Genomic DNA, 72,089 nt, shown 5'->3' with positions numbered 1-72,089 from the left:
GAAGATTTAAGTAGGAAGATGCATGGATTTAAGTTTAGATATTGAGTTGCACACAAGCTGAGTTTTATGATGAGCGTGGAATTTTTTCTCCTTAGTACTACATTGTGTTTTTTAGTTTGATGAATGGTTATGTGTAGCATTCTTTTGAGGGTGAATATTACTGTGTAATTGAATTCTGTATACAAACCAGTAGAAGACCGCGCATACGTTTTACTGTTTTTTTTTTATATATTTCAAAACTAAATATTATTGTTGTAATATTTAAATGGACAATTTATTTGAATAATTATATTTAAGTGAGTTAATTATTTTGTGTATGAGATTGAGAGCTATCAAACTAACTAAATCAGAATTTTTAACTGTAAGTTGTCTATGTCAAGTAACTAGACATGACTATAAACAAGTTGAATACAAATCAAATATCACAAAATATATTATCTAAATATATTATCTAGTATCACCATCCAACGACAACATTAAAACACGTGTACATAAAAATCAAAATTAAAGAGAACCACAAGTCAAATATCATTTGTAATTGACATTGATTTTCATCAATACGTATTTAAAAAAAAAATAAACTGGTTTTTTGATTATACTAACAATAACTCTATTATTAATATTAATAATATTAATGCTAATATAATAACAATAATAATAAAAAAATATGGACATTATAATAATAATAATAATAATAATAATAATAACGTAAATTAATATTAATAATAGAATAATAATTGTAATAAGATTGTCTTTTTGATATATAGTATAGGTAACATTAAACTCTAATGGTTGAACACGGATTCTTAAAACGAAATGTATACCTAAAAGTGGATGTTAATAAATAAAAGTCAAATAATGATGAATTTATATCACATGTGTAAGGATCCTAAAATCATATACATTAATTTCAGTTTCAGTTTAAATATTCACAACTTATATCATATATACAATAATATTAGTTTCGACTTTTAAACATCGACTGTAGCTATTTTCAATTTAACTCACAAATTCATAATTAATTTTCAACTTGATTTTTAATCAAAACAATTTAATGTTGGTCATATTAATGGAAATACATTATTATTTTAAAATTTATTTTAAATTATCAAATTATATTGGTTAAACCTATATGTTAATTTAAATAAATATTAAAAGATATATTACATTAATATTATTCTAATTGATGCAAACTTAAATAAATAATAAAATTAGTATTTATCTAGTTAGTATTAACTTAAATAAATATAAATAATAAAATTAAATAACGTTATGTTACATCAATTAGGTTATTATTAATTTTATTTACTTTTAATTTATTTTAGTTAATGTCTAAAGTAAAAAATTTGATGTTAAAGATAGTTTCCGTCGCTTGGTAAACGATCTATAAAAATTGTTATGTTATTAAAATAGAAACATAAAATTTGTAGTTGATTTAAATCCATCAAAATAAAAAAAAAATAATGTAAAAATTGTTAGATACCATGTTAGAGTGAACTTTAAGTCTAATTTAATCTCATAAAATTGGCTTGTAACATACTATGAAATTATTTCATCTCTAGTTCCAACATACCCTCCTCAAACCAAGACGTGCATGGGACCACAAATGGATGATCCGATAGTGACCCGATATAGCGGGTGGAACAGAATGTCTAAGAAATCTCATTAAGATAATTTTTTTTAAACAATGGCTCAGATTTCATGGTAACAACCGAATCGAACCGGACTGAACCAGACCAAATCGAACTGAATCAGACCAAACCGAATATGACCCAACCGAACCAGACCGGATCAAACCGAAGCAGACCGAACCAAACCGTACCGAACCCAATCCAATCGGACTCGACTAGGCTGAAATGGTATGAACTGGACCAGATAGAACCAAACCAGATCAGAACAAATAGAACCAGACCGAACCGAACTGGACCGCACCGAACTGAATTGGACTGCACCGAACCAAACCAAACCGCTTCGAACTAGACCAAACCAGAGCAGACTGGACCGAACCCTACCGGACCGCACCGAACCAAACCTGACCAGACCAGACCGAAACGAATCAGATCGAACTGAACCAGACCGAATCAGACCAAATTGAACCAGACCGAATCGGATGAGACCGAATCAAACCAGACTGAATCGAACCGCACTGAACCATAGTAGACCAAAGCAAACCAAATCGAACAAAACCGCTCTGAACCACACTAGACCGAACTGCACCAGACCGAATCAAACTAAACCGTTCCAAACCGAACCAAACCGCTCTGTACCAGACCAGACCGAACCAGACCAGACCGAACCAGACCAGACCGAACCAGACCAGACCGAACCAGACTAGACCGAACCGAACCAGATCGAACCGAACCAGACCGAATCGAACCAAACCTCTTTGAACCAAACCGAACCGGACCAGACCAAACTAGACTGGACCGAACCAGATCGGACCAAACTAGATAGAACCAAACTGGATTGCACTGAACCGAACAAAACTTCTCTTAATAGAATCCAACCGGACAAGATGAAATCGAATCATACCGGACTAGACCGGACTAAACTAGACCGAATATCACCGAATCGAACCAGACCGAACTGAACCGAATCAGACTGAACCGAACCAGACCGAATCACGCCAGACCAAACCGCACCAGACCGAATCGAACCAAACCGTTCCAAACCGAACCAAACCGCTTTGAACCAGATCGGACCGAACCAGACCAGAGCAAACCAGACCAGACCGAACCAGACCAGACCGAACCGAACCATAATGAATCGAATCAAACCTCTTTTGAACCAAACCGAACCGAACCAGACCAAACCAGACTGGACCGGACAAGAAAGAACCAAACTGGACCGCACTAAATTGAACAAAACTGCTCTTAACAGAATCCAACCAGACAAGATCAAATCAAATCGGATCGGACCATACCAGATTGAACCGGACCGAACCGAACCAGACCAAACTTGACCAGACCGAACCAGACTAGACCGAATTGAACCAGATCGAACCGAACCAGACCGAATCAAACCAAACCTCTTTGAACCAAACCGAACCGAACCGGACTAAACCAGACTAGACCAAACCAGACTGGACAGGACCAGACAAAACCAAACTGGACCGCACTTAACTGAACAAAACTGCTCTTAACAGAATCCAACCGGACAAGATCAAATCGAATCGGACCGAACCAAATCGGACTAAACCGGACCAAACCGAATCGAACTAGACCGAACTTGACTAGAACGAACTGGACCGAATCAGACCGAACCAAACAAGACCGAACCACGCTAGACCGAACCGCACTAGACCGAATCTCACCAGACCGAATTGAACCAAACCGTTCCTAACCAAACCAAATGGCTCTGAACCAGACCGAACCAGACCAGACCGAACAAGACTAGACCAAACCGAACCAGATCAAACAGAACCAGACCGAGTCGAACCAAACCTCTTTGAACCAGATCGAACAAGATCAGACCGAATCGAACCAAACCCACATTGAACCTGACTAGACCGAAACGTACCGAACCCCACCAAACAGGACCAAACTAGATCAAACCAGACCGAATCGTATTACACTAAACTGTAGTCGACCAAAATGGACCAAAATAAACTGGATCGAAACGGACCAAATCAGACCGAACCGAACCAGACTAAACTAGACCAGACAGAATCGAACTGGACCTCTTCGAATCGGAAGGGACCAAATCAAAGTACACCATATCGAACCGCAACAGACCGAATCGAACCAAAGTGCTCTGAATCGGACCGTACCGAACAAGACCAGACTGAACCGGACCAAACCGAACCACACCAGACCAAACCACGCCAGACCGAATCGAACCAGACCAGACTAAACCAAACCGCTCTAAACCAGACCGTATCGAACCAGACCAGACCAAACCAGACAAGACCAAACTAGTCCAACCAGACCGAACCGAACAATATCAAACCAAACCAAACCAAATCGAACCAAACCTCTTTGAACTAAACCGAACCAGACCGGACCAAACCAGACTAGATCGAAAAGATCGGACCAGAAAGAACCAAACTGGACCGCACTGAACTGAACAAAACTTAACAAAATCCAACCAGACAAGATCAAACCGAATCGGACCAGACCAGACCGGACTGAACCGGACCGAACCAAACCAAACTGAACCAAACCAGACCGAACTTGACCAGACTGGACCAGACCGAATCAGACCGAAATGAACCAGACCGAACCACGCCAGATCGATCCGCACCAGACCGAACCGCACAAGACCAAATCGAATCAAACCGTTCCAATCCGAACCAAACTGCTCTGAACCAGACCAGACCAAACTAAACCAGAGTGAACCAGACTAGACCGAATCGAACAAGATCGAACCGAACCAGACCGAATTGAACCAAACCTCTTTGAACCAAACCAAACCGGACAAGACCAAACCAGATTGGACCGAACCATACCAGACCAGATAGAACCACATTAGACCGCACTGATCCGAACAAAATTGCTCTTAGCAGAATCCAACCGAACAAGATCAAATCGAATCTTACCAGACAAGACCGAACTGAACTAGACCAAATCATACCGAACCGAACCCGATCGAACTTGACCAGACCGAACTGGACCGAATTAGACCGAACCAAACCTGACCGAACCGCGCCACACTGAACCGCACTAGAACGAACCACACCAGACTGAATCAAACCAAACCATTCCAAACCGAAATAAACCGCTCTGAACCAGACCGGACCAAACCAGACCAAACCGAACCAGACCAGACTGAACCAGACCAGACCAAACTAGACCAGACAGAACCAGACTAGATCGAATCGAACCAGATTGAATCGAAAAAGACCAAATCGAACCAAACCTCTTCGAACCAAACCGAACCGAACCGGACCAAACCAGACTTGACCTAACAGACCGAACCGGACCAGAAAGAACCAAACTGGACCACACTGGACTGAACAAGACTGCTCTTAACAGAATCCAACCAGACAAGATCAAACTGAATCGGACAATATCGGACTGAACCAGACTGAACCAGACCAGACCGAACTAGACCAGACTGAACCAGACTAGACCGAATCGCACTAGATCGAACCGAACCAGATGGAATCAAACCAAACCTCTTTGAACCAAACCGAACCGGACCAGAGTAAACCAGACTAGACCAAACTAGACTGGACAGGACCAGACAGAACCAAACTGGACCGCACTTAACTGTACAAAACTGCTCTTAACAGAATCCAACCGGACAAGATCAAACCAAATCGGACCAGACCAGACCAGACCGAATCATATCGAACCGAACCAAACCAGATTGAATTGGACCAGACCGAATCGAACCAAACCGCTATTAACCAAATCGAACCAGATCGGACCAAACCCACCAGATCAATCCGAAATGAACAAGATCAGATCGAATCAAACCAAACCCGCACTGAATCGTACTAGACCGGAACGTACCGGACCACACCGAACAGGACCAGATCAAACCATAACAGATCGGACCAAACCGGATCGGACCAGACCGAGTCGTATTACACCAAACTATAGTGGACCAAAATGGATCAAAATAAATTGGATCGAAAGGGGCCAAATCAGACCGAATCGAACCAGACTAAACTAGACCAGACAAAACTGAACTGGACCGCACCGAATCGAACCAAAGTGCTTCGAATCGGAATGGACCAAATCGGATCGAATCAGACATAACTGAACTTGACCGAACTGAACCACATCGAACTGCGCCATACCGAACCGCAGCTAGCCGAATCGAACCAAAGCGCTCTGAATCGGAGAGTACCGAACATGACCAGACTGAACCGGACCAGACCGAACCAGACCAGACCGAACCAAACCAGACTAAACCATACCAAACCAAATCAAACAAAACCGCTCTGAACCGAAATAAACCGCTTTGAACCAAACCGAACCGGACCAGACAAAATCAAACTAGACAAAACTGGACCGTACTAAACCGGATCAGACCGAATCGAGTCAAACAGCTCCGAACCGGAATGTATCGAATCGGACCAGAGCAGATCATACAGGAACATGTCGTACCAAACTGGATTGGACCAGACAAAATCGAACCACACTGAACCATAGTGGACCAAAACGGACCAAACTAAATTGGATCGAAACGGACCAAACTAAATTGGATCGAAACGGACCAAATCAGACCGAACTAAACTAGACAGAACCGAACTGGATGGCACCGAATCGAACCAAAACACTTTGAACCGGAATGGACCAAACCAGACCGGACTGTATCAAACTGAACCAAACCAGACCTAATCGAACCAGACCGAACCGCACCGGACTGAATTGAACCAAACTGCTCCAAAACGAACCAAATCGATTGAACTAGACAAGACTGATACGGACCAGACCGAATCGAACCAAACCGCTCTGAATCGAACCAAACCGCTCCACACCAGAACGGACTGAACCAGATCGGACCAGACCAGATCGAAGCGGACCAAACTAGACAAGACAAGACCAAATCGAATCGGACCAGATCAAATGACCAGAACAGACCTAACCGCACCAAATCAGACTGAACCTTACCAGACAACTCATACCCAAACGAACCAAACCGCTTTGAACCCAAGTTAATTGGACCAGACCGAAACGAACTGGACCGAATCGGATCAGATCGAATTGAGTCGAACCACTCTGAACCGAACCAAACTATTCCCAAGAGGACCGAACCGGACCATATCGAACAGGAACAGATCGGACCAAACTGGACTGGACTAGACCGAATCGAACCGCACCAAACCGTAGTGGACCAAAACGGACCACACTAAACAGGATCAAAACGGACCAAATCAGACTTTACCGAACCAGACCGAACTAGACAAGACAGAACTGATCTAAACCACACCGAATCGAACCAAACTACTCTGAACCGAACCAAAATGGTCTAAATCGGAACAGATCGAATCAGACCGAACCAAACCAGACCGAATAACACCAGACCGAATCGAACCAAACCGCTCTAAACCGAACCGAACCAAACCAAACCAGACCGAATTGAACCAAACCGCTCTAAACTAAACCAAATTGCTCTAAACCAGAACGGACCATATCAAACCGGAACAAACTAGACCAGATCGAACCAGATCAAATCGCCAAAATAGACCTAACCGGGCCAAATCAGACCGAACCGAATCAAATCGAATCAAACCACACTGTCTCATACCCAAGCGAACCAGATCGAATCAGACCAAATTAGACCAGACTGAACTAGACCAAATTGAATCGCAACGAACCAGACTGGACCAAAATGGAGCAAATTGAATTGGATCGAAACAGATCGAATCAGTTTGAATTGAACCAAACCGAATTGGACCGCACCGAACCAAACCAAGATGCTCAGAACTTAACCAAACTAGACCGGTTTGAACCAAACCAAACTGGACCGAATTGAAATGAACCATACTGGACCAAACCGAACTGGGTCGAACCGAGTCAGACCAAACTGAACCAGATCGAATCGGACCAAACCAAGTTGAACCGCATCGAATTGAACAAGGCCAAATCGAACCGCACTGAAATAGATCGAACCATACCAGATCTAACTGAATTGAACCGGATTGGACCGAATCATATTGACCTGAACCATACAGAAACGGACTAGACCGAATCATATGGCATCGAACCAGATTGAACCGAACTAGACCACATCGAATAGGACCGTACCGGGACCAGATCAAATTGAACTGCATCGTACATAATAGCGCCAAACCAGACCACACTGAATAGGACCGTACCGGACCAGATCGAACTGAACCGCACCGTACTGAACCGCACCGTACTGAATAGCACCAAATCGAACTGACCCAGACCGGACCAAACCGTATTGAATTGGACTGGACTAAACCGGACCAGACCAGACTGTATTGAACCAAATCAAACCGAACCGGATCGGACCGGACCGAACCGAACAAGAATAATCGAATCGTACTGAACCGAACTGAACCAAATTGAACTGAAATGAACCGAACTGAATCGAACTAAACCTATAAGCTCTTGGTCAAGGATTAATCTTTCTAACATATAATTCTCTTAATCTTATTGTCTATGTTGATGTTAATTGTTGGAGAAGTTGCGTAGACAAAAAAAAGTCAACTAAGTTTTATGTTTTCTAAGAAATGCTTTATTATTGAGGAAGTCAAAGAAACAATCTATTATATCTTTATCGTAGCATTCTGGTTCAAATTTCCTCCACCACTATACTTTTATGTAAATATCAGTGAATTTTCTATCTTCATCTAATCATACTCATCATCATGAACATTCAAAACATGTTCTCATCAACCATTACTTCATCACAATATTGATTCAATCTAAACTCATCACTGACCTTTTCACCAAGGCATTGATGTAAAACCCGTGAAAATTAATTAATTAAATAATTAATTAATTAATAAATGCGGGTAGAAAGTGTAAGGCCATTAAAAATCTGCTTCCTTTTCTACCCTAATGTCTAAGGGCTGGCCTTGATCCGTTGGGCCTAAAGGCTGGCCCATAGAGTGCAGAGGCCCTAAAGCTGTTAGGGTTCCCCCTTTCAGCCTCACTTGACAATCTGAACCTAACGCTGCCTCTTTTCCTTTCCAAAGCTCTGCTAGGGTTAGCTGCCAACCCCCAAGGGAACTCCGACCAGAACTCCACTTCACTTCATTAATCCGCTCTAGACGTCGTTGCGTTCACTATTTGTGCCTAGGGATCCAACTACTAACTTGTTTTTCAGGTAAGGAAAGCTAGAACTGCTTTGTATGGTGTGATTGGACTTGTATCATTGTTGTTCGTTGTTCTATTGAGCTTGTGTACTGTTATGGGCGTTTGGACTGGCTGGAAATATCTGTTGGGCGTGTGTATGCGTTGTGCAAGTGCGAACAGTGGCGGACACTGATAGTCTCGCCCAAGCGAGCTTGCCTCGCCCAGGCAAGATGTGCAGAGGTTCGCCCAGGGTTTTCTGCACGAGTGGTCGCCCAGGCGACCAAAGTGTGTTTTTGAGCGAGCAAACAACTCGCCCAGGCGAGAGGGGTCTCGCTTAAGCGAGATCCCGCGTTGTTTCCTGCCCCTTTCTCGAGCCCTCGCCTAGGCGAAGGGGGAGCTCGCTTGAGCGAGCACGTCTCGCTTGAGCGAAACCCCTCAGCCTGAGCGAGGTGTTGGGCGAGACAGTGCTGTGTTGAGATGTTTGTTTATTTTTGGATGATCTGTTTTGGTTGGGTATGAATGTTATGATGTGGGACATGTATATAATGGAGCATGATGTATACGTAACATGATTCATGAAATTTAAATGATGGGTTTGGTATGAGTTTTGGCATGTGAACTAAATGAGATTAGTATTATTGAAGTGGCATGAAAATGAAATGAGTGGGACTCTATGTACATGAATGGGCTATGATGAGTTGGAACGGGTTGGACCTGGAAATGTGAAAGGTAACGGCTTTAAAGGTTGACATAATGAATGTACCCTTGCATGGTGAATATTATTTGACTGCATGATCGTATTTTTGTCTACGTCAGTGCATAATTCCTTGAGGTCTCTAGGTGAGACTTTCAGGGTCGCGCTTCAGTGGTCGGAACGTAATTCCATGGCCCCTGGTAGTGGGTGTCCATGGTGGTGCCCCATCGGTATAACTAGGTAAGGATTCAAGGTAAGGTTGCATCCTGACACTCTAAGGGGTCAGTTAGTCTCACCTAGAGCGGACTGACTCTTGTGGTGAGAGTAGCAGGAGGCCCGAAATTCATTAAGGGCTAACCTTGTGGTAAGGGAAAATTGATCCATCGTAACACTTGTAACACATAGCTCGAGGGTGAGCAGAGGTATCCACCACAAGTGCGGGCATCCGCTGAATTCGACCAAGTTATACGTATTCGGATGAGTCGAGTCGAGTCGTAGTGTATTGATTGAAGAGTCATAACATTCTTGGCTGTTGTAAGGATATTGGATGGTGAAAGTATATTTGACTGTATGATGAAAATATTGTTGGCTCTAGCTTACCCTGTTTGTTGTATGGTTGTCTTGTATGTGGTTCTTCTTTCTTGCGATGATCATCAATTTGATTGATGGGAGTAGATGGGCGAGGTTCTCGTGGTCAGCAAGGAAACAGTGACTCCGCTCCTTAGCCTTTTGGGCTGGATTTATCTTATTCCTGATTTCTTTAGGGCTATGGCCCATGTATCGCTTTATACATTGCTACTCTACTCTATTTGTTAGACTGGTTTCTGGTTTCCCGTTGGCATCGTGGTGTGCCCAGGTTGTAGGGGTTGTGTTTAGGATCCCCAGACTACTCCATATTACTATTTTGTGTGACGTGTCTTTTAATTTCACTTAATAATTAAATGGGACGTTACAGAAAGCGCCTTTATGGCATTACTTATTGTTTAGTGTGATGTGGAAAAGTGCTAGCTCAAATGGTTGAGAGTACTTTAATTGTGTGAAAGGACTTGGGTTCGAGTCCTATGTATGCCAATTATGTGTTGTTGTTTTATTATTGATTTTAAGGATATGTATGAGGATATGATTGGTGTTGTAAACTTATGTTGATTTGTGTATATCACTAAATCTGAATTGGCATAATGGTTGTGCTTTGGCTTGATGAGTGGAAGGTCACGGGTTCAAACCTTGTTGGGCATAAAGAAGGCTTTATTTTTGCTAATTCTAGCTTAGAGTGGAGTTGAAAGGGCAAAGGTAAAAATCAGAGGGAGGAGTAGCCAAAGGGCTGAAAAACCTTAGTGAACAATGAATAAGAAATTAAAACATAATTAAACCCATTTTTTCGTTTTACCCTTTAAACCCTTAATTAAGACACCTATAAAAGGCCATTTTAAGGGAAAAGAAGGGTTTTGGCTTACAATTCTCGCCCAAGCGACTACATCTCGCCTAAGCGAGAGTTGCAGAGTCTCGTCTTTGGTCCTGGTTCGTGTTACTCGCCCAGGCGACCTTGAATGGGGTTAAGCGACTTAGTCTCTCGCTCAGGCGATAACCACTCGCCTAGGTGAGGTCGCGAGGAAACCTGAACCATTTTGAGCGTGATATCTCGCCCAGGCGAGAGGTTTTGGAGTTTTGAGCGACTGACACTCTCGCCTAGGCGAGAGTGGCTCGCCTAGGCGAGAGTGGCTCGCCTAAGCAAGTCTTCGAGGGGTGTTCTTGTGTGTGGTTAGTTACTCGTCTAGGCGAGGTTTAGGTGTGGTTTTGGGCGAATGTGTGGCTCGCCCAAGCGAGGGGATCTCGCCTAAGCGAGATAACGTAATGTTGTGGCTGTGTTAAGCTCGCCCAAGCGAGGTGAACTAGCCTAAGCGAAACAGAGGGCTTAGCTTGGGCGAGAGGCTATGGCTTGAGCGAGTTTATGTGGATTGCTCATGTTTGAATGATCTTGTGTGTGTGGAATGACTACTTTTCTTAAATATGGGAAGTATGTACATGTGTTGTGGTGTGTGGGCTTGAAGGACTAAGTCCAATAGAGGTCTGGGATGTGCTCGGTGGTTGGACACATGATGGGCATGGAACTGGTTGAGTTCCCGTCGGCTATTAATGGGTGAGGAGTCCTTAGTATGGTGATTGCATGTGTCGGGCGCACGATGGGCAAGGGACTGTGATGTTCCCGTCGGCTACTATTGGGCGAGGAGTCCATAGTATGGTGATTGCGTGCGTGCCAGGGTCCAAGTATGAGGCTTGGATGTTTTTACTACAAACGAGGAGTCTGTAGGGCAGGACTATGAGCAGGATAGGCTCATAGGGTTGGACCACGAATGAGTTAGTTTCGTAGGAGCATAGGGAAGTCCCAAGACCTAGTTCATGCATGTGAGTCATGAAGGATTATGAGATCATGGTTGGGTGATTTGAAAAGTATGAGAATTTTAATTGTGTTATTTGGGTTGGGGAAACATATTTATATTCTTGTATCAGTTTTATATATTATGCATAGCTTACCCTTTCTGTGTGTGTGACGATGATCGGATAACTCGTTATCCGGGAGCAGCTGATTTGACAGGTGAGCCAGGAGACGCATGAACTCAGATCGGGGGCTAGCTTAGGAATTTTTGTATATATATATATATATATATATATATATATATATATATATATATAATATTGAATTTTAGTTTTGAGATAATTATGTAATCATTTCAGGAGCCATTGAACTTTATTTCAGTTTTAAGAGTATGGACTCTTGGTTTATGATAGTTATATTAAAGTTTTAAATTTCCCCTGTTCTTGGGAGATGGTTTTATTAAATGCGTTCATTATTTTATCTTGGATTTTATTTATTAAATTTTCGTAATATTCCTTAGGGATGTTACAATTGGTATCAGAGCAAATGTTTTGAAAATATTTTTTTTTAAATATTTTGGGGCTTTTGGGAAGTGAGCTTATCATTTGATTGTGTGTGTGATTTAGTTGTATGTAAGAAAGATATTAGTGGTTTTGTTTAACTATGTGAATTGGTTTTAACAGTTGTAATGTGGCGTATCCAGGCTATGACTGCTAACAGGAGGAGGAGGAATAGTGGTGCTGATGACATCGCAGAGGCCATTCATCGGATGGTGGATGCGATGTAAACACCGATGGCAGCGCAACCTAGGGCGGCAATTGCACCAGTTAGGGTGCCAACTGTGGAGGACTTCCTGCGCCACAATCCAGCTGAGTTCACTGGCAAAGCATCTCCTGATGAAGCGGAGGCCTGGCTTCGCAAGTGTGAGAAGATATTCAAGGTGATGAGCTGCGTAAATGAGCAGAAACTCCTTTTTGCCACCTACCTCCTGAATGGTTATGCTGAGTATTGGTGGGCGGGTATGCAACAGCAGATGCAGACCTGAGATGAACAGGTGGAGTGGACTAGCTTCATGACGCGTTTCCTGGAGAAATATTTCCCCGACACCGCCAGACAGGATAGGGAGGCAGAGTTCCTCTTACTGCAGCAGGGAGACATGACAGTGCAAGAGTATGTGAATAAGTTTGAGCATCTGGCGAGATTTTCTTCACAAAATATGACAGAAGAGTGGAGATGTTTGAAGTTTGAGCGAGGACTCAAACATGAGCTTAAGAAGGTGGTGACTCCTTTACAAGAAAGGAGATTTACCAGTCTTGGTGGAACAGGCCAAGAGTGCCGAGCATCTGGAGAAGGGCCCTGGCCCAGTGGCGAGTAGACATCAGAAGAATGTCGCAGAGGCGCGACAAATGAAGAAGTCGTACAGTCGGCCACAAACATCTGGGGGTCCCACTTGCTATTAGTGTGATGGACCTCATTTGAAGAGAAATTATCCACAGCTGACCGGTGGAGTAAGGGGGATCCGGTGACCGACGCAAGTGCTTCATCTGCGACAAATCGGGTCATTTCGCTAACAACTGCCCTGAGAAGAAGAGCCCTGGTGCGAAGAAACCAGTAGTAGCCTCGTCAGCAGAACGAGCTCGAGCAGTTGGAAGGGTTTTTGCCATGACATCTACTGAGGCGACTCAGTCAGGTAATCTTATACTTGAACCTTGTTTATTATTGGGTCATTCGGTGTTAGTGTTGTTCGATTCTGGAGCAACACACTCATTCATATCTAATGCATGTGTGGGGAGATTGAGCTTAGAGAAACGTGACTTGGGGTGTGAGTTGCTTGTTTCAACTCCCTCCTCGGGTCAGGTGGCTACCAGTTCAGTCTGCATCGGGTGTTCAATGGAAGTGGCAGGTCGCAGATTCAAGGTGAACTTGGTGTGCTTGCCTTTGGAGGGACTGGATGTGATACTGGGGATGGACTGGCTGTCTAACAACCACATCATGATTGATTGTGGACGGTGCAGTTTGGTATTCCCAGAAAATGCAGGGTTGGAGTTGATATCGACTCAACAAGTGTTGAAAGAACTACAAGGAGGGGTCGTGTGTTTTATGGTGGTGGCCAAGCCAGAAAAGAAAAGTGCTGTAGAGGTGATCCAATCTATACCGGTGGCTAACGAATATGCATATGTGTTTCTAGATGAAGTGCCAGGGTTGTCGCCGAGTCGAGACATTGACTTCACCATTGATCTCATTCCTGGTGCAGGTCCAGTGTCTATGGCTCCATACAGAATGGCACCGGCTGAGCTTGCAGAACTCAAGAAGCAAATTGAGGAATTATTGGAGAAGCAATTCATTCGACCGAGTGCATCACCTTGGGGAGCTCCAGTCTTGTAAGTGAAGAAGAAGGACGGGAGCTCGCCACTATGTGTGGATTATAGGCAGCTGAATAAGCTGACTATTAAAAACAAATATCCACTGCCAAGGATAGACGACTTACTAGACCAGTTGAAGGGCGCGTGGGTGTTCTCTAAAATCGACTTGAGGTCGGGATACCACCAGATTCTGGTGCGGCCAGAGGATGTGCAAAAGACAGCATTCAGATCACGATACGGTCACTACGAATATGTGGTGATGCCATTTGAAGTGACGAATGCACCGGCAGTATTCATGGATTACATGAATAGAATTTTCTGACCTTGGTTGGATAAGTTTGTTGTCGTCTTCATTGATGACATTCTTATCTACTCGAGGACATGGGAAGAACATGCTGATCACTTGAGGGTTGTATTGCAGATACTTAGAGATCACCAGTTGTATGGGAAGTTGTCCAAGTGCGAATTTTGGCTAGAGGAGGTACAATTGCTTGGGCATGTCATTTCAGCTAAGGGAATTGCAGTAGACCCGGCTAAGATTGAGACGGTGCTTAACTGGGAAAGGTCTAAGACAGTGACGGAGGTGCGAAGTTTCTTGGGCCTAGCAGGTTACTACAGGAGGGTTATGGAGGGATTCTCAAAGAAGGTGAACCCATTGACACAGCTGACAAGAAAAGATCAGTCGTTCTCTTGGACCGAGCAGTGTGAAGAGTGCTTTGAGGAAATGAAGAAGTGTTTGACTACCGCTCTGGTGCTGGTGATTTCGGATACTGAGAAGGTGTTTGAGGTGTACTGTGATACATCATATCAAGGTCTGGGGTGTGTATTGATGCAAGAAAATAGAGTCGTGGCATATGCTTCTCGTCAATTGAAGGTGCATGAGAAGAATTACCCGACTCATGACTTGGAGCTAGCCGCCATTGTGTTTGCTCTAAAGTCTTGGAGGCATTATCTATACGGCTCCCAATTCTGGGTATTCAGCGACCACAAAAGTTTGAAGTACTTGTTTGACCAGAAGGAGCTGAATATGAGGTAGCGTAGATGGATGGAGTATTTGAAAGACTATGACTTTGAATTGCTCTACCATCCGGGCAAGGAAAACGTTGTAGCCGATGCTCTGAGTCGGAAGAAGATGCATGTATCTTGCATGATGATAAAGAAGTTAGAGTTGATTGAGAAACTCTGAGATATGAATCTGGGGATGCAGTTTGGGCAAGACTCGATACAGTGTAGTTTGCTAAGAGTTACTAATGAATTTTTGAGTGAAGTTCATGTGGCTCAGGGACACGATTTGGAATTGCAGCAGTTTGTGGGGTGGTTAGGTACTGACAAAGGGAAGGATTATCAGATGGGAGAGGACGGTATTCTACGGTTTAAAGGTAGAGTGTGTGTACCAGGAGGGCCTCATTTCAGGAGACAGATACTGAAGGAGGGTCACCAAAGTCGTCTCAGCATACATCCAGGTATGACCAAGATGTATAAGGATTTGAAGGAGTCCTTTTGGTGGAATGGTATGAATGCAGATGTAGCAAACTTTGTTGCTCAGTGTTTGGTATGTCAAAAGGCCAAAATTGAACACCAAAGGCCGGGAGGTACACTACAACCACTGGATGTACCTCAGTGGAAGTGGGATAGTATCTCTATGGATTTTGTGACACATCTTCCGAGGTCGACGAAGGGCCATGACTCAGTTTGGGTAATAGTAGACAGACTGACAAAATGTGCACATTTCTTGCCTATGAATCAGAAGTGGTCGATGGACAAGTTAGGAGAGTTGTATGTGCGAGAGGTGGTGAGATTGCATGGGGTACCCGAAAGTATAGTGTCAGACCGGGATCCTAGATTCACATCACGGTTTTGGCAATCATTGCAGGCGGCCTTGGGGTACACAGTTGAGGATGAGTTCAGCGTATCATCCTCAGACGGATGAGCAGTCTGAGCGAACTATCCAATCTCTAGAGGACTTATTGAGGTCTTGTGTGCTGGATCACATGGGAAACTGGAATGATGTGCTACCTTTGGTGGAGTTCACCTACAATAATAGCTACCACTCCAGTATTGGTATGGCGCCCTATGAAGCATTGTATGGAAGGAGGTGTAGAACCCCATTGTGCTGGTATCAGGATGGTGAAGCCTTTGTGCTTGGTCCTGAATTTCTGCAACAGATAACTAGTAAGGTCAAGTTAATCCAAGATCGGATGAGAGCAACTCAGAGTAGGCAAAGGTCCTATGCGGATAAGAGGAGACGACCACTTGAGTTTAAGGAAGGAGACCATGTATTTCTCCGGGTTACGCCAACCACAGGTATCAGAAGGGTTCTTAAATCAAGGAAGTTAACTCCGAGATTTATAGGACCTTATCAGATTACACGGAGAATAGGAACAACGACATATGAGATCACTCTACCACCTCACCTATCCAACTTGCATAATGTGTTTCACGTCTCACAGTTGAGGAAATACATTGCAAGTCCAGATCATGTTTTGGAGTCAGATGAGGTGCAAGTACGCGAGGATCTAACTATGCTAGTTGGATACTCAGGTCAAGCAATTGAGAGGTAAGGAGTTGAAGACGGTGAAGGTTCTTTGGGATGAGGCAACCGAAGAGATGACTTGGGAGATGGAGGATCTCATGAGGAAGTCTTATCCTCACCTCTTTGCTGGTAAGTCCTATTTTCGAGGACGAAAACTTTTAAAGGTGGGAGAATTGTAAGACCCGTAAAAATTAATTAATTAAATATTTAATTAATAAATAAATGCGGGTAGAAAGCGCCTTTATGGCACTACTTATTGTTTAATGTGATGTGGAAAAGTGTTAGCTCAAATGGTTGAGAGTACTTTAATTGTGTGAAAGGACTTGGGTTTGAGTCTTATGTATGCCAATTATGTGATGTTGTTTTATTATTGATTTTAAGGATATGTATGAGGATATGATTGGTGTTGTAAACTTATGTTGATTTGTGTATATCACTAAATATGAATTGGCATAATGGCTGTGCTTTGACTTGATGAGTGGAAGGTCACGGGTTCAAACCTTGTTGGGCATAAAGAAGGCTTTATTTTTGCTAATTCTAGCTTAGAGTGGAGTTGAAAGGGCAAAGGTAAAATTCAGAGGGAGGAGGCTGAAAAACCTTAGTGAACAATGAATAAGAAATTAAAAACATAATTAAACCCATTTTTTCGTTTTAACCTTTAAACCCTTAATTAAGACACCTATAAGAGGCCATTTTAAGGGAAAAGAAGGGTTTAAGCAGTGCTGGGAATTGGCTTTTGAGAGAAGCACAGGTTTGAGAGGGTGAATTGAGTTTTGGGTGTGCAAGGGCTGAAGCAAGAAGGGATTTTGAATCAAGGGGGTCCTGTCTTCACAATTTTTGAGCACTCATTCCAGGTTAGGGGTGCTGAAACTATGTGTATTCCACTATTGTCTGTGTTTATGCATTCTGTTCTCAAATTTGAATTTATGTGGTTTGGTTTTGGTGTGGTATGCACTGTAATTTGAGAATTTGTGAATGGAAAGGGGGTACAAAGCCTTTTTGGGTGTTTATAATAATTGGATGAGGGTGTGGGTACCATTCTTGTTATGTTTTGTCAAATTGTGTTATTTGGGAAATCCAATGATGTTTACAGTGTGTTTTATGGTTTAATGGATGAAATGGACTGAATGAAATCGAGTACATTGTAAATTGGTATGATTTTGGTATTGGTTGGTGCACTGTGCGCGTGATTAGACTCGAAACCCTACAATTCTCGCCCAAGCGACTACATCTCGCCTAAGCGAGAGTTGCAGAGTCTCGTCTTTGGTCCTGGTTCGTGTTACTCGCCCAGGCGACCTTGAATGGGGTTAAGCGACTTAGTCTCTCGCTTAGGCGATAGCCACTCGCCTAGGTGAGGTCGCAAGGAAACCTGAACCATTTTGAGCGCGATATCTCGCCCAGGCGAGAGGTTCTGGAGTTTTGAGCGACTGACACTCTCGCCTAGGCGAGAGTGGCTCGCCTAAGCAAGTCTTCGAGGGGTGTTCTTGTGTGTGGTTAGTTACTCGTCTAGGCGAGGTTTGGGTGTGGTTTTGGGCGAATGTGTGGCTCGCCCAAGCGAGGGGATCTCGCCTAAGCGAGATAACGTAATGTTGTGGCTGTGTTAAGCTCGCCCAAGCGAGGTGAACTAGCCTAAGCGAAACAGAGGGCTTAGCTTGGGCGAGAGGCTATGGCTTGAGCGAGTTTATGTGGATTGCTCATGTTTGAATGATCTTGTGTGTGTGGAATGACTACTTTTCTTAAATATGGGAAGTATGTACATGTGTTGTGGTGTGTGGGCTTGAAGGACTAAGTCCAATAGAGGTCTGGGATGTGCTCGGTGGTTGGACACATGATGGGCATGGAACTGGTTGAGTTCCCGTCGGCTATTAATGGGTGAGGAGTCCTTAGTATGGTGATTGCATGTGTCGGGCGCACGATGGGCAAGGGACTGTGATGTTCCCGTCGGCTACTATTGGGCGAGGAGTCCATAGTATGGTGATTGCGTCCGTGTCAGGGTCCAAGTATGAGGCTTGGATGTTTTTACTACAGGCGAGGAGTCTGTAGGGCAGGACTATGAGCAGGATAGGCTCATAGGGTTGGACCACGAATGAGTTAGTTTCGTAGGAGCACAGGGAAGTCCCAAGACCTAGTTCATGCATGTGAGTCATGAAGGATTATGAGGTCATGGTTGGGTGATTTGAAAAGTATGAGAATTTTAATTGTGTTATTTGGGTTGGGGAAACATATTTATATTCTTGTATCAGTTTTATATATTATGCATAGCTCACCCTTTCTGTGTGTGTGGCGATGATTAGATAACTCTTTATCCGGGAGCAGCTGATTTGACAGGTGAGCCAGGAGACGCATAGACTCGGAGCGGGGCTAGCTTGGGAATTTTTGTATATATATATATATATATATATATATATATATATATATATATATATATATATATATATATATATATATTTTTAATATTTTAGTTTTGAGATAATTATGTAATCATTTCAGAAGCCATTGAACTTTATTTCAGTTTTAAGAGTATGGATTCCTGGTTTATGATAGTTATATTAAAGTTTTAAATTTCCCGTATTCTTGGAAAATGGTTTTATTAGATGCGTTCATTATTTTATCTTGAATTTTATTTATTAAATTTTCGTAATATTTTTTAGGGATGTTACAGGACTTCAGAATTTTTCACTCTCACGAACAAATGGAAAATATACAAAACCACATATTTTCTCCCGCTTGAAGAATGGTATTATAAATTATAATTTTTTATTGTTTGTTAAATATCTGTTACAAACTAGCTGCAATTGAATAGTATTAAGTACCATTTCTTTTCTATATAAACATATCTCTTGTACTAGTATTTTCAATTAGTTTTGCCTTTTAACTTATTATACATAATGAAGCTTGTGATATGTATTCTAGCTCCCTAAATCTGAAATACTTTCATTTCATACTTGGACATGAGTTTATGAAACCGAAAGAAAAGACAGATTAAATGCTAAGAAGAATTTTGCATGAAATGTTGTATGTAAAGAAGAAACAATTCAACATCAATAATAGCAATGACTAATGTAGTTTATATATACATTCGCTTATATAAAATACCGATACCTTAAGATTAGATCAGATAAAAAAAACAAAGGTTCACAAGGAAGACACTATAATAGTGCGAATGAACCTCCGGAGGTTGCTTATGAAATTTTGAATTCACCTAAAGTACCACTAGTCCAAAGAAGCTTTGTTTGCTTTTATTTATCACCAAAAGTTATATTCATTCCTGTGTAAAATCTGATATCAAGAAAATGAAAAGGGTGTGAGGAATCAAGTTTAACAAGTCAACAAATGGAAACAAAATTCAAAAGAAGATGAGAACTAAAATATGGAAGTTTATAAGAGACCACAATCTAACCTATAACAAGCAATAGGTGGAGGAGAACCAAATCCCATGAGGCTGAAAAAATAAAGGACATAAAAAGCTTTGGATCATAGCATGGTATAAACGCCAGCCTTCCATGTCTAAGATTTCGAATGCTGAGATCTATACACGACTAGTTCCTGTAGAGAAAAGTTAAATGTGAGTTTTCATTCTTTTGGTAATTCAACCATTGATTAAGGCCAAAAAAACAAGACTAGAGGGATTAAAGAGTTTACCTTAGAACAGCTTATTTGATCATGATTCACGTTCGAAGATTTCACTATTGTTTCCCACTTAGTATAACTTGATGCTCTACTAAAACCCTGTCTTTTAGACTTGGATTGTGTACCTTGATTTTTATGAGGGAATGAATTCTTAGAAGAAACCAGAGGCAGGGCACGACAAAGCCAGGACTCAGAAGGTGACTTTGGCAATGGTGGAGCAAGAGGATGTAGAACATATTCAGTGCCAACTTTTCGTTGATCATCAATTACTACAATTTGTTGGTTGTTGATCTCTGCATCTTTGTCAAATGAACTTGGCACAAGTTGCAAGGACGTGGATTCTTGATTAATTTCTTGATCAGCTTTATCTTCTTTGGCCATGAGATATACCATGCTTGGTAAAGTTGAAGAATTGACATCCACAGAATTCAAATCTTGAGAACCCAAATTCTCGTCCAAAGCATGTAGGTGTTTGATATCTCGAAAAGAATCTAGTAAGGAATTTCTTTCTTTTCCTGCCACTGTTGCGCTTCCTAATGAACGTGAACTAGAGCATGACGATTTTACAGTACTCGCAGTATCTATGTACAGTGTCTTTTCAATAGTAAAGCTCCCGGAACTTGAGCTTCTTTTGGCTCCATGTGATAGCATCTCTTGAATACTTGCAGATCCTCTGCTAGGAAATTTCAATTTGCCCGAAAGATTATTGTGAGCTTGTTTGGAATCACCAGGAAAGAGAGGTTGAGATTTACTTGGAAAAGGAGACATGCCAGCACCAGCACCAGCAGTTCTTGAACGACGAAAGGGAGAGAGCCTACCCAGCTGCTTCATTTCACCAGAGTAAGTATACCTGCTTGATTCACTAGTCCATTTTTTCCTTAGATCCTGCTTCTCTGGTGATGCAGCTCTTGAGCTTGATTTCCTCATATTAATAGCATCCCAAGCCTGCAGCAAAAAAAGTTCATGATTCAATTGACTACAATGCATGAATAGGGAATAAGTGTTATTTAGTTCATACCTTCTTTATAACTGGAGCTGGTCGGTGAGAGCGAATATGAGAACTTTTATCAGGTTTTCCAACCTCATAGGCAGAATACAATGATAACTGATTCCCCATTTTTGTCCCAGTCACTGGATTTAGCATGCACAATGAATTTCTAACACATAATCTAGGAAGCAATCCGCAACCTTTAGCTGAAATATTTGCATAATCATTAGTTTCATCTCCACTTTCCTCTTCTTCATCTTCTTGACATTGACCATTATATGGTACAATGTCGGTGATATATCTATTAACAAATGACTTCTTTTGCTCAGGAACCAATTTGATAAACTCCCTAGGTTGTTCTTGCAGAACAGATTGTTTTCTAGAAGAAACATATTGAGGAGGCTGGATTGTCATAGCCTTTGCTGCATGTAAAAACCGGCTCATCATGAAATCATGAGCTTGTTTATCAGTAGACGAGGCTCCACACATATTTGAATCCAGGTTATCTAAGCCACTAACACCACTTAAACTACAATTCATGGACAATGGTTCCGTAGGTGAGAGTGTCTCAAGGGCATCAGAAAAAACATCACCATCATCATCATCATAGTCATCGTTCTCTTCCACCTTTTCTGTTTTCACATCTTTGCGTTCTCTGTCACGGTCTATTTTCTCACTAAAAGAATTTGATGTGGTTGGGCATCTAAAGTTATTTGCAACATTAGTGTCCTTTTCCAATGGTTGTTTGGTATGATTTGTGGACTTTCCAGGGGGAAGAGTTGGGGTTGGGGCAATTGAAGCTTGTATAGGAGGTTGAGTTTCAGATCCATCATAATCCTTCGGCCTTCCAGGGATATGCTCCCAATTGAAAGGCACTGCAACAGGGTCTGTTACCTGATCCAAAGTGGTGTCTGATTCACAGTGTGGAAGTGTTTGTGGCTTCTCTAACATCCTTCTATTTGTTTCAGTTAAGGATGGAGGTGTACCAAAAGACCGTCTCACCGACATAAGAGGAGCATCAATGTTCAACTTCCTTTCATCCATCATGTTCCACACCAACATCAACTCAACTCTTTCTTTCTTTCTTTCTTTTATGCAATCACTCTCATTAGTAAGTTCAAGAATCACGGGAATATCACATGCTACTAATTTCAGCGTAAAAAGGATGCGATATCCAAATCCTTCTATTCAATCAAGAAAATCTGGAAAATAGAAGATGAAAGAACCAGATGATTACAATTTAAACAGAAAATTCTCTGCTTCAAATTTGCATCCAACGGGACTCAAATAACTTTCCATCTTCTCAGCCTTTAACCAGAGAAAGAAAAATTCCGTAATGGTCGGTCTATTGAGAAAATGAGACGGGAAAAACAAACATTCCACTGATTCTAGTTATATAAATTTTGATTTTTGTTGCTCAAGAAACCAAAGACTAAAGCATAGGACAATAAAACTCCTATAAAAACCCCACTTTCCTCTTCTCAATAAGCCAAAGATACAAATATTTAACAGGCGCAATTCTTTAAAAACAACAGAGGCAACTAAGTATGGTTAATAAACTAAACAGACAAAGCAAGACAATCTTGATGGATCATTATATCATAACAAGCTTAGCTTAAGGTCCCACTAGAGTAATAATTGAAGTGCAAGAGAAAAAGCAATGAAGAAAAATGATACCTATTTAATAACAGCATGAAACATGGGACATGGTCATCCCAGGAAATTTCATTGTAAGCCAAATTGAAGAAAGTGTGTGTGGTGTGATTTTTGTCTTGGTCATGTGGCATTATGCATCTGAATTGGCCATATAAAACTGAAGAAATGGATAGCAGGGAATGATCAAATAAGTAGAGAGTGAACATCACTTGGTGAGAGAGTTCAGTCCCACGAAAGATGAAATGAGTGAGTGAGTGGGGGGAATGAGTAAGCACAAAGGAAAGCAGAGATAAAGACAGAAAGATTGGGTATTTGCTCTTCTTTTGCTTTCTGCGTAATTTCGGATTTTACAATGTGTCTGTAAGATACTGACCAAGATAACGTTCAAGAATGGACTAAATATTCCACTCCAATGCTGTTACACTTTTTTTCACTGTTCAAACCACGCGCTTCCTTTTTCAACTACTTTCTTTCTGGTTCGTCATTTGCAATTTAATTTTTATTTTGTTTAAGTTTTTCCATGTCGCTTTCATGCAACACACTACACGTGGCTTCAACGTTAAGCTGAAGAATCCCCTAAAGTAAGTTTATTTTAAAAATCAATGATTAGGCATGTCTATAATTTTAAATATATCATAATTTTATTACAGAAAAAAAAATATTTTTCATTTTTATCCACCAGCACTTTATATATGCCATTGTACCTGCTATCTATATTTAGCAATTTGAATCATAAAATTTTGTTAGTTTTTTAACGTTTCTTACATCAAGCTATTTCTTTTTGTCCTCTAACCAAAATATCCTTGGATTAAGGATTTACAAATTGAAGTTTAAAATAAAAATAATAAAAATGACTAATATAAATAAGCTAAGGTTACTAATTAATGAATAATTTTATGATAATATTTTAGAATTTTTGTAATTGTCATTGATAGAGTGATGGAGACTAAATTATGATAAATGAGATGACTTTAGATTGATCACGTGTGACTACTTCTTCTGTAGGCATCTTCGTTACTAAATCTAATGGTCACTACACTTTTAAAGTTAGTAACACTATACTTTTTAAACACTTTCGTATTGTTTTAATATTATTTTCTCACGTTTTACATATTTATAAATTTTAGGCTTAAATACCTTTTTGGTCCTCATTTTCATAGTGTTTGTTGCGGATGGTCCTCATTTTGACAGAATGTTTAAAATGGTCCTCATTTGTATCGAATGTTTAAAATGGTCCTCATTTGTATCGAATGTTTAAAATGATCCTCATTTTCGCAATTCGTGTTTTATTTGGTCTTTACCTGTAACGCCGTTAAAATCATTAACGGAGCATTGTACCACACCTGTACAGTACACGTAACACACCCTAATACAAACTGTGCCACCTGTACAATGCTCCGTTAATGATTTAAATGGTGTTACAGAGAAGACCAAATAAAACACGAATTGCGAAAATGAGGACCATTTTAAACATTCGGTAAAAATGAGGACCATTTTAAACATTCTATCAAAAGGAGGACAATCCACAATAAACACTACGAAAATAAGGACCAAAAAAGTATTTAAGCCTAAATTTTATTAGTTTTTAGTTTCGTGCATTTTAACTTTAAAGGGTATTATATTTTTCAAAAGGCTCTCTCACTATATTACAGACAAAGTTTTTGGTGACGCTTAAAAGAAATGTGTAAACACGATCTCAAACTCATCGTTTGTTTATAATTAGGGATAGCAAAAATATTCGTGCCCGCAGATATCCGTGGATAAAATCCGCGATGGATAGTTACTATCCGCGGGTATTTATTACCTGCGGGTAGCAGGTAGCAGGTATTTTAATACCCGGTTATAAACGGGTCGGGTACGGGTATCATACTATCCGTACCCGCGGGTACCCGTTACCCGCAAAAAATTAAAATTAAAATTAATTTATATTTTATTAAGTTAAATTTAATTAAAATTAGAAGTAACAGTATATTTTATTATGTCAAATTTAATTATAATTATAATTATAATTATAATTTAATTTTTATTTTATTTTATTTTATTTTTATAATTTTATATTAAAAAATTTATAAAATACATATTTGTTTAAATATTTGCGGGTATCGGGTATCCATGGGTGCCCGTGGGTTTTAAAAATATCCGCGGATATTTTTGAAGCGGATACCCGACGGGTAAACGGGCGGGTAATGGGCAAATTTTTTTTTAGCGGGTCGGGTACGGGTATCATACTATCCGTGCCCGACCCGACCCGTTGTCATCCCTATTTATAACGTTGTTTAAGGTAAGAAGCAATAATGGCGTTCAACAAATCATCTGTTTGTATATATAATTACGACGGTTTGGAAAACCATCATTTAAATTTGTCTGAAACTATAAAGAAAACACAATATAATGATGGTTAGTGTTAATAACACCATTATAACTTATCTTTATAAAAAAATTGTAATTAATATACCATGATGATATTGTCATAATCGTCGTTGAATATTGTGATATAACAACGCTTATGGTTAAAATTGTCATTATATATTATTTTTTTTAAATGTGTTTGAAATTATGAATTAACTCAAAACTTTTCATATTTTCATTCACAATTTTAGCTAAGGTCTCTGCTTCAACATCACTGATAATGTTCTTTAATCCATCTTTCATTGTCGAGTATACAAATTCAAATGTTTCAACCACACCTAGAGTGTTTACCAATTCACCATGCCACATTCATATTGTATAATTCTTGTTGGCCACCCGTGTCGGACTTCCATGGCGGACAAAACATGTGACCGACACACGTATGATACTATGTCAAATATGTTCTATTGGGCCAAAAATGACCTTTTTTAGGGACCCACTGGAGAAATATGGCATAGCCCGTGAAGGCGTCGAAGTTGAAACCATGGGTGGAGTCACGGTGGTTTCCAATTGGGTATTAGAAGTAAAAGAAACTCGTGAAGACGCCAACAAAGCCTATGGTAGCGAAAATCCCAAACTTTTCAGATAGGGTAGCGAGAATTGCCTAGAGTGTGCAACATTTATAATTGTAATATTGTTTTAAACTTTGTTTTTTTATAACAATAACGACCATTGTTGATAGCGATGACTTTGCCTAGAGGACATGGTGTAAAGGCAGCACATACTATTACTATTGTTTCTTTTTTGTCATGAAGAAGATAAAGAAGAAGAAAAAGCGATATGATCCTATTCAGGAAAGAGTACTATCGTTTCTGAATTTGAATCTTCCAAAAACACAATGAGAATAAATCAGAGAAGAACGCAAAATAAGACAGAGATGGAAGACGCCATAATCTAGCAGATGATAAGTCAAGTGAAGATTCGTCACAAAGATGTAATCTTTGATAAGAACCAGAAGCCTAAGCCAAGAACAAAGAGAGAACAAAGAGAATCCCCACTTTAATGAAATCAAATTCAATATATCACTAAAAAGTGTCTACATTAATTTTTGGTACCTCTATATATAGGTACATAAGTTTAAGAAAATCTGGGAACCCTACAAGAAGGCCTAACCCAAAGAACATAAATATATAAACTAATTTATAAAAGAAAGTCCAAAGTCTAAAAACATAAATTAATCTTCCTACAAACTATTATTCAAATGTGCTCCAAGTCATGATCTTCATATCCTTTGAATTTTTTATTGCTTGTAGAATCAGAAGCATTGAATAGATTTGATCTTCCAATCTTTTGCTCCTTGCCCTTCTCATAGGTCCTTTAAATTGTAAAGGTTCATTTTCAAGTTCTTTTTGTATGAAATCTTGGGATAATCATCTATCATTCCCTCCTTTTTAAAGAGAATTTGTTCTCAAATTTGTACCACTTGAAGTTTAGGAGATAGTCCTCTATTATACCCTCCTTCTTAAAAAAAAGTTGTTCTTAAATTCGTTTCACTTGAAGATTCCTTATCAAAAAGAGTTGAAAGCTTATAGTTTTTTTTAATAAATTAATAATTTATTATATTATTTAATATTCTGAATTTTTATCCCATAGAAATACTATTCATCAATAAGAAATCTATGCTTTATTTAAATTTTTTGTTCATTTATTATAATTGTTCATCTAATAAAGTATCAATTATTTTCAATAAAATTATTTAAATATCAATTTATTTATTTTTCATATTTTTATATTATTTAAATATATTTATTTAAAATTTATAATTAATATAGTTTTTCTAAATATTAATTAATATATTTTTTATATATTTTTTAAATATATTGATTTAGTTTTTTTTATTTATGTAGTTATTTAAATATTAATCAATATATTATTTATATTTATATACTATTTAAATATTGGTATTTAAATTTTTTTATTAATATAGTTAGTTAAAAAAAAGTATACATATTGACGTATTCGTATCCTTATTTTTACAGTTTAACCGTATTCTCATATCAGTGTTTCCGTTCGTACCCATATCCGTAATTGGGCTTCAAAACTCACAACACATATCTACTTAATTCTCTATCACATTCTTGTGACAATAACTTGATTGTTGCCACTTGAAATACCTTTCATTGCTATTTATTTGATGCTCAGAATATCTGACTTCTCATTCACGGGTTTGGCCGTATAGTAATGTACTCGGAGAAACGCCACCCACTCTATGCCTTTTCTCTTCTTTATCTGCAGGAAAATATCACTTAAAAACCTAGTTTTCATATATCATGAAAATTTTACTTTAATAATGAAATATTATATCTAAACCAGTCATCAAAGACACCAAGAAATATGTTATTTAAGATTTTGAATAAATTATATAATGATTATATAAGATAGGTTGATTGTGAAAATATCATAACTCTTTTCTCTGCAATTATTTGCAAAAGAACGCACATGATCCGCATAACTTCTTGTGCACTGTGTTCAACGTTTTTTTTATCACCATTATATAATATCATTTGGAGCCTCGCTAGAACGAAAAGATAAGATGACATGAGATTTGTGGGAATAAAACTACATATATGACAATTTTGGTGGTATATGAGAAGAATGATAAAAAATGCGTACGTCTTCATTCACACAATTGGATTGGACCACCTAAAAATCCATAAAAAAAAAACAAACGAATTAAACGTGGGGATATAATTCACCAAGATGTCACATGAAGCAATCTCATCACGACTCAATACATATGTTACTGAAGAAGTGCATAATTCAACACAGTTGGTTACTGGTTTGTGCAAGTGATGAGTTCGAAGATGACCAAGTTGTTTCTTCTTTTCCTCGTCCTGGTTTCCTTCACATGTCTCTCCTTTGCTTTGCCGAGTGCGTACTCCATTCATGGGCGTGACAAGTTGGACAAGTTTTCTTCGGAGGAAGAAGTGTTGCAACTGTTCCAAGTGTGGCAGAAGGAGCACGGTCGTGAATACAGCAATCCAGAGGAGAAGGCAAAAAGGTTCCACATTTTCCAGAGGAATCTGAGGTATATCAATGAGATGAATGCAAAGAGAAAGTCATTGACGCAGCACCGTTTGGGTCTGAACAAGTTTGCTGATATGAGTCCTGAGGAGTTCGCGGAAACCTACTTGAAACAAATAGAGATGCCCTCCAACATGGAGAGTAGGAAGGTTCAGGATGATGACGACTGTCAAAACCTTCCTGAGTCTGTAGATTGGAGGGAGAAGGGTGCTGTGACCGAAGTTAGAGATCAAGGGGAATGCCGTAAGACTCATTTTGAGAAAAAGCATATTGTTATTGTATTTTCATAGACTTTTATCTCTTCTTCAATATTTTCATTATGCAGCATAAACAACATACATAATTTTGTACTGATTTATCATGTTACACTCTGTTATCAGAGAGCCACTGGGCTTTCAGCGTGACCGGGGCCATTGAAGGAATAAACAAAATAGTTACCGGGGATCTTGTCACCCTCTCTGCACAAGAACTCGTGGACTGTGACCCTGCCAGCCATGGCTGTGCTGGAGGCTTTTACTTCAATGCATTTGGTTACGTTATCGACAATGGTGGCATTGACACAGAAGAAAATTACCCTTACACGGCCAAAAACGGTTCTTGCAGGGTCTGCTTTACACTTTATTTCTCCTGGCAACTCTAAATTTATATGGAGACATTATCTTTGTCGTTAATTTAAGGTTTTGGTTTTTTCTTACAGGTAAATGCAAACAAGGTTGTTAGCATTGATAACCTTCTGGTTGTGGATGGGACAGAAGAAGGTCTCTTGTGCCGTGTTAGTAAGCAGCCTGTTAGTGTAAGCATAGATGCAACCGGGCTTCAATTTTACAGTGGTGTAAGAATATTTCTTTCTCGTAATGGTTGAATATATATATATATATATATATATATATATATATATATATATATATATATATGTTGTATAATGTTGTCCAGAAAGATTATGCGAATTTAAAAATTTTGTTGTGGTAGGTATAACTTGTGAATGATTGTGACAGGGAGTGTATGGTGGTGATAACTGCTCGAAGAATTCAAGGTCTGCAACTCTTGTGTGTTTAATAGTGGGTTATGGTTCAGTGGGTGGAGAAGAGTATTGGATTGTGAAGAACTCGTGGGGTAAAGAATGGGGAGAAAATGGTTACCTCTTGATCAAGAGAAATGTTAGTGACGAGTGGCCTTATGGTGTATGTGCCATCAATGCTGCGGCTGGTTATCCAATCAAAGAGGTTTCATCATCTTCACCTCTCTTATCTGCAGACATATAGTACTATCCATCCTTTTCAAACCAATAGGTTTTCTCTAAAGCACAAAACCTTTGTGTATGGGCATATTACTACTTAAGTATTTGCCTTCAAAATAATAAGCTTTGTGTGCTAATTTGGGTTAAGGTGCTTTAATAAAACAATGGATGGTAGTTCAACTATAGTTGCCTTTGGTTTTTATTTTTTTGCTCTTTTATTTATTTTCTTTTCGATAAGCAAAGATTTGGTAATAAAAATTTTAAGCTATGTTCGACTAGCAACGTCAATATATTTTGTAACACGTCAATAAAATAAGAAGGAATCCTATCCTCTATCATTTAGAACGTTGATGACCTTTTAAATAGTAAAATTTGTTAATATTAGCATTTCTTGTAACTTTCTTTTTCATAAATAATTTCATAGTAATTAGTGTTTGGTAGCGTTGTGAAAATGGATTGTTGTATACACCCAACCTAGCACATATCACATTCAAGTTAAGCTCCATAAAAAGTTTCAAATTCTATTGAACCCATTGAAGACCGGATTGGGCCTGGTGCATCTCACAGGTAGTGATGTTAAAAAAATTGATACTCCCAAGCATATGCAGGTAAAATCTACAATATATGCTAAATATATATATATATAGATATTCCTAATAGAATAGATATTTGCGAGCAATGAGTATATATATTTAAATTATCTGTTTAGTAATGAAGTGATCCATGAATGCTTCATAACTGATAAATGGACTAGAAGGCTATGTATTGGTAGGCCCAATGCACAGGTTTTACAATTAGACTTAAAGATTTTAGAATTTGGTAAAATCTGGATAATTTAAATATCAAAAGAGTTTTCAATAACTTATACAGAAGAAATGAAATTCATCACCAAACAAGAATTATTCTCTTCACATAAAAAATTTATGTAAATTAGGAACAATCGCCCCCCTCGAAACACCCTCCCGAACCAGTCCTGCATATTGTGAAACTTCCAAATATCGTATCAATCAAGCACTGTTTTTGCAGACTAGAATAAAAAACAAATGAAAAAGAAAACGCAACTCACATCAACAAATTCCAAAACTTCATGTCACACTCACAATTACTCAATTTTAAGATATTTTTGTTGATTTGACCGGTAATTTTTATCTCAAGGTTCTTAATGGAAATAAAAATGTGAATACATTTTATATTGTTGAAAATTTTGGTTGAACTAATCTTGCAAACATTTAATAAAACCTTAAGCTTCAAAGATAGTCCCCTCTTCAGAAAAAAAAAAGTAAGTAAAAAAACGGGGTGTTAATAGCAATTCCTTTTTGTCATATATCCTTGCCCTGCTAGGCCCACTTTCCCTTGAGGAGCACAGCCCAGAAGCAAGAGCCAGCGTGATTAATCATGAATCGCAGCACGGGGTTATGTAGGTATTAGGTAGATTTATTAATTACAATAACAGTGATATTTTATAATTAAACGAGCATAGAAGTGTATAATCATTACATTTATTATATTAATTATATGAGGATGAAGTATAAGTGTGAAACTTGTAGGGTGATAGCTTCATCTACTTAACTTACCATCCAAAACGATTCCAAGTTCATTAAGAATCACTACATACAGAGGCAAAAGGAAGAAGCCAAGATCACGTGCCAGAGATGACATTTAGCACCTGGAATTTTTGAACCGAACTACTCGTCAACTCACGGATCAATGGATACTTTTAAACCACTCTCTATGCCTCTTTCTTTTGGCCTTAATTTCATTACAATACCATCGCTTTGCAATTTGTCATTTTCTGAAAGAGGAATTTCTTTCAATCTCCTAATATCAATTTTCTTTTTATCTCATGTAAATTATTTCACATGTATTTAGATATTTAATAATTGATTTGGATTGGTTACTTAGAGCTATCTTTCTTACTACATATTCTTGTTAACGTGTTGGAATAAATTACGTCGGGAACCTTGCCAATTAAAATCACTAAGGAGGGACCAAAAAGCTTTCGTAACTGAGGTGAGGACTAATTTAGTGGAAGACCCAGAATTATTGAGTCAAGTCTTTTGTAATTTAGTATTTGCATCTGACTAGTTTTAGAGAATAGTTGCAATTGCTGTTTGACCCTTCTCCATAGTACCCATAGTACCCAATGGAGTTTTATTTATTTTTCTTATGTGTCCAAATAATCAACCCTTGCTCATAGTCCAAACAGACACGTCACTCTTGGTTTTTCAAAAACATGAATCATTGTATCAAACTATAATTATTCTGCGGTGATTACTCTGATTAATGGAGCCATTATTAAACTACAGGAACACGTTAATACATCAAATAATTTGATTTTACGTTACATGAGGTTGGCTAACATGGATATGTGTTCCTCCTTATATTCATGGTACGAAGTATTGTCAACTCTTTCAGATTGAAGATCATAATTTCAATTTTACATTCTAAATCAATTCTCACACTTCCCCTTCAATCAAACCATATCCAACAACAAAACATCCCATATTCCATACCAGCTTTGTCCCCGTAAATCTCAGAACTTCACGCTCGCCAATTACGTCATGGCCCCAAACACTTTAAAAAAAATCGACAAGTCAAAAATAAAATAAAATAAAATAATTCGCAATCACCCACTGAAACTTATTTTTAGTTTTTTAAAAGACTATCCATCCCTCTCTCTTTTCAATTTCCGTTAAATTAAATTATCTGTCAAGTTTCACCTTCCGAGTCATGTTCAATCGCCGTTAACTCTCTTTAAAACATGACGCCGTTGCTTCCTTCCCACTTCCTCTATATCCACTAGCCGCGAACCTTAACAACATTAGAGCAAACAAACCAAGCTCTGTTTTTTTTTTTTTTCCTTTCTTTCATGCTAGAACAGGAAAACCAAAGCAGTGACGCAAAATGAAGCCCCTTTGCAGATTCTTGATTCTCTTATCGCTATTTGCTCTGGTGGAATCGTCATGCAGCAGTGAAGAAGAGCACGTTTTGGTGTCAAAGGCTTTCAAATCAGTCTCTGGCTTCGACGCTCACTCCTGGTTTCGAACCAACTGTTCACAAGCTCACATCACCAGAATAGTACTTCCATCCCAAAACCTCACCGGCACAATCTCCTGGGGCTACCTCAGGAACATGTCCAACCTTAAGGTTTTCGATCTCTCAGGAAATTCCTTACAGGGCCACGTGCCAAGCTGGTTTTGGTCAACTTCATCCTTGTTGGAAATAAACCTCTCCGGTAACAGGTTCGGAGGGAGCATCATTATCCACTCCTCCAAACCCACAACACAAAACACCTCGTTTTCAATTTCATCCGTTCAAACGCTCAATCTCTCCCACAACAGGTTCACCAATTCAATCCAACTTTCTTCCTTCCACAACCTTAAAATCCTCGACCTTTCCAACAACAACCTGCGAACACTCCCCACCGGACTCCAAAACCTCTCCAGGCTTCATCACCTCGATCTCTCAAGCTGTAATCTCCATAGCGACGTAAAGCCAGTTTCCTCTCTTCACTCACTTCGCTACTTGGACTTATCGAACAACACCTTCACGGGAAATTTCCCTTTTGATTTCCCTCCACTCGCCACCCTCGAATTCCTCAACATCTCCTATAACAACTTCACCTCATCAACTAGCCTAACCAAGTTCAACAGTTTCGGTAAATCAGCTTTTATCCACGCTGGCAACAACTTCACCTACGACAGCACCGCGTCCAAAACGACCAACAACAGTAAAAACTCAGCGCAATCCACCCACAAGAAACAACGGAAGCGAAAATACAAAACGCTGATTGCTGCAGCGTCGTCTGCGGGATTAGCAGTTCTCCTAATTCTGTTGTCCATTTGGGTACTCCGCATTGTTATTCGGAAGAGGAAGCAACGTGCCAAGAGGAGCAAGTGGGCGATTTCGATGCCGGTTCCACTTGGGATGAACGTGGTGACTAGCAGAGTGGAGAAATCAGGGCCGTTCGCTTTCGAGACTGAATCGGGGTCAACGTGGGTGGCTGACCTGAAGGAACCGTCTTCTGCGGCGGTGGTGATGTTTGAGAAGCCGTTGATGAACCTTACTTTCAAGGACCTCATTGTCGCCACGTCACACTTCGGGAAAGACTCGCTGCTGGCGGAGGGAAGGTGTGGACCCGTTTACAGAGCCGTGCTGCCGGGGGACCTCCACGTGGCGATCAAGGTCCTGGAACACGCTAGAGACGTTGATCCTGATGATTCGGTCGCCACGTTCGTTGACCTCTCAAGACTCAAGCACCCCAACTTGTTGCCCCTCTCCGGTTACTGCATTGCTGGTAAGCGTGCCGTACTGCACACTCTGTTTCAAAATGTTTTCTTTTTTCAATTTTCTTGGCTCTGCGCTCATTAATGGCTTTCACGGGTTTTAATTTTCTAATGTCCTTGTCTGTTCTGTTCCATAACATGTTGCCTTCTGTTGTGTCATTCTTTCCTTTCTTTCTTCTCCAAATATAAAATCTATCGTCTCTGGTTATGATTGCGCGTGGTAATTCGTGCGCACTGTACTTTCCGCAGGTTTAAATTTTGAGTTCCCACAATTGCCACATTCGTAATGTATTTACCATAAACTTTCTTGTTGTCATCCAAAAATATATTGTCTAATTAGGTTGTGTTGTCTCAATGGACCCATTAAGTTTGAGCTGAATTTTTAGTTTGAATCCACGTATGAACAGCTCGCCAAATTTTAGTTTGTTTCTTATCTAGCTGAAGGAACATGACCTAATTTATAAGGGAAAGGGAGATGTCAAGCTACCCGTTATAGTACTGGCACACATTAGTACGCATTCCTTTTCAATTGAGAAAATTAGTTATTATTATCATTTTTGCATACTCATAGAAGAAATTTAAGTATTCTATATATAAAAACACAAACACGACAAAAAAAGAAGTTACCTTTTCTAATCAGAAAATATAAGCATATTTATGTATTTAATTGAATAGTTATATTTATTATTATTTTGGTGAAATTTTCAGGTAAGGAGAAACTGGTACTGTACGAGTACATGGCGAACGGCGACCTTGGAAGGTGGCTACACGAGCTTCCAACTGGGGACACCAATGTAGAGGATTGGACAAGCGACACGTGGGAGATACAAAACGGCGCCGTCGACGACGGATCCCCCGAAAAGATGGGGTGGCTGACACGACATCGTATCGCGGTTGGGATAGCGCGTGGTCTCGCGTACCTTCACCACGCGCGTTCGAAGCCCGTGGTGCACGGCCACTTCGTCACCTCCAACATTTTACTCGCAGACGATTTCGAGCCCCGGATCTCCGATTTCGGGTTGCGACATGACCGGAACCCGAACGGAGGCACAGAGGCCGACGTGTACTGCTTCGGGGCAGCGCTGATGGAGCTCCTAACGGGGAGGGAGAGCACGGCGGAGACGGTGGCCGCGGCGAGGAAGGCAGTGAGGGAGGGGCAGGGCGTTAGGGTTCTGGACGAGAGGCTCCTGGTGGGTGGTGACTCGGTGGTGAGTGAGATGGTGGAGACTCTCCGAGTGGCGTTTTTGTGTACGGCGGAACACCCTTGGAAGAGGCCCACAATGCAGCAGGTTTTGGGTTTGGTGAAAGACATTCGTCCTCATGAACAGCAACTCGTGACGAGTTGACTCGTCAACCCTATATTTATTTTATTTAATTTTTGGGCGAAAAGCAAAAGTTGAAAAGGACAAAAAGATGGGCATGGAGAAGGGGAAGCGGAGAGTAGTTTACTCTTTTTTCTGGGGAGGGGGCAAAGGAGCAGGGAATCCCACTCAGGAGTTTCCATAATTTATTCGTTTTCTTCTTTTCTTTATGTGCTCTCTTCACTTTTAAAATATACATATTTTTTACTTTTTGGATTTTATTTTGTCTTACCCCCTCTTTTGTTTTTGCTTTATTCTGTTGTTGTTGATTTATTTATCTTTAGCTAAGATTAGGAATGTCCCTCGGGTAGTTACGTGTTTTGGTCGTTGAATGAAGGGGACCATGGACGAAAACATACGTAGAAACTTCATGAGGTGCTTTCATTCTTGATTTGTCAATACGAGGGGCTGATTTATGGAGGTGCTGGTCATTGTCCAAGGAATTACGTAGGGGCCTGAGTTTTCGTTTTTCAATGATTTTTAAATTTTATGGGAGGACATTTATTATGTCCGTTAGTCAGAATATTTTGTGTCCATGCATGAAAGTAGAAAACTCTATGAATGATTGCAAAATTACGTTCTCAATCAATTAAATATCAATAATGTGATGATTTTTAAGATAATCAATGTCCATCTAACGTCATGCTAACCAATTGCTGAACCATCAAATTGTAAACTAACAACTTGCTACTTCTTTTTTGTTTGAATGCTGAGCAAATAAAGCTTCAGATTAATTAATTACCCATTAGCCTTTGTAATGAGTCCATCTTTTATAGAATGAGTAAAATACCAATTTGTACTATATGTCCCATCGGTCAATCGGCCAAATCTAATTCTTAGGCCCATCAGCCAAAGTTGAAGAAATAGTACATGAAAGGCTATCGGACGAACGGTCGAACGGCCTCACGAATAAATTGCAGGACCACCGGAGAATCGGCTCTGTCAACCAGCCATGTAGCATCGTTAAACTATAAGACCATCGGTCGAACAGATCACGAATAAACTATAAGACCATCGGTCAAACGGTTAAACAAATAAATCATGAGCCAACCGTGTTCATGCCCACCGGTCCATCGGTAACACCTGGTCGAGCGACACGGACCCTCAATGGCACATCGGTCGATCGGACAAGTACGTGTAGCACCTAACCATAACACGACTATCAATGAACCAACCCTCGGTTGATCAATCTCTTTAGACTTGTGTAGTCCTTCGCATGTGTCTGTCGGTCGGCGTATTAAAAACAGTATAACTAACCCAGCCAAGCGGTCATCGGTCGCACGATCAGACAGTCAGTCAATCGAGTTAATTAACGTTAAACGAGTCAATAATCTTGGTTAAGGGATCATTGGGCCGTGATTAAGGAACTCTAATCACAGGCCCACACAGAAAACTATAAATAGGGCCCAAAGGTAGGTTGGTGAGAATCTTAATTTCGCATTTATTACAGCAGATACATCGATACACCGACCGGTCCTTTACTGACTTAAGCATCGGAGTACTTTAGACAGGTACCCCGATCGTCATCCCAGCCGATCGAGCTAAGGATTGGATTTCGCTGAAGTTACTGGTGTGGAGAAGGATAGCGCAAGTCTGGAGAGGTTCTTTTAGTAGGCTCTTGGTCCCTACCCCGAAACATCAATTAATAATAATAATTGAAAAATGCACAACTGAACATTATCTACAAGGGTTGTAAGAAGACCAATATATTGAGATATACACCTATCTTAATATTTAGTTTATTTATTGATAATCATTTTATTATTTAGAATATTCCTAGTTGTAAAAGAAACATTATCTAATAACAATATTTCACATCCATGATTGATAAAATAAATTCATTGTATATTATAACCATCAACTATCAAGAATGAAACCAAATAATCGTAATAAGATATTTTACGTGTTGTCATCATCTTAGTATTATTTGGGTTAGTCATTAACTAATAATAATCTAACTAAAAACATTTGGGATATGTTTTTATAGTATCTTTAGTCCATCTACAATCCCTAATAGAATATGATCATTTCTACCCATCGGTTAATAGTAGATTCAACAAAAATTTAGATTAAGCGTGTGTTTAAATATATCTAACTTTTTTATAAGAAGATTATGTTTAATAACCAATAATGATCGAATTATGTTCCATTTCAATGCTAAATAGGATAAAAAGACTTGATTGTTTTTGTGAATATTTATGTTAAGCAATCCTACAATAATTTTTTTTAGTAGTCAAAATTTAATTTGTAGAACAATCCCATTTCACAAAATTATTTGAATTTGAACCCTAAGAGGTTTTATACAATAAATATTGTGTAACACCATTTATATAGGTAACAAAGTATAAATTCTTTTTACATCATTAAAGATACAAGTTAACTATAAAGGAGAGATTCACTAAAATCTAATATCTTTTTCCATAATAGATCGTCCAACAAACAATAACAACATAAAATTTTATACCATTTTATCCACAACTTCATAGGTAATAAAAGTTTATATTTTTTATTAGAAGACGAGAAAGTATATTCATAATCTTGAGAGGTCTTGATGAGGATTTCGAAAAAGTTTAAAAGCGGTGAAGCAGAACAAAGATTGTTCAAATGTGACTTGAAACAATGATCGATAAGGAGGAGTGAGAGAGTTTCTCAATACCCCTAGCAACCTCCAAGAGGCTCTCCAAGTACCCAAAAATGTTTTTCTATCGTGCAAAATGAGGAATGGTCCAAACTCTCGCGAGAAACAAGTTTAAAAACTCATTTTTTGACATGTCAACGACGTCACCACTCAGTCTTGTCTCAGCCGCGCTCAACGCCAGGTTTTACGAATTAAATGACGCTCAGCCTTGTGGCGCACACCGCTCAACCTTGGACAGTTTGACAGCATTCTGTATTTAAAGTACTGGGCGTGATTCCAGTGGCGCCCGACGCGGGTATTTGCTTCAAAATCAATCTTTTCTTGTCCAATCATGCTCCCTTGAGTTCTTGCTTGTTTTCCTCCACCACAAATGCTTCCTATTAACTTATTTAACACACTTAGAAGAGATTAGAGGCAAAACATAAAACAACTAAAACACAAAACAATACAAAACACACTAAACTTGAGGATATAACAAGATAAAAGCTAGAAAAAAGTTGATTTATTCATGACAATAAACACACAAAAAGAGGTAAAAATAGACATTATCATGAATATGTGGATCATTATGTCGATAAGTTAACTAATTTATCTTTGATTCATAGAGAGAAATATAAGTAGTTTAATGTTTTACCTCCATATATTTATTTAGACTTTTTTTCATAATAGGTATAATTTGCCTATGTTTCGTGAAGTGTAATTTTTATCATGGGTTCGGTGTGGTCTCCCATGTTTGTATGCCTTCAATTTATTTTTTCTTTTTAATAAATTTTCATGTAATGATAAATGATTCAGATAAGTTAACTAATTTATCTTTGATTCATAGAGAGAAATATAAGTGGTTTAATGTTTTACTTCTTTGTATTTATTTATTTTTTTTTTCATAAATTAAGTTTGCCTATGTTTGGTGAAACCTAATTTTTATGATGGGTTTAGTGGGTTTAGTGTGGTGCCCCCGTGTGTTTTGTATGCTTTCAATTTATTTTTTCTTTTTAATAAATTTTCATGTAATGACAAATGATTGATGAGCTTTGAAGTATCATTATAGCTTAGATGTCAAAATTCATAGTGATCTTTAACATGACCTTATTTGGAATAATAACTAAATATCAACTATGTTTGTTTAAATGACATCAATAAACTCAATGTTATTTGATTTAATATTAAAAAAATCAAAAAGTAATATGAAACAACTGAAACACATGTGTGTCTTTTTACGTTAAGTTGACCAAAGTCAGTCCCAAATATAAGTCAAGTCAAGTCGACTACGTTCCAAGATTGGGTTGAGTGTACCAGATCATGATCAACATAAATTAGTCTGATTTTAGGTCAAGTTAATTCAATTCAACACATATTTAATAGCCTTAATAGTGATATATTATATCCAACTCACTAAATTTAATTTAGTTGACAAAATGAATTGAATCTAAATTTAATTCAGTTTATATTAATTGAAAAAAATTCAAATTTAGTTTTTGATTATAAAACCAATTTATTTATTAAATATAGATCGAATATTTTGAAAAATCCAACCTAACCTCCATTCTTAAGGGGTTATTATTTTTATGACATATTTCTAGTTATATATATTATTGTCAAAATTTATATATATATATATATATATATATATATATATATATATATATATATATATATATGAAAAGGGTGTATTACATAGTAATTTAATATTTTTTAATAAATGATCAAATAGTGGTAAAATTTTATAAAGCTTTGTGTACGTAATCAATACTGTGAGAACTTTTGATATGACCCATGGATCGGTTAAAAATTATTATGTGAAAAAAAAAAACTCTCGTAAAAGCTAAAATAAAGTGACTTTGTTCCTCTTTCTATATATATTCTTTTTCTTCCATCATCATGCATTAAACTGAGACAGAGAGAGAAATCGCACGTAAAGATCCCTAAAAAATTCTACCTCTTTGGTGAAGATAAATGTAGAGTCTAAATTTTTTACTGATTTTTTTTCCTCAGTTAAGCATTAAAAATATATTATATTAATATTTTAAATATCTTTTTAATATATTTTAAAACATTAAAATTAGTGGTAATCAATATTATGAAGGCACAGTAAAATAATAGTACAAAAAAATCTAACAAAAAATCTAAATTCACAAATATAAGGAAGTAAAATATCAATTTTGTTCATCTATCGGTTTCTTATATTATTTAAAGCATACAAAATTAATTTAATATATATATAGACCAAAGAAAATAATATTAATTATTTTTCTTCCTTTTTATTTATATACTTCCTTCTCTATTTCTTTTTCTCAAATTTACTCCCATTTATTTTTCAAGAAATCAATCAAAACATAAAAGCAATTGACATGCATGTTTGAAAAGGTACGAAGTGCTTCACATATGGAAAACAACTAGTTACAGTACGCTGTTGTGTCGTGACCTCGTTCGTACTCTTGTGTTTACTACTTTTTAGCTTTTGTTGTCTTTGTAATGTTCTTTTCCTTGCAACTGAGAAGTGGTATTCAAAAATTTTCATTGACGATGTTGAAGATCGCACCATATAAATAAACTGTTATAATATATACTTAAGATTTAATTTTTGTCTCATAAATTAGTTTTATAAAAGTGAATGAGACATAAACGTTGAAAATTTTTACCATCCATTATCATTTACCTTAAACTCAATTCGTGGCAAAGTACAGAAGAGAAACAAATATGAGCAATTTCATGAACGTTTCAAACCTATGAGTTTCTATAGAATACAATCCAGCAACACATGATACTCCTTCAAAAAGAAAAAGTCACAACAAGTATAATATTCGATAATTCTTTAACCGATGTGTTTCTGCAACTGTTTTAATGAATCACAAAAACAAGATTCCATCTTTTTAAAAGATATAGCAATGTCTGAGTTTTTTTTACGAAAGATACACCATTGGCTGACACATTAAAGTGAACTTCAGTTATAGATTTTTCACTTTTTCTTTATATATACACATCTACATGTTTCCAAATAGCTACACAATCTGACTCATTCTGATAATTTTACATTACCTTCATGAATGAATAAAGTAGTTCCACAAAGATCAGATTTGCTTTCTTCATCTCTCATCATTTTGAGTGCCAATTCCATCACCTCAGTGGAGGTTTCTCTTTCAAATCGGATCAAAGTTAAATTAAACGTGTTATGATTCATATTTAAGTTAAAACTTGTTAAAAATCTTAGGGATAATGTCAATAATTTTACTTTACATTCAAATGATGAATTTAAAACTCTAACGTCAAATCACACATGCATTCATCTTTTAAGTTGTTGGAAGTGGGCACTGCGACAATGTTAAATCCAGTGACTCTGAATAAAGGTTACATAACACTAACACAAATTGATCTGAATTCTATAACTGGAAGGCATACGTAGCAGAACCATAAAAATCACTGTATTCATTTTTCTTTTCACATTAAAGTTTGAGCTGGGCCACTGAACATGCTTGATGATGACTCGGGTTTCTTGCACATGTTCTCGAAGAATCCATGTTACTGAATATGGTAAACAGTGGATGTAAATATTTGAGTGCGGATTTTATTTTAAGATACGTTTCGTATTGTAGAATTCTTTTTGTTTTTCATTTTCAAGTATCATGACTTTTAGGAATTATAAATTTTGTTAACTAATTATAATTTGTAAAAATGACTGGATTTTGTTTGATTGGTTTCTTCAAAAATCCAAACGAATGCAAATATTTTTACTAAATAAATGTGTGATTAAGTTATTGCCTAAAAAAATGTTTTAATTTAGAAAGTTAGATTTCTAACTTTTTTTTTTATTACAAGTTTCCTTTGGAAAACCTATTCAAAATCCATTTCTAGAACCATACTTTTAAAAGAATGTTACTTTTTTAAATTAGCCAACACGATCTCTCTCTCTCTCTCTCTCTCTCTCTCTCTCTCTCTCTCTCTCTCTCTATATATATATATATATATATATATATATATTCCCAACTTCGTATTCCCGAAAAAAGAAAAAGAGAATTCTTCTACCAAATGTTCCAGATGTGTAAAGACACAACATGAAATAAGACTGCATAAGATAAACTGATAATTTATTTTTTTGGGATAAGATAATTACATAGATTAAACTCTTTAACAGTAACTGCAGCCCAAAATAGACACCATCCATGAAACAGGAAAATGAAAAAGAAATTGGAGTATTAAAAATTCAGTTGGCTTAAGAAAAGGATTTCCAGTTTTGAATTTTTTTTTTGTCTGCTTTCAAAAGCTTGAATTTATATTAATTGTAGTAAGAAATTAGAATTATAAATTTTATATGAAACATCTTAGATTTTCAATAAAAAAATTACCATCTTAAATTTTTTTAACCAAACACAAAATTATAAAATATTAAAAATAGAATGCATAGAAATAAATAAAAAAATTAAAAAAGACATTTTTTGAAATGTCATTCAATATCGGCTACCTGAAAATCAATGTAATATATATGTGAGACCAAAGTTGATTTGTAATGTTGATAATAGTGGAACCGGTCTAAAAGGAAAAGGAAAATTATATATCAATTGTGTGAGAATATAACAGAGTTTTTCGATATTTCTTAGGAATCATTATTAATGGATATGTTTGTAAACGATATTTAGAATACTAAGTTTAGAACAAAAGTTTAGAAAACTAATACTAGATATTTCCAGATTAATTTGTATACGAGCTCATTTTGATTTATGAACTAGTGGGCCAGCTCTCAAGTGCATCAATGGCAGGGCAGGATGACACATTCAACCCGTTTTTTACGAACCAGCAATTAATCAGGCTAAAATGGATCGGTTGACCCATTTCATCTCCCCCCTATACACACTATGAACATCATCTTCTTCCCCTTTTTCCCAACTCTTCTTCCCCACACACAAATTACTACCCACAACTCCATCTTCTTGTTTACATCCTATTCTCTTCTCCATATCTTCTTCTCCTCATTATGGTTTTAGCCACACCAACCCAACAAAGTTCTGATAGGAGTTGATGTTGATTTGTGTTCCCAAATCTATTTTTCAGATGGTTTGTGTTTTTCCTTCTTTTTTTATGATTTTTGTGAATGAAAACATACGAATGAGTGTAAAAATGAGTTAACTTAGAGCATATAGGTTGGCTCAACTCAGTTCATTTGGTTAAAATTTGTTGGTTCAACTCAGTTCACTTGGTTAAAATTTGTGTAATCTAACTCGTCCAACTATGAGTTTATAGGTAAGTGGGTTGACCCACTTAAAACTATTTTGTTCTTCTAAATTATTTTATATATTTATGACAATACAATCAAAATTATTGACTTGACTCATTATTTTATAACATACATTCAAAATATTCAAATATATTATCAAATATTATTATAAAGATGCTAGTTAAAAATTAAAGTGTCAACTTACATAATTTGATAAACAAATAAATTAAACATTCAAACATTATTGAATATAATTTTAGTATTTAAAAAATTAAATTGTCAACCTACAAAATTAAAAGTAATAAATAATTATGATATAAAATTTGTGAAAATTATCAAAAAGTATTAAAGGGTTGTTGATGGTGGATTATGGATCAATTTATTTTCAACTTGATTCGAACTCGTTTAATTCATAAATCAAATAATACGAATTGAAATTGATCCACGTTTAAAAAAGAAAAACTAGATTTTATTCGACTCAAATGCGTAATAAACTACATTAATTCACAGGTTCAAAGTTCATTTTCATCTCTACGTACTTACGAATAGCTTTTAATTGTTTACACTGGATCTAGAGGTGAGGGATGCGGTTAAGTTTTTGAAAATAATGTAGATGCAAAGCAACCTTCTAAACAAATTTTGAGGTTTCGTGTAAGGATTCATAACCATTGGTTTTAATGTACATTTTTGTGGAGTCACGCTGGAAAATATTTCGGTATAACATGTCAAAATTATTAGCACATTAAATCACTATTACGTTATTTAAGATATATATATATATATATATATATATATATATATATATATATATATATATATATTTATTGTCTCTTTTGTATCTATTATCTATAGAATGTGTATGTGTGGTGCAAATGGAAGAGGTAAAGAATGATTTTTTTTAGATGAGAGATTTATTTTAAACAAAGCATTATAACCCCAATCAGCCTCATACTACTACTTCAATCATTTCTCCAATGGGCTTCACTCCGCTACTTAGAATGGGCCTGCTGCGATGATTTTAATTACTTGGCCCACATTCTTCATATTCATCCACGCTATTTCTATTTCTCTCCTTCTGTATTGTAAGGAAAAAAACACATACTTTCACTTATAAGTTGGGATATCCATCATGTTATGCATCTTACTAACATGATATCCAATGTTCATCTACAAATAAAAAAGTAACGAAAAGAAAAAGAAAAAAAAATCTTCATATTTTTTTGAAACATTCCCCGATGCTATTAACGGAACTATCCTGAAAAGTTTTTTTTTTTTTTAATTGTTTTGGAATGACAAAACAATGAAACCAATTTTATCTCTGTACATAAAAAATGAAGAACATGATAAAAGTATTTATGGAAACGACTAAATTCAATAAAATTGCAACAAAACAAAATCAAGGTATTTCTCTTTACCTTCAACAGAGAGAAGATAAAGTTGGTAAGGATTAAGAGAGCAACCATGATAGAGGATAAATAACGAAAATGATATTTTGAGAAATATTTTATTGACAAAGTTAATAAAGTAAAGTAATTATTTAGTTTTTATGTATTTTACAAAAAAAAAAAGTAATAAAGTTTTTAAAAAAATTATTAAAAATAAGATTTATAATTTTTGTAGAGGTATGTTAAAAAGGGAAGGGGAATGCAAATAGAAATTAGGGGATGGTAAATAGCAAAAACTTGTCCTCTGTGGTCAACAATGCTGGGCTTATTATCCATAGTCAATTTTGTTTATGTATATATTTTGTTGGTTGCTAATCACAGACATATTTTTGGTGGGGTTCTAATGACTCAAATTAGGGTGCTTCTTCCAACACCTCCATAGTTTTTTCCCTGCATCTCCATAGGTCAAGTTCAAAGACCATTTTACCAGCTGGAAATTGTTCCATCAGCACTTTAGCATAGTCACTGTTATGGGTTTTGTCAATGAGCCTAAGCTTTCTCCTTGAATCCTCTTGAAAACGATCCCTGAATGAGCTACAATGTGTTGTGCCTGTGGCTTTAGCACCTAATCCTAGATTTGCATGGTATAATCCGTAAAGTAATCTACATTTCAGACTTATTATTCAAATTTGCATTATGAATAGCATAATCTGAAATGTAATTTTACACTTTAGATTGTATAATGCAAAATGTAATTTTTGTTATGGATGCATTTTAAATTTATCTTGTGAATTATACAATCCAAAATGTAATTTGTATTTAGATTTATTTTCTAAATTTGTATTACAAATTATATAATTCAAGGTGTAAATTTGTCTTATAAATTATACAATTCAAAATATTTATAAATTTTACTGATCCAAAACTACATTTACAGTACAAATATAATTGAAATTTAAAAACATATGGGTGCAGAAAGAAAACATCGGGGCCGCAGGAAGAAATTCACTCAAATTACTGGTAAATTCTTAAATCTTGATTCATTGCATGTCTGTCTATTCAAGGCTACTAGATCAGTTAATTGTTTAAGTTCAAGTTCAAGTTCATACTCCCAATTCATCAGTGCGTTTATCTATAGTTTTACAAACCTGCATTAATATATATATATATATATATATATATATATATATATATATATATATATATATATTATGATTTGGTGTGGTCTCCATGTTATGCAATAACTATCGTTGGATTTTGAAATATAAACATAATTAAAATGTCCAAGTTTCAGTTATATTTAATACAAATTTATTTAAAAATAAAAGAAAGTATGTTTTGAATATTTATTTAGTGGTAAGTTTTTGTGCAATGATTTAATAGTGTTGATTAATACATAATTTAATACTACACAAATAAAGTGTTGTTTATAAATTGAATGCAATTAAAATAAAATTAGCAATGACACCCTTTATTACAATAGACTCATATGTGCTTACTCGATTACTAATAACATATTTGGTGAGCATTCACATGCAACTCCACGAAATTAGTCACCCAGTGCTTTTCTTTATTTTAAGTTTCTTTCTTTTCCTAAACCCTAAACCCAAAAGGACAAAAAGCTAAAGTATGTTGGTGTAATCTTTAATGACTGGATCATTCTTTCTTGTCGACTGGAATATACGTAGGAATTGTGCCTTTACACTTTAGAGATAACTTGGGCCACTCTTCTTTAATAACACAAAACAGAAAAATTGTTCAACATAAATATTAAAGTGTATTATTTAAGTACATGAAAGGAATGTGGTGTAGGAGTAAATAATTTTTTATCAAAAAAAGTCTAACTTGGGAGTTTCATTTTGCTTTTCTCCCTACCTTTTGGTCCCATACACTACCCTTACTACACTTTTTTTCCCATCACTTTTCTCTATGACATGGAAATGCATCATAGTTACCAGGAGATGGTTGCTTATCTTCCTAAGCTTCACCCTTTAATCTAAATTTCTTTTCTCTTTCCTTTTATAAAGCATATATATATATATATATATATATATATATATATATATATATATATATATATATATATATATATATATATGCAATTTTATATTCATTATCTTTAAAGTATAAGAATTAAAATATAATAAAATTTGAAAAATAGAAAATTTTAAGGATGTGTTCTTTTCTACATAGTTATTTTAGTAAGGAGATAGAGAGTGATGATCTACGAGTATTATGAATGTTCGTTTTCGATAAAAGGAAACGAATCAAAAGCGACGATTTGCGAGATTATGTTACATTTTGGATCCTACTAGTTTGAACAGATTTGAGAGAGAACTTTGACATTTCACCATTCTGTCCAAGCTTTGGCATAACAATAGAGATGTTCATAGCATGCACAAGCTTTGCAGCATTCCACCATTTTTGTTCCTTCATGGAGATAGTAGTCATTTGTGTGATTATGAAGAAGTAATGGAAAGGATAGATTCTACTTGTATCCAATTCTAATTTTCTAGCTTTTTCTTGATTTACCTGGTTCTATTTACCATTTATCCGGTTATATTTATCATGTACCAGATTCCAATATACTTTATTTTTTATCCAGATCCATTTAGGGTGTATCCTATTCTAACATTTTTTTTTTCAATTAATAAATAACATTAATATTTTTTTATGAAGAAAAAAATTCAAAATTAATTATAACTTATCTGATTATCATTTTATACTACATTAACACTAAAGACAATTTCATAATCTAATTTTTTCATAAATTAAATTTTATTTTTTATTCGAGACATCAATCAAATCGTACACAAACTTTCATAAAATTTATTCTCAAACTTACTCTAATATCATCTTCAAATCACTTAAAAAAATATATAAATTTCATTCTCAAATTCACTTAAATAAATGTTCTTCCTCTTTCATAAATCCTCCCGCTAAAAAAAACACAGCCTAACAGTATAAATATATTTAAAGAGAAACAGTGATGCATGCCGCGGGTAGATCGTTGAGTTGAAATGGAAGCTTTGAACATAGTTGATTATGTAGCTTTAGAAAGTGAGAGTGTACATCATCAATGTCACTTCATGGGTTTAATTAGGTACACCTACCTTTACAACAGACAACAAAAATACAATACCTTTACACCTAGGCGCGTGAATACAAACACAAGGGCATAAGTGGAATATCTCATTCTCAGCTCTAAAAGGATGGATAGAAATAAATTAGTAGAATAAAAATAACTAAAAGTAAAAATCAAAGATATTTTATTAAAGAAAAATAAGTTAACAATAAAATAAATATAATTGTTTCTATCTTCATATTTCTAACCAAAGTTGTCATTGAAACTCGCAAAAAAATTCAGAAGCTGGGTCCAGTGAGGAAGATTGGTTCACACAAAATGATATCATCGTTCCAAAAAGAGGCTTTTTCTTAATACTTGTTTATTAGAATTATAAATTATAATATTATTAATTATTAAATTTTAGATCAAAATTTTATAAAGTAGTAACACCACATGATTCTTTTTTTTCACATATGTATATTGGCATTATTAAGGATGACTGTATGGTTACGGTCTGCTTACCTTTTCGTTAATATCATATGTTTATATCATAGGGTAAAACTTAAAACTTAAAACTTAAAACTTAAACTTATATTTATATATGCAATAAATTAGTTTTCCTAATCAAAATTTGTTTGTTAAATTTATTTAATATTTTAAATACATTCAATTCAAATAATATAAAAGACGTTTGAAATATTAAATAAATTTAACAAAATTTTGTTTAAATAATTAAATTTATATATTTTTAAAATTCAAAAACTAAATTGAATTAAAATTTTGAAAATAAAAATTTAATTTAATTTTTACTTAAATTATGGGAAAAAATATATTAATTTCCAAATTTAAAATACTCGTCAAAAAGATTATTTAAAATGATAGATGCACGACACGAAGATTTGGATTACATAAAAAGTTTCTAAGAATATGATTGAAAATATAAGTTGAATTGCGCTAAATTTAGCCTAAATCAATTTTTATGTATTGACAATGTGAGAAGTTAGCGAATAGTTTGATTCGGTGCGTTAACTTGATTCGATTATGAATTATAAATATTTTTATTTTTTTATTTAATAATATTAGTTAAAAAATGTCAATTGTATGAATTTAACAACATATATATAGAAATAGATGGAAAAATATATATTTGCACAATGTTTAAAATAATTCTTACACTATCGACAACGAAGAATAATTTAACTACAGATTCGTATTAGCAACGAGATTTATGATAGAATAGCCGAGAAAAATGTAAACATTAAACTTTTTGAGTGAGGTGTCAGAGTTTCTTTATAAATTTGAGAATATTTATAAATTAATTTTTTTATGAAAAGAATTGTTAATTTATTAAGTATTTACAATTTTATATTTTTTAATTGAATTTTTATCATTTAATTTTTCGTAGTTGTTATTTTAGTTACATGACTGTTATTTTATTTTATTATTTGATTAAATTTTTTCATGTTAGAAAATAGATATAGTGACTACATAAAATGATATTACAAATTATTTTTATTAAAATTACATTGGATAAGATTTTCATGTTTATAATGATTTTAACACCATCACCTATAATGATTAAGAATCTGTATCGATACCATCTTGGAGTTCGTTATATTTTTTTTGTCTTCCGAAATATCCTCACCATTTTATATTCACTTATTCTTTTATGAGTCATGAAATCACATTTTATTAACCTGTAGAAACAGTCCAGAGAAATAATAAAATAAGATAACATTCACAGAAAAATAAAACAGTAAAAATTTAATGTTCAATGAATAAAAAATATTGAACTTTGTGAGTGAATTGAATCCTTATTAAACCTGTTTTAAGGATTTGATGAGTTGGAGAAGAGAAAGTGATGACACTGCATAAACGTTGGAGAAGAAGGTTTAAAGATCTGGGCTCTAATATCAATGCTAGTTGTCTTCACATAGGAAATGAGAGACGTCGGAGATTATTACTGCTACCTTCCTTCTTTACTGCATTTCATTTCATACAAACTAACTATTATAAGCCTCCATATAAAGCTTCCTCATAAGAAAATGACTTAACGATGACTCCCCATTCTCTATTAACTTTTTTTGTGCTGCGTTTTTTTAGGGTTAAATATATTTTTGTCTCTTAAGTTTCAGAAAAATTTGATAATAATTTTTCTTCAAAAGTTTTGACCAATTTAATTATTCATCTTTAAAAATGTATGAATTTAGTCCTTTTAACCAAATGTTATTAAGTTTATCTGACGTGTCAAGGCGCATTTCATAATAGTATTTTAATTATTTACATCATTTGACACATTTTGTTTTAATATTAACTCAAATATTATAATAAAATGTGTTTAAAATGTCAAATAAACTTAACAAAATTCGGTAAGAAGTACTAAATTCACGCATTTCTAAAGATAAAAGACTAAATTGGTATAAAATTTTGAAGATTGACTAATTCTAAAATTCACAAATTCACTGAAACTTGAGAGATAAAAACATATTTAACTATTTTTTTAATATTAAAAATATATTATATTTTATTCTAAATACTGACACGACAAAGTAACAATACAGAATTAGAATTAGTAAAGAATTTAAATTTCCCGATAATTAAAACAATCAAATTTTCTTATTTATATATAAAATTAACATGCTAACTATCACTACACAATTACAAGAAACATGGTTAAATAAAAATAAAAAGAATAAATAAAGGGAGCCTATAAAAATAAATTATTAAGGAAGACGTAAAAGAGCTTCAATGGGGCATGACATTATAGAATATAAAATTTTTCTGTAAAGTTTGAAAGAATAAAGTTAAAAATTTATCTTTTCGAACTCTCGAATGTGTGGAACAAAGTTTTGACTTCGATTGTCTTTCAGAGTTTGTTAAATGAAGCATATAAGAGGAACTTTGAGGTCGTCTATCATTAAGAATTCCTCAGACAAAGTGCGTCAAATGAAGTTTTGAATTTATTGTCATTTGCAAAAACTAAGGTATACAAAGCTTTAAATTCATAGGTCCTTCAAAAGTGCGTCAAATAAATCCTAAACAAAGTCTTTTTATATCATGTGACATATATATATATTCAAATCATCTAACAATAACAACATGCTTTAAAACATTGTTCTAAAAAAGTATTATTTTATAAATGTACACGATTACATTTTTTAATTATTAATGTCATCTTATTTAAAAGTATTGTTTGATTTCAAATTAAGTAATTTTATCACCTTTCTTCCCAAAAAAAACACACTTCACAATTAAGGAAAGAAATTGTTTACAACTAATCAATAATTTTAATCTTTAAACGATATGAAATAAAAAACAAATATATATATATATATATATATATATATATATATCACTATTAACATTATGTTAAAATAAAATTGTCATATTTAATGTATAACGATCTCTTGAACTCCTTTTAAAAAATACTAAGAGAAATTTCATGTAAATAAGAAATCACATTTAACAGCTTAATCTTTTTTATATGTATGTAAATGTATAAGTTCAGTCAAAACAAAACGGATTCCTTAATTTAAAAAAAAAAATCATCATTTTATTACTAAATCGATTCATATTTGAATGGAAGAAATCTTGGAGTGATTATAGATGACAACAAGGGTAGGATATAGCGTTTACTTATTATCTGATCCGTTTGAAAAAAAAAATATATGATTTTATTATTATTTTTATCTGCAACACTCAAGATATGTACGAATATTTTTATATAGTTAATTTTAAATAAAGATATCTTTAAAATATTAACTTGGATAAAAATATTAATTTTTAAGTACAATTAAATTAAATTACTCAATAAAGTATTAATGTAAATTAAATTACTCAATAAAATATTAATGTAAATAAATTGGTCTTCCTAAAAAATTAATTTATATTAGTTGTGTCAAAATATAAATTTTAAAAACTTAATCTTTTACGAAATAACTTCAATCTCATATATATATATATATATATATATATATATATATATATATATATATATATATATATATATATATTTAAATTTTAAATTATTATTTTATGATTAATATTTTTTACACTAATAATTTTATTTGATCATTTGAATTTAAAAAAGATATTAAACTAAAATTCACCAACAATTATTAGCAGTGTATTCTACATGTTCGAGATCATCTCGATTACCCAATCTGAGATGATTTCGACTCATACTACTGAATACCTAACATCACCTGAGATCATGCCTAGATGACCAAGATCTCTATCAAACTATGTATAAGACTTTGCGAATCTGGAGATAAACTAATAAATTGAAGTGATTATCCATGTGGGTTAGTCTCATATAGGTAAACAAACCATAAATATAATATAAATAAGATAGTTCACGAGATAAATTAATTATGTCTATTATTATACCATATATTGTTTAGCACATTCTTAACTTGAGCGTCAGAGTTTCTTTTGCAGGCACATCTCCTCTTGCGATTTGGAATCATAGTTTTGAAATATTTCAACTTGAAGATTTAAGAGTACTTGCGGAGTATTTTAGATTCAATAAGAATATGATAAATAATAGATATTCACACATAAGATAACAAACAAATAATTAAATACTCATACCTATTATATATTAGTATCCACTAAGAAGTGGGTTAGAAATGAGTGATTGGAATAATGAGTTAAAAATGGAATAAAGAAATAGTTAAAATATCATTACCCCATTAAAAATAGGGTTAAATATGTTTTAGTCCCTCAAGTTTCAGTAAAATTTGAAATTGGTCCATCTTCGAAACTTTTAACCAATTTAGTCATTCTGTATGGATTTAGTCCTTTTAACCAGATTTTGTTAACGTTTCAAACGCATTTCATAATAGTATTTGAATGGTTCACATCGTTTGATCCATTTTTGCTTAAATGCTAACTCAAATATTATCATAAAACGTGTTTGAAATTTCAAATAAACTTAACAAAATTTGATTAAAAGGACTAAATTCACGTATTTCTAGAGATGAAAGACTAAATTGGTCAAAAATTTTGATAAGAGACTAATTTCATATTTCACTGAAACTTAAAGGACCAAAAACATCTTTAACCCTTAAAAATATCTATTTAGTATCTAATATATTTTACCAACCAAAAATATGCCCATAAGAATTGTGTTGTCATCTATTTGAATCTCATTTATTTTATAATAATCTCGACCATTTTTTGAGTAACACATATGTACATTTCCAAATTTAAAATGAAATCATTAATATTTAATTATGCTTTATATAAAAATGTGTCGGAACCGTATATAAATGGTGATTAATAATTTCTTAGAAAGTTGAGATGAAAAGTTTTAATTTCCAATACAAATCGACAAGAGTTGCTATTATGGTTACGACATCCGAGATAGGGACAATAAATGCGTGTTCATTTAAAAATGCGTTAAACATCATTCATATTTATACTTTAAATATTACTTTTAAATTTATTTAACATGTTTACGTTAAAACTTTCACCTTTATCCTAACCTCTAAGGAAACTCAGATTAACATTTGCCACTGTTATGTTTCTATCTGAGACCCTTTAGCATCAGGTTACATCCAAAAAATAATTAGTTGTAAAGTTTAATGGGAACAGTGAAGCAACGGTAACATTTGAGTTCAGTTTTTTGGAAGTTCCTTAAGGGGCAATATAGGAATATTGAAAAGTTAACGGAACCCTTTGATATATATAACGTAAATAAACCAAAAGCAGACATAGAAAGATAACAACTGCTAACAAAGTTGAAGAAGAAAAGGCCTTAGTGCTCAGTGCCAGTGAACTTTTTTCTCTTTTCATCTCTTACTTCTATGATTTGTTGTGTGCTTCTTAACATCATACATTGACTCTATCAGTTTCATTCCTGAATCAATTAGTTTCCTCACTTTCACTTTCTATCAATCAAGGAGGATCAAAGTGAGTCTTCGTGTGTTTTTGTCCTCTTGGGTTGTTTCTACTTCTTCTTGTGTGCTTCAAAAGCAGAAGGATTTGGAAGCAAGAAAAGAGTTACAAAGTGGGTAGTGATCATGGCAGCTATAAAGCCTGAGGAGATAACCCACCCACCAATGGACCAACTTCAAGGCTTAGAGTATTGTATAGATTCAAACCCATCTTGGGGTATGCAAAACCAGCTTCAACCTTTTCTCAAACTGCATTGTTTCTGTTTTGTTTCGTAGTTAGTAGTAGTTGCTCTTCACTGGGAGTGATATATTGTGTTAAACTGTTTGCAGCTGAGACAATAGCTTTGGGTTTCCAGCATTACATTTTGGCCTTAGGAACTGCAGTGATGATCCCTTCGTTTCTGGTGCCTGTGATGGGGGGAAGTGATGTAAGTTGTTTCTATGTTCAACTGTTCAAGTCCTTTTAACTGCTTGAGTTTGTTTTTGTTGTTTTGATTGATAGATACTTTTGAAATTCTTTTGATGTGTTGCTAGCAAATCCACACCGAGGAATAGTTATGAAGTTTTGATTGAATGGTTTTGTTTTATGTATTTGATTTTGTTATGCAGTAAAATGAAGTGGGTGGATCCCACATAAATGAAGTTAGGTGGCCCTGAAATGAAATTGGCAATATAGAGAGAGAATTGACATTCATATATTGACTTGTTTGTTCAGGATGATAAAGTGAGGGTGGTACAGACCCTCCTTTTTGTTGAAGGAATTAATACACTACTGCAGACACTCTTTGGAACAAGATTACCAACAGTGGTGGGAGGATCATATGCATTCATGGTCCCCGTTATATCTATAATTCGTGATCCGTCTTTTGCAATGATAGAGGACCCACATTTGGTCAGTGCATTTCTGTAATCTCTCTTTCATGTTTTGTCTCAATTGTTAAGTTGAAGTTCACATTACCTTTCAAGGATTTAACAATATCAAAGTTTAATTAAGCTTATTCAGTATTACCTAACTAGAAAGAAGATCTTTACAGAGTAGAGAGGTATACACTTTTAGTACACCACCACTATATTTACTGTTAAGCTTATGACAGGACGTGGGATCCGTACATGGTGATGAAATTTGTCTTCTTTACTAGCCATTATTGCAGGAAAAATAAACAAAGTTTACAATAATAATATGCAGGATAAAACACAAAATCGTCTTAAATTTGTTATCTTGCTTAAACTAATGCCTTTCCGTTCATCTTCAGAGATTTCTCAGCACAATGAGAGCAGTCCAAGGAGCTTTAATAGTAGCTTCAAGCATACAAATAATTTTGGGATTTAGCCAAATATGGGCTATTTGTTCCAGGTAAGAAGATACAAGTACATTTTTAAAGTAAAATATGGGCTATTAGTGTGAAACTTGATTGATATATCTGATAATGTATGTCCTTTTGGTTTATCTTCAGATTTTTCAGCCCACTTGGAATGGTTCCAGTAATTGCCCTAGTTGGTTTTGGATTATTTGACAGAGGCTTCCTTGTGGTATGACACCGAACCACATGTTGCTAGTACTATTTTTCAGGATATCTTAATTTGAAATTTAATACCATTTTTCATGCCTCATAGTTTATCATATTGCTGTATGTCCTTTCACAGGTGGGGACTTGTGTTGAAATTGGAATTCCCATGCTAATCCTATTTATAGCCTTATCTCAGGTGCAAAATGTATTTACTGCATTTATCTCATCTCACACAAGTAAAACATTGGATGTTTAAAGATAGCAAGAGTAGAAAATAGAGTGTGAGTATGCAGAGTCACTGACCTAATCACTCTATGTGTTGTGTGCAGTACTTGAAAAATTTTCAGATAAGACAAATACCTATACTAGAGAGATTTGCTCTACTAATTTGCACAACAGTGATATGGGCATATGCACATTTATTAACAGCAAGTGGAGCATACAAACACCGTCCAGACTTAACCCAACATAGTTGCAGGACAGACAGGGCCAACCTCATTTCTTCTGCTCCATGGTTGGTACTACTGCCAAGAGCATCGGTGTTCAACATCTGCAAACACACACTTTTACTGTTAGAAAATAACCATGTTCATGAATGCAGCAAAGAACATGTTTAATGTTGACTCTTGAACGTGTTGTGTTGTGGCAGGATAAAGATTCCATACCCTCTTGAGTGGGGTGCTCCTACATTTGATGCTGGTCATGCTTTTGGAATGATGGCTGCTGTGTTAGTCTCATTAGTTGAGGTATTGAGCCCACGTGATAAAATATAAAGTCTTGTTTACGTTTTACAATTTATAAAATAAAAGCAAATAGAGTTTAGTTTCTATGTACTTAGATTATTATCATCAGATTAAAATAACACGCATTATACTAATCTAAAGTTGTTTCGTTTTGGTACTATAGGTGAATGAACATGCACTATTTACACAAATAAAAAAGAGTTTTTTTGTTTTTTCAGTCAACTGGGGCATACAAAGCTGCATCACGTCTAGCAAGTGCGACACCACCTCCTGCTCACGTGCTGAGTCGTGGTATTGGTTGGCAGGGAATTGGAATTTTGTTGAATGGCCTTTTTGGAACACTCACTGGTTCTACAGTTTCTGTGTAAGTGCTATTCTGCATGAAGTGAATCATGCTTTTCTTTCACTTTTTTGGGGCACAAATTGATTCTTGTAGGACTGTGACAGAGAGAATGTGGGGCTTCTAGGAAGCAATCGCATCGGCAGTAGAAGGGTCATTCAAGTTTCAGCTGGCTTTATGATATTCTTCTCAATGTTAGGTCAGTGGAAAACAACACAAAATGTTCAAATTTATTTCATCATTTCACTTAAAATTCATATTTTGCTTCTTTCTTCAGGAAAATTTGGAGCTCTATTTGCATCAATACCATTCCCCATGTTTGCTGCTGTGTACTGTGTTTTGTTTGGTATTGTAGGTGAGTACTTTCTAAATTTACTGTCGGATTCCTTCCTCAGCTTTTGTTAGTGACAATTGTTAATTTTGTTTTTACAGCATCTGTGGGGCTATCATTTTTGCAATTCACCAACATGAACTCAATGAGGAACCTCTTTATCTGTGGTGTTTCCCTCTTCTTAGGTTTATCCATTCCTGAGTATTTCAGAGAATACACTATCAGGGCCTTTCATGGCCCTGCTCATACCAATGCCGGATGGGTGAGTTCATTATATCAGTTTCTCCTGCATAATTGCATAATGACATTTTATGTTTTTATTTCAAGATGTTCTTGAACATGCAAGTTAACAATAAGTTATTGTTTTTTGGTTTTTGCAGTTCAATGATTTCCTTAATACTATATTCTTTTCTTCTCCAACGGTGGCATTGATTGTTGCTGTGTTTTTGGACAACACTCTTGACTACAAGGACAGTGCGAAAGATAGGGGAATGCCATGGTGGGCTAAGTTCAGAACATTTAAAGGAGATAGCAGAAATGAAGAGTTTTACACCCTCCCTTTCAACCTCAACCGTTTCTTCCCTCCATCCTAAGCTTAAAGAGGAAAAAGCATCATTTCCCAAATAAGGGTTTGGGAGTGAAAAGCTACAAAAAAAATGTTCATGTATGTATCTATGTATTTTCTGAGAGCAGAAGAGTGGTTCTTGCGCTTTCGGTTTATTTATTTTTAGTATAGTTTGAATTGGGTTAGTTAAGTTCAATTTTTTTCATATTAATACAAGAGAACTTATTTGTTCATTCATTCTTTGACATATTTCTCTTTTGAAACTCAGTTATTATCGGTAATTATTATCCATGGAAAAATATGTGACTATCAACTCGTGGATGCTGAATAATGGTCAAACTATTTTTTTTTAATTAAATAGACTCACTCTGTTTACAATAGTTTAAGGATGAATCAATATTTGTTTTTAATTTTATATTATAGGATTTAGATCTTAAATAATTTGTATTTAAATTTATACTTTGGACTTTGTATACAATTTAATATAAGAAGATTCCTGTAAGAAATAGTGTTGAAGAAGTGTAAACAAAAGGGAAAGTGATATAATTTTTTCTTTAAGTAAAAGAAAAATGAATGTGAAGTTGTAGAAAAGTTTAGGGAGAGAGAGTATGAATCTGGTGTGGGAGTTAGGTGCTACATTTTGAATACTCCTCTTTGGTCTAAGTTGGGTGTGTTTGGTTAGCTACTGTTTGGTACCACCACATGGAGATAGCCCTAAAAAATTTTATGTAATGTGTTTTTAATTATTTTTTACTTAATTTCTTTTGTGCGCTTGTGGTGTTGCCTTCCTTTCAGGGCAATACTCTTCGAGTGCTTTAATTTTATTGACCAAAACAAAACATTGAGTTCATTTTACAATTTCAAACAATTCTTTCACACTCAAAATTATATTCACCGGTTCACACCTTTAATTTTTGAAACTTTTATTAATTACATAATCATGTGGATCTGAAAAGTATTTTAACCGAAAAATGAATAAATATTATTGGTTCTTAAAACATAAATAAGGTCGTTAAAAAAGTGTTTAATTAAAATACTCATAAATTAGTTATTAAAAATCCACAAATTTGTTAGAACATCCGATAATTATAAAATATTTCTATTTTTCTGAATTCTTACAAGTCAAGTATTAAGTAATAAAGAGGACATGGGATAGAAGAGTATATACACAAATACATCCTGTTATTAGAGTCCTTTCACATGTAATAAGTCTTTCAAAATGCATGTTATTAAAATTCTTCGAAACATGAAATAGGACTAATAATTCATACTAATAGGTATATCAATTTGGCCGACCTACAGGGTTTGGCTCTGGTTCATGTGGGCTAGGGCAAAAAAGTACACATTAAACAAAAACCTTATCAAAGAAGTCTACAGAGTCAAAATCTTCATTAAAGTCTTTTGGATCAGGACCAACCCATAGGCTTTAATCTTCAACATGAAAAATATATTACTTTTTAAAATATATTATTAAACTTTTTGGCGACTTAGATGTGCTTAACGAGCCAAACAGGTCGGGCGGGGTTGACGACTCGGACAGGCCCAACGATCTGGACGGGCCCGACGACAGAGACAATACTAACTAACGATCCAAACGGACCCAATGACCTAGATGAGCCAAACAACTCGGACAAGCTCTACAACCCAGACTGGACCTACAACTAGACAGGTCCGACAACCCAGACTGGACCTATGATCCGAACGACCTGGACGGGCTCGACAACTAGGATGAGCCTGACAACCTAAATGGGCTCGATGAGCCGAACATGCACGACGATCTAGACGGACCTAACGACCCCAATGACCTAGATGGTTTCGATGAGTCGGGCGGGCCTGACGGGTCGGACGAGCCTGACTATCTGATCGGCCCCGACAATTCAAACAGGTCAAACGACCCAGACAAGCATGACGACCCGGACACGCATGACGACTCGTCTAGGTCATCGTTCCCTTCTGAATCATTGGCTCGTTCGTGTCGTCGAGTTCGTCCGGGTTTTCGGGTCTGTTCGTGTTGTCGGGCCCGTCCAGATTATCGAGCTCGTCCGGATTGTCGGGCCCGTCCAGGTCTTCGTGCTTGTTAGGGTCATCAGGCACGTTTAGGTCTTTGGGCGCATCCGGTTTGTTGGGCCAATCCGAGTTGTCGGGCATGTCCAGGTCGTTAGACCCATCTAGGCCTTCAGACTTGTCTGAGTGATCGAGCTCATCTAGCTCGTCGAGCTTGTCTAGGTCTTCGGACTCGTCTGAGTCGCTCGGCTTGATCTTTGACTATAACTTAATGTAGATTATTTGGGGGCCTAACCCACCTTAGCCCTGGCCCTAACCCACTAGAGAGGGGGCTTTGGGGGCTGAGGCTTTTTTTTTGGGCCCTTCATTTGCCCCCCCCCCCCCCCCCCCCCCCTTAAAAGGGGGCTTAATGAAGGGTGGGCCAGGGTTGACCCGTGGGTTAGGGGTCAAATTGACACCTTTAGGTATATTTATGCACATCTCTTCCAACATAACTCATCTCAATGCCCTCAGCTTATTGCCTAGCACCATCACCACCTACAACATCATATGCTCAAGTTATAGAAGTGATCATTGCAAAAGAGAGACCACAACAAACAAACAAACAAACAAACAAAGGAAGGTAAACTAATGATAACTATGAGAAATCATAACAATTCAAACAAATTATAAAATAACACCCTCAAACATGTATTCTGCAATTAAACACACATTCTTAAAAAAGTAACTCTAGACTCAATTTATCCAGATTTATGTACTGAAATATTGAAATGAGATGTTGAATTAAGATTTTATTAAGTGATGTGAGTAGTATTTTTTAGTTCAATATATAAGTTTGGTCGAATTGGTTCATGGTACCATATTTTAGAATTGGAATGTATTCATTATGATCTAAAACACAGACAAAAACACCAATTAGAACCAATGGAACAAACTGATATATATGGCAAACTTTCTAAATTATGCAAACTCGTTGGATAAGCCACATACTCACTTAATGAAATTCAAAATCTAGAGAGTTTAGGACGCTTTGCTTGTTGGATGGGACTTTTTAATAAGGCTCTTAGGGTTTGGATCACTAGACAACTAAAATGCATGCTAAGAAAAATTCATTTTTATCAAAAACTAGATATTTAAAGGTGGTTTGATAGTTGTGCGAGTTTGATCTCATTAAGTGAATTATTTTGGAAAAAACTTCCAATACTTGGTTGAGTCCATCTCTTCAGTGAGAAAAAAAAATATTTTGTTAAAAGTTAGAGAGTTCAAAGGGATTAACCATTGAACAAGCCATTGTGATGATATTTGAACATAGTTATTTCTAATGATGAAATATTATGTTGAAAGATATTAGGTAGTGTATTGGATTTGAGATTTTAAAAAAAATGATTGTAAATATACTAATATTGGATTCACATAGAGGAAAGTATTAGGTGGTAAAAGTCAATAAAAGATTCTTATGACCTAGTATGCAATGTTCAAAAGAATTATGTCTGATATCTTGTAGTCATATGAGAAGACTTAGTTTTCTCGATGTAACTTTAATGTCAGTGCAGACACTATCATACACACATATCTTTGAGTCTATTTCAAAGAAAAAATCTTTCAAAAGAAGAGTCAAGTATTTATGATAATATGAGGTTTATTCTTTATGACATAAAAGACAATTAGTTGGACAACTGATTTTATTTGATGTGACGTAATTAAATAAATAAATTAACCTTTAATATCCATTAAAAAAAATCTAACTTACCCTACCCTACTGTTTTTGTTGAGTTGTTTTTCACTTTATAATGACATTAAATTATATACAACCAGAAAATGATAGTTTAAACGGAAAGACTTAACAATGATAAACTGAAAAAAAAATGTATTAATATATATACAATGTGTGTTAACGATAAACTGAGAAAAATAAATAATTTTGTATTAATATATATACGGTATTTTAACCCTTATCCCTAATTTCACAATTTATAACTTCCACATTTTAACATGAAATTATTTCTTCAACCTAATACAAAAGCCGTTATAAGATATCTAACTCATCTTTTAAATTTTTAAGTTAGTCCAAATCGATATTTCTACCTTAACTCTAATATTTATCTATTAATAAAATGTTAATTAGACAGTTGTATTTCAACGACAAAACTTTCGGATAACTCATATAATTCATATCATATCAAATATTTATAAGGATTTATATTATATATATATATATATATATATATATATATATATATATATATATAAATTAAAGTCTTTCATAAGAATTTAAAAACTCATAATCCAAACTATGAAATAATTTTCTAACTTCACACAATGCAAATTCTCATTTCATTTAATTTGGTTTAAAGTTACATAGTTTTCTCTTTTTTATTGTAAGTTGGGTTTTCTTTTATAAATATTGATCCCACTAACTACAATTGAGTTTGGTCCCCTCTAATTAAATTATCAATAAATATTGTACTCTCTCTTTTGTTCCTTTTTACTTGTTTTTCTAATGAAATTATGTTTCTTTTTATATGTCATTTTTAAATTTTCAATCTTTTTTTCTAGTCTAAGGATAATTTAGTTAATATGGAAGGAGAAAAATTGATTATAGTATCACAGCGCATAAACTTAATTTGAAATAAGAAACTAAAAGGGGTTCAATAAGTAAGTATAACTTACTTAAAATGCATTAAAGTAAAAAATTAAGTATCTACATTGCTTTGGGTGAAAAAAAAAAAACTTCAACAAATTATAAAACAATAGAATGAACAATAAATCAGGATGACTAAAATGCTTAAAAAATAAACTAACCTAAAACATATGACACAAATCATCTTATCTTACACATTAAAATTAAGTTCAAACATTTATGTAAACTAATAAATGCGTCTGGATTAAAACACCACTAATTCATTCCAATACACTCATTTCATTTTACTATTGTATATATCCAAGACATTATAATTTTTTTAAAATATTTATGAATAATATCTTATAATATGAAGTGAAATTAAAAAAATTAATAAAGTTTCATTTTAATCTCTAATTTGTTACTTATTTAAAAACAAATGTAAATAAATTTATAAAAGTCATAAATTATTCTCGTATAGTACCAAAGTAAAATTATAAAAATACTTGTTTTTACAATTTTAAGAATCAAATTGTACTAGATAAGAAAAAATTAAAATTATATATATATATATATATATATATATATTTTTTTTTTTTTCTTCTAGGTAAACGACTGAGGCAAATTGTCTTTATTTTATTTTACTTTATTTTTTTTATGCAGCTTTGTGTGATATAAGTCTCTATTGTTGACATGAACTTTCCTAGAATTCAATATTTTTAGAAAAAAAAAATCATAAAAGGAATTAAAATTAAAATTAACTTGAAAAAGGTAAAAAATAGATTAAATATTTTTTGGTAAAAAAAAATAGACCAAGTAAACAAATATTGTGTTATAAAAAACAGAAAAATAAAATAATAATAAATATTCGCAAATTCCCTTCTTTATTTTTTTACCGAACACAATATTTAAAAAAAAAAAAAACATTTCGTACCAAAAACAACTATCGAAAAGAGAAGAAATGAGCTTAGACGGTGTTATACAAAAGTACGTGGACAGATATTTTTTTGTAAAAGTGAAAAGCGGTTAAATATCTTGTTCAGCAGGGCGGTGGCCGGTACACAACACCAGTAGCTATAAAGGCCAACTCTGAAGACTCTCCTCTCTAGCATCTTCTTCCCTTTTCCACCATCTCACAACCTTTTAACGTTCTCTTACTTCATCTCAGATCATAGCCACAACAAGGTGCTTGCCTTTCCCCCTTCTTTTTCGTATCTAATTGGATTATCCTTTTTGTGCTTAGAAAGTTTATTGACACCTGAAGAAAAGACCTTCTAAGTATGATAATTAGGGATGACAAAAACAGTTAAAGAGTTATATGGGTTTTCAATTTTTTGTTACCAAATTTTTCTTCTTTGATCCTTTTCCCTTCTTCACCTGGCCTGACTCGGTGACTGTTTAGGTTTTCTTTTGTGTAGAAAAGTGGGTGGTTCCCTTACTTAAGATTTTGGTCCTTGGGCTTAAAAGAGAAGACCCATTTGGCTCTGTTTCATCTTCATTTTTTTTTATGTAATGTTTGGTATTTATTTGAGTCCCCGGAGAGTTCTGCACTGGGTGTGTAATGATAAAGATTTCTCGTGATTTGATCTTGACTTTATTTTGATGATCTTTGATTATTTAATGGATCTTCTTGATTCCTTTGCAGCTCATTACTCTATTTTCTGGTTAATTTATTAAGATTCAATGATGTTCTACTTTTGCCGCTGACTATTAATGTTGTATTAAGTTGTTTAAACGGCAAATTTGTGCATTCCCACTTACTTTCAATTTCAACAATTGTTGCAAGTCTCTTGTCCTAGGAGTCTGGTGCTGTGATGTTTCTTGTCTTCAACCTTTTTATCAGCTTGTTTCCTTAATTTCTCAAATCTAATATCATTCTTGCGCTGTTTACCTATTTTTTTTTTTAACTTTCTTTATGAAAACATCATGGGGGTTAGATATTAAATAATCCTTTTTTATTGTTGACAAGATTTTGAATAATTGAATTGCAATATGATCCTGTCAGCACTCTGTAATATGTTGGTCCGTGTCTACTGACTATTGACTGTATAATGTTTTTTAATTACTGTAGTTTCATGCTTAATCTTCCTTTAAATGACATCATTTTCAAAATACATGCAAAACATTGAAATTGCAATATTTCTTATATCTTGTTACTAAATGTAGCAATTTGACAGATGTCCACTTCTGTTGTCAATGTGAATGAGTCCGTGACTGGTCACATCATATCCACTACAGTAAAAGAAAAAAATGGGAAGCCCAAACAGGTACTTTCGCAGTGAACCCCATCTTTCCTGTAACTGCATTAAGATTTTCTCACCAGATTATGAGTTTTTTAAAAAGGTAATTTGTAAATGTAGTGGCATTTAGAAGATTTCATCTTTGATCCATGCTAAAACTTTGAAAATTTAATGTCTGTTGATTATTCTTGTAGACTAGAACTTACCTGGCAGAACGCATTGTGGGGAGTGGGTCATTTGGAATTGTCTTCCTGGTATGCCAATGCTATATTCATATCTGTTACTATCTTCATATATCAGGCACACGGTGATAAATATTCCTCTTAGGCTAAATGCGTGGAAACTGGGGAGCTAGTGGCCATTAAGAAGGTTTTACAGGACAGAAAATGTAAGAGTCGTGAGCTAAAGTTAATGCGCATGATGGACCATCCAAATGTGATCTCTCTGAAGGACCGATTCTTTTCCACTACTGGTGCAGATGAACTTTTTCTTAATTTGGTGATGGAATATGTTCCAGACTCTATGCATCGAGTCTCAAAGTTCTATAGCAACACTAATCAGAGCATGCCACTTATCTTTGTGAAACTTTACATGCACCAGGTAAGCCTCAGATTTTCTAGTGATTGAGAAGGTTCTGTTTTTATGTTTTCACATTCTGATACAGGTCTGTGGTTCACGTATAGATTTTCCGGGGTCTGGCTTATATCCACACTGTCCCTGGAGTTTGCCACAGAGATTTGAAGCCTCAAAATATACTGGTTTGTTTACATTTTTAGCAGAATGCAATATTGACTTTCTTTCTGAAAAAATAAGGAATTATTTCCTGATCTGATTTCATTTTGTGTACTCTCTAGGTTGATCCTCTTACACACCAGGTTAAGATATGTGATTTTGGAAGTGCAAAAGTGCTGGTATGTTGATTTCATTCTCAGTCCATCAACATTTGTTTGTTGCATGATCATCATCATTATTATATGTAATAAATATGCCTAGATTCCCCTTTGATTTAATTAAAATCTCAACCAAGTATTATTATTAAATATCATCACTGATAAGAAATTTGAGAGAGACACACAACAAAAAGCTAAGTGTTGTAGTTGGAGAAATTTGGAATTCAATAATTACAGCGTTGGAAAACCTCATACCTTCCCATTGGATCCTAACAATCACCTAATGATGAAGATGACAAGGGTGTTGCAACTGTAATTGTAGCTAGGAGGCGGTAAAAAGAAAATAGAGATTTTTAATTATTTTTTTTTATAAATTGATGATTTGTTCACCAAGATGTGAAAAATCCTTTTTATTAACTTTTTCTGTGAAAATCAACCTAGGTTAAGGAGTTGGTTGTGCATGGTTAATGGTGGAAATAAATATCACTGTACCCACCATACATTAAAAATGGTTACTTCGAAAATAATTGTGAAATTGTTAATATTTTTTTTTGGCTTAATTAAGTTTCAAGCTTGTGTATTTTCAACCGAGTTTCTATTAAACTTTTTTATGTTTATGTTTATTAGGTACTCAAACTTTTTTATATTTTTCAATTTTTTCATATTTTTCAATTGATTCCTTACCTTTGAATATTTTTTTGTCAATTCAATGATGTGACTCTTAATAAGAGACAATAAAACAAGATAAGAGGACAAGATAAAAGTCACATAATTCTAATTAGCAAGATAGGAGGACAAGGTAAAAGTCACGTAATTCTAATTAGCAAAAAAAGTTAAACGGCAGATATTTAATTAAAAAATATAAATTTTTGAATATCGAAGAGAGGAAAAATTTAATTGAGATTCAATTAGAAATACACAAATTTACCATGGACTTTAAATTTAATTTTTATAATATTTGTTTTAACCCAAAGACAAAACAAGAAATTGAATAGAAAACAAGGAAATTATTTTTTAGATCCATTTTAAATAGATATTCCGATGTATCCCTCCATGTAAACAAGGAACTCAAAGCTATGCCATTTGTACTTGCTCCGCGATGTCATAGTCATGTTCAATTATTTTCGGGAGCTTCTTCTGCTTTCATTTCCCTCTTTTTCTCATCTTCGATAATTGCCACATTTGAGTCATCCTCCCGGAATAACTATATTTGTAACTAGTTAACCCTTTATACACTGATCACTGGTTTCACACCTTGTAGAACTTCCCACTATTTCTACTATTGTTTTCGACAGAAAATGGCACTGATGATCACCACCTTGTAGGTGGCTGATTGATGGGAGGGACAAGGAGTACAAAGTGCTCCACCACATGAACCTCTCAAATGTAGGGTGCTGATCTATTGACCCGCTCAACCCCTTGTCTCTGGGATATGATTGTAACCTTTTTATGCCGTTTTTTGTTTTGGCCTTTTGGATAGAGCAGGCAGTTTTTGGTTTTTGATATTGCTTTGTTTAGGGCCTTTTTGGTAACCATCCAATGTTGTGTTTCTTCGAGATTTCTGGACGAATTTAATGCATTAAACTTATCTGTTCATGAGCTTTTAAATTGTGACTCCTTTTACGATATGCTGGATAATATTTTTCTGTGTTATTCCAACGGATGTTTCTTGCTTACTTGGGATTTTATGTAATCAGGTTAAAGGTGAAGCTAATTTATCACACATATGTTCACTTTTCTATCGGGCACCCGAACTAATCTTTGGTGCCACTGAGTACACAACTTCAATTGATATTTGGTCAGCTGGATGTGTCCTTGCTGAACTGCTTTTGGGCAAGGTTTATTATATCATTGCTTTCTTTTATTGTTAAAATTATGCAAATAGTCTCATTCAATAATATTCACTATCTACATGCCATCTGACACAAAAAATGGAACTTTTGAAGCCATTATTTCCCGGCGACAACGCAGTGGACCAACTTGTAGAGATTATCAAGGTGCGACTGATGTTACAACATGTTAAGTTTTTAAGGTTGTATCATAAGAAGTCAGGTCAATAAATTCCGTATTTCAGGTTCTTGGCACACCCTCCCAAGAGGAAGTTTGCTGTTCAAATTCAAACAACAATGATTTCAAGTTTCCACAGGTTTGGGCACATCCATGTCACAACTACTGCATTTTTTTTTATCTTCTGCCACTTGCTTTTTTCAGATTATCAATTTTGAGTGTAGATATTCCACCAAAAAACGCCTCCAGAAGCAATTGATCTTACTTCCCGGCTCCTGCAGTATTCCCCAACCCTTCGTTGTACTGCGGTGAGTGTGATTGCTTCAATTATGATTTATTTCTCAGTGTGCAAATCATACTTATAAATCTTTATCATTCAGTGACTGCTACATGTAGCAATTTGAGGATTTTTTTTTTTTTTGTGTCATGCAGCTAGAAGCATGTGCACACCCATTCTTTGATGAACTCCGTGAACCCAATGCTCAATTGCCAGATGGTAGGCCATTTCCCCCTCTATTCAACTTTAAGCAAGAGGTGAGTATGGTGCATCATCTTAGTAGCTATGAATGAAGGTTACAAAAATCTAAATGACCTACCCAACAAAAATCTTCATATCCATGATCTGATATTCAGTAAGTTCCTTGTTCAGGGTCTATATATTAAATGTTCTTGTTGTCTGTTTACAGTTATCCGGAGCTTCTCCAGAGCTTATTGATAAGTTAATACCTGATCATGCGAAGCGGAAGATAGAGCTACAACATACCCATTTTGATGGAACATGACTTAACATGTGCAAAGTGTATTCTAATGGATGGAAGTTAAAAGAGACTTGAGGTTCTGGATTGCAGCCACCATCTCCAAATTAAAGCTGTATAAATACCCAAACATGGGCAGGACAATGTTTATGCAATTGTACTTGTAGATATCAATATGTGATGTGAGGTTTTTTGAGGATAATGCGAGAGATTCAACAGTAATAAGTTCTGAACGAAGTCCATAATTCAGAATCTTAAGCCGGTATGTTTATAGATTGTTTTATTTGTATATTGTTTATTTTTATGAAACTTCTAATGAATCTTTTGTAATCTTTTTTACTTACACTATTTCTTTTCAAGTACGGATATCTTAATGATCTTTTGTGATATCATAACAATTTTACTATAAGAAATTATATTTCTTCTTCAAGCTATCTTTCTCCACTAAAAGTATACTCGGCACTCTTTAATTCCATGTGCATTCCATGGAATTGGTTAAAAGACCAAACTGCTTTTTTGCTATTGCCATCTTGTTCTTGTCATCACTTTACCATTTTCGTCCTCTTGTCTTGCCATCACCGCTCTCTTACCCTTGTCAATACTTTTGTTTACGTATTTTGTCTGTTTGTGTATTTTGTCATCAAAGTGTTTTAGATTACATAATTTAAGTTATTTTTATTTTAAATTACAAAGTTTGAAAGTTAAAAGAATTTCTGAATAATATAATGCAAAAGTAAAAAAAAATAAAAAGTGAATAAATTACACAATTTTAATGTTAAAATAATTTTTGGATTATATGTAACAATCCAAAATTTCTAAACAAATTCTTGGGTTGTTATTTTATGTCATCCGATTTCAATAACACATAAATACGTCTAGTGATAATTAAAATCCCTTAAATTCAAGTCAAACAACATTTCATTATAGTCAGAGTATTTTAAAATAACACAATATTTTAATATATTTCTTCACAAGTAGATAATTATCGTATCTAGTATGATTTACTACTCTAGATTTTCGATAACCTTAGCCCAATTCTTGTGCTTCTAACATCATATGTGTTCATGAATTAATATATAATTATTGCATAACGATATAACTAAAACAAAATCAAAGAAAGAAAAAAAGATTAATGCATTTAAAAGAATAAACCTACTACTAAAAACATAATAATATTATAAATACTTTCAAGTTTGTATAACTCAACCATTAACTTAGTCTTTCTCGTTCTATCCGATTGATATCACAAAATAATTTATTCAACGAACATTCTATATCAAATTCAATCTTCAATGTTCAAATAATTTAATTAGTTCAAATCTACTATCTCACTTTAATCCACCAAGATTTAAGATAAATCTTAAGCAAATTCAGTCCAAAAATAGCTTAAATAAATAAATATTTCTAAACGCTGCTTTCGAAAGGTATGTATTGAATAGGTGAGTCTTTACATCAGTCATACTTATTACCAATTTCTTCTTGTTGAAACCATATAAAAAACTAATGTTCTTCATCAAGTCATGATATAATTAACTTCATTAGCTTTCTAAGTATGATTCTCTTTCATATCCTATCGTTTATCATGTGAAGTTTCATTCGACTCTCACCACCTATCTTCCTCTATATGAGTTGAATACTAGTAGAGTCAAGATAGTCTCACTCGTAGAATCTCCTTCAATACACTTTGACACATAATTACTAATAGTATTTTCTCCTTGAAAATAACTACATAGGTTCATAACTCAACACTATTACAAGATTACGTATTTTCAAGCCATAGTCATTAACAAAATCGGCAAGTGCAACAGATCCACCAACCCACACCATAAAATAGATAGCTCTATGTGTTAATTATGCCCAACGGTACATAAGGACTACCTACACAACTAAGACAATGACTCATAGTCAAAATTGCACCTAATGGTATCTATATTTTACCCAACTCCATTTTCCATTAGAGCTTTTTGCAATTTTTATTTGTTTTCCACCCAATGCCTTCTTGCTACTACCTAGTGAACATGTCACTAATATTATGGCACCCGACAACACCCATGTCACGTGTACCGATAACAAATCAAAGGTTGATTTTTCTAAAATTTCCAAAGTGGCACCCAACAGAACAATCCTAAAATTCTCTGTTTACAGTTTCCAACAATTACCAAATATACTTCTTTTAATCCATCTTAGTTCATTTTCAAAACAAACATACAAATTTAATTCAAACAAGCACATTCAAACATTATCTACTAATCTCACACACATTCTATTACATGTCCAACATTCCAAAGCAATTTTACATATCAAAACACCATCATATGAATCTCAACCTTGGGAAGATATCTCATAATAATTCTCTTACGTAAGATACACTATGTTTTCAATGAGTATAGAAATCAAAAGTTCATCCAAACTCAACCCTTTCAATAAAATAAAAATTTCTTTCCAATCTTTCAATAATGTCACGATCTCAAAAGTTTAAACTTTTCTTATAATCCAAGTTCACAAAAATAGTTTTTTTTTTCCTAACTCCACTTTTCCGCTCACAATCCCAAATGTAATCTAAAACTCACATTCAAAATTTCATTCATCGTAGGTTTGCCATTCAAACATTTTTAGTTAGAATAAAAAATATTAAACGATTAACTTCCCTTACTTACGGTAGATTCCTACAACAAATCACTTCTTACATAATCTGATCACTTTTGGGTTGCTTTATCTACACAAATAAAAGCTCGATCAACAATCAGAGCCCGATTCAAAGAATAAACATATAGAGCTCCTATAGAATGTTGAAAAACTACATGCAAAGTAGAACACATATTCCTTTCAAGAAAAAAGGGGAGAAATTGCACTTACTCAAAAAGATGGAATTGATCTCACGGTTTGGTAGTGTTCTTTGCAAGGATCACTCTTGTGGTTTCAGATCTTCAAGAACATGAAGGATGAGGTCAGATTTGTAGAGAGAAGGAAAATAGAATTTAATAGAACATTTGATTAGGGAGATATTGAAGTTTACAAAATGAAGTCGTCTATTATAAAAACTCTATTTATAGTTTAGAACCTTTAATAACATAATAATATAATATCATTTTAAAATACATTGTTCTTAAACTTATCTTTTAGGTCCCTACATTCTCTCCACTATAGAAGATTTTCGTCTCTGGAATTTGTCTCACCAAAACAATAGATAAGGATATCACTTCTTCATATCTTTTTCCAACTCCTAAGCAGAGTCTCCTGCCCTTGCATCCCACAAGACCTTCCCTAGACATATATTCTTACCCTTGTTGTTTAGTTTGTTGATCCTCAGGTCTTATGGGTAAAGTCTAAACTGACTAATATTCTCTAATATGCATATCATATGATTCTAAGTGTGACTTGGGTCAGGTATATACTTTCTCAGTTGAGATACATGAAACACATTATGATGATTTGCCAACTGAGGAGGTAATGGAATTTCATATGCTACAGGACCAATTTTCCTCAAGATATGATAATAATAATAATAATAATAATAATAATAATAATAATAATAAATAATGATAATATATTAATTTTAACCAGGCAACATTTTAATCTTAAAATTTAATCTATTAAAACATTTTTTATTCATTACATCCATAAAATTATTTACCAACTTTATATTCAAATTTACCCAATTTTACCTCTAAATTCTTTAAAAAAAATAACACAAAATTTACCTTGAAATCCTTCTAAATTCATTCGTTCACCCTCATTCAAATCCATATTTGAAAGTAAACATAACATAACATTTACTGAACAAGGACACGTGTATCTACTTACGGAGTTCTTGTAAATGTTTTAGTAATCTTAATAAATTTCCCACTAGTTTATTAAAATATTATGATTAATATTATAAATTATTACATGAATTATTAATTTATTCCATCTGAATTTTCATATTTTTTTCTATGCCCATATTTAATTTTTAAAAATAATTTAACTTATTATTATTTTTTTAATTTTTTATAATTATTATTTTTCTTATAAAGTCAAGATTACAATCCACATATTCACTAGTTAATTTATAATCGTACTTTTTCTAACTTGATTAAAATATCATAAATTTGAGGATTTGATGGATAATATAAGATTCAAAAAATATAATATGTCAAAATCCTAAAAAAATAACTCTAATAACTGTTAGAAGCAAAAGATGTAAGGAGATATGAGACAAGTCACATAAAATAAATAAATTTATATTGATTATGAAAGAATAAAAATAATAAATTATTATAATCGTACTTCTTCTAACTTGATTAAAATCTCATAAATTTGAGGATTTGATAGATAATATAAGATTCAAAAAATATAATATGTCAAAATCCTAAAAAAAATAATTCTAATAACTCTTAGAAACGAAAGATGTAAAGAGATACGAGACAAGTCACATAAATAAATTTATATTGATTATAAAAAAATAAAAATAATAAATCATTTTCTTTATAAATAAAATTATAATTTACTAAATATATTTTTTTTAAACTCATAACTCAATTTTCATTCTCATTGATCTTCACCTTTATTATTGTAAGTTGATCATTCTAAAGGCAGTTAATTTAAGTTGTATTCCTAATTAAAACAACATTGGCTT

At 34.9% G+C, this 72,089-nt stretch overlaps 6 protein-coding genes across 11 annotated transcripts; 4 read left to right on the top strand and 2 right to left on the bottom strand.

Annotated features, from left to right (window-relative positions):
* Window positions 1-3,648: 3,648 nt before the first annotated feature.
* LOC114178768 lies at window positions 3,649-7,726 on the bottom strand. The gene is made up of 6 exons (XM_028064853.1): window positions 7,571-7,726; window positions 6,381-6,479; window positions 4,937-5,220; window positions 4,163-4,301; window positions 4,009-4,061; window positions 3,649-3,913 (listed from the first exon to the last, which is right to left on the bottom strand). The coding sequence occupies exons 1-6, from the start codon at window positions 7,724-7,726 to the stop codon at window positions 3,649-3,651; spliced, it is 996 nt and encodes a 331-aa protein (XP_027920654.1).
* Window positions 7,727-19,683: 11,957 nt separating this feature from the next.
* On the bottom strand, window positions 19,684-23,322 carry LOC114179764. Of its 3 annotated transcripts, none has more exons than XM_028066214.1 (5): window positions 22,980-23,322; window positions 21,333-22,610; window positions 20,327-21,259; window positions 20,085-20,230; window positions 19,684-19,963 (listed from the first exon to the last, which is right to left on the bottom strand). In XM_028066214.1, the coding sequence occupies exons 2-4, from the start codon at window positions 22,362-22,364 to the stop codon at window positions 20,192-20,194; spliced, it is 2,004 nt and encodes a 667-aa protein (XP_027922015.1). In that variant the 5' UTR covers window positions 22,365-22,610; window positions 22,980-23,322; the 3' UTR covers window positions 19,684-19,963; window positions 20,085-20,191. The 3 variants fall into 3 exon arrangements, with proteins under 3 accessions (XP_027922015.1, XP_027922012.1, XP_027922013.1); XM_028066211.1 differs by having other exon boundaries at window positions 21,333-22,504; XM_028066212.1 differs by having other exon boundaries at window positions 21,333-23,322.
* Window positions 23,323-28,092: 4,770 nt separating this feature from the next.
* On the top strand, window positions 28,093-29,811 carry LOC114177061 (ervatamin-B-like). Its single transcript, XM_028062292.1, has 4 exons — window positions 28,093-28,634; window positions 28,772-28,995; window positions 29,089-29,223; window positions 29,387-29,811. Exons 1-4 carry the CDS (start codon window positions 28,160-28,162, stop codon window positions 29,651-29,653), a joined length of 1,101 nt encoding a protein of 366 aa, XP_027918093.1. The 5' UTR covers window positions 28,093-28,159; the 3' UTR covers window positions 29,654-29,811.
* A 2,594-nt stretch (window positions 29,812-32,405) lies between these two features.
* LOC114179392 (calmodulin-binding receptor kinase CaMRLK-like) lies at window positions 32,406-35,496 on the top strand. Its single transcript, XM_028065718.1, has 2 exons — window positions 32,406-33,925; window positions 34,623-35,496. The coding sequence occupies exons 1-2, from the start codon at window positions 32,533-32,535 to the stop codon at window positions 35,258-35,260; spliced, it is 2,031 nt and encodes a 676-aa protein (XP_027921519.1). The 5' UTR covers window positions 32,406-32,532; the 3' UTR covers window positions 35,261-35,496.
* A 17,798-nt stretch (window positions 35,497-53,294) lies between these two features.
* On the top strand, window positions 53,295-57,195 carry LOC114176260 (nucleobase-ascorbate transporter 2-like). Of its 2 annotated transcripts, none has more exons than XM_028061237.1 (13): window positions 53,295-53,688; window positions 53,802-53,899; window positions 54,187-54,363; window positions 54,725-54,825; window positions 54,926-55,001; window positions 55,116-55,184; window positions 55,309-55,493; window positions 55,629-55,725; window positions 55,941-56,086; window positions 56,170-56,261; window positions 56,340-56,417; window positions 56,495-56,655; window positions 56,774-57,195. In XM_028061237.1, the coding sequence occupies exons 1-13, from the start codon at window positions 53,598-53,600 to the stop codon at window positions 56,984-56,986; spliced, it is 1,584 nt and encodes a 527-aa protein (XP_027917038.1). In that variant the 5' UTR covers window positions 53,295-53,597; the 3' UTR covers window positions 56,987-57,195. The 2 variants fall into 2 exon arrangements, with proteins under 2 accessions (XP_027917038.1, XP_027917039.1); XM_028061238.1 differs by having other exon boundaries at window positions 55,116-55,175; window positions 56,774-57,050.
* Window positions 57,196-62,579: 5,384 nt separating this feature from the next.
* On the top strand, window positions 62,580-67,817 carry LOC114175207 (shaggy-related protein kinase eta-like). 3 transcript variants are annotated; one of them, XM_028059970.1, is made up of 12 exons: window positions 62,580-62,767; window positions 63,760-63,849; window positions 64,017-64,076; window positions 64,150-64,422; window positions 64,506-64,580; window positions 64,677-64,733; window positions 66,410-66,550; window positions 66,659-66,709; window positions 66,787-66,858; window positions 66,944-67,027; window positions 67,152-67,253; window positions 67,406-67,817. In XM_028059970.1, the coding sequence occupies exons 2-12, from the start codon at window positions 63,760-63,762 to the stop codon at window positions 67,499-67,501; spliced, it is 1,101 nt and encodes a 366-aa protein (XP_027915771.1). In that variant the 5' UTR covers window positions 62,580-62,767; the 3' UTR covers window positions 67,502-67,817. The 3 variants fall into 3 exon arrangements, with proteins under 3 accessions (XP_027915771.1, XP_027915772.1, XP_027915773.1); XM_028059971.1 differs by having other exon boundaries at window positions 62,586-62,767; window positions 63,749-63,849; XM_028059972.1 differs by lacking the exon at window positions 64,017-64,076 and having other exon boundaries at window positions 62,586-62,767; window positions 63,749-63,849; window positions 64,123-64,422.
* Window positions 67,818-72,089: the final 4,272 nt, after the last annotated feature.

Source organism: Vigna unguiculata, chromosome 3 (assembly GCF_004118075.2).
Source record: "Vigna unguiculata cultivar IT97K-499-35 chromosome 3, ASM411807v1, whole genome shotgun sequence".
Taxonomy (NCBI): domain Eukaryota; kingdom Viridiplantae; phylum Streptophyta; class Magnoliopsida; order Fabales; family Fabaceae; genus Vigna; species Vigna unguiculata.
Note: the sequence above shows the minus strand (reverse complement) of the source record. Positions and strands in the feature narration are given on the sequence as shown.

Coding starts and splice junctions, on each gene's coding strand:
- LOC114178768 (XM_028064853.1), bottom strand. CDS start 7,726: ATGCAGTTCAATTTGATCTGGTCCCGGTACGGTCCTATTCGATGTGGT. Junction 6,480..7,570: donor GTTCAATTCAGTTAGATCTG/GTATGGTTCGAT, acceptor TGTCTTGTCTAG/TTTGGTCCGCTTCGATCTGG. Junction 5,221..6,380: donor GTTTGGTTCGATTCGGTCTG/GTCCGTATCAGT, acceptor TGTTAAGAGCAG/TTTTGTACAGTTAAGTGCGG.
- LOC114179764 (XM_028066212.1), bottom strand. CDS start 22,364: ATGTTGGTGTGGAACATGATGGATGAAAGGAAGTTGAACATTGATGCT. Junction 21,260..21,332: donor CAGCTCCAGTTATAAAGAAG/GTATGAACTAAA, acceptor TTTTTGCTGCAG/GCTTGGGATGCTATTAATAT. Junction 20,231..20,326: donor ATCAAATAAGCTGTTCTAAG/GTAAACTCTTTA, acceptor TTTTCTCTACAG/GAACTAGTCGTGTATAGATC.
- LOC114177061 (XM_028062292.1), top strand. CDS start 28,160: ATGAGTTCGAAGATGACCAAGTTGTTTCTTCTTTTCCTCGTCCTGGTT. Junction 28,996..29,088: donor CCAAAAACGGTTCTTGCAGG/GTCTGCTTTACA, acceptor TTTTTCTTACAG/GTAAATGCAAACAAGGTTGT. Junction 29,224..29,386: donor GGCTTCAATTTTACAGTGGT/GTAAGAATATTT, acceptor TGATTGTGACAG/GGAGTGTATGGTGGTGATAA.
- LOC114179392 (XM_028065718.1), top strand. CDS start 32,533: ATGAAGCCCCTTTGCAGATTCTTGATTCTCTTATCGCTATTTGCTCTG. Junction 33,926..34,622: donor CTCCGGTTACTGCATTGCTG/GTAAGCGTGCCG, acceptor TGAAATTTTCAG/GTAAGGAGAAACTGGTACTG.
- LOC114176260 (XM_028061237.1), top strand. CDS start 53,598: ATGGCAGCTATAAAGCCTGAGGAGATAACCCACCCACCAATGGACCAA. Junction 56,418..56,494: donor TGTTTTGTTTGGTATTGTAG/GTGAGTACTTTC, acceptor TTGTTTTTACAG/CATCTGTGGGGCTATCATTT. Junction 56,656..56,773: donor CTCATACCAATGCCGGATGG/GTGAGTTCATTA, acceptor TGGTTTTTGCAG/TTCAATGATTTCCTTAATAC.
- LOC114175207 (XM_028059970.1), top strand. CDS start 63,760: ATGTCCACTTCTGTTGTCAATGTGAATGAGTCCGTGACTGGTCACATC. Junction 66,710..66,786: donor AACTTGTAGAGATTATCAAG/GTGCGACTGATG, acceptor TCCGTATTTCAG/GTTCTTGGCACACCCTCCCA. Junction 67,028..67,151: donor CAACCCTTCGTTGTACTGCG/GTGAGTGTGATT, acceptor TGTGTCATGCAG/CTAGAAGCATGTGCACACCC.